Genomic DNA, 72,089 nt, shown 5'->3' on the forward strand with positions numbered 1-72,089 from the left:
TGAATTGCTTGTTTTTTACGGTCTTAATACACATGTCACATTTTGTGTCAATCAGATATTATTTACCTTATGATTTATAAGTTTATATTTTCTGCATAATTTTAAATTATAAAAACTTGCAATTTAAACAATTTATTGATGACGTAATTATTAATCTTTAATTTTCAAGAAAATTTTCAAACATGCAAGATATAAGAAGAAGGTGAAATCTAATGGTTAATTTATCAAAATTCACCTCCAATAAAAAGATGTTGAATAAAGTTGTAACCTAAAAATGCAATTAATTTTGTAGCAAAGCTTTGCCCTTATTTTTTTTTTATTATTATTATTTAAATTTTTGTGTATTATTTATTAAATTTTTTTCATTATTTATTAATTTTTGGATAAGGACCATGGAGGTTATGTTATTGATAAAGATTCCTTAATATTTTCTTCGTATTTTTAGCTAACTATTTTTCAAAATACCAATATTAGATTATCTATTTTAAACTTTATTTCATTTAGATATGAGAAGTATTACATCCACAATATTTTTATAATATTTTCACAACAAATTCTGGTAGTGAGTTGTTACTGATTCTAATTTGAATTCAACACTAAAATTATTTTTTTACCTACCACCAATATCAATGTGTTACTAAGGATTTGTTGTCATAATTAATGTGGTGTACACATAACATTTCATTTTAAAGCAATATCGTAGCATCTTCCTACAACGGAGAACTGATAGGAAGTCTAACGTGGGAATACCATTTTGGGATATTATCCTAAATAAGGGATATGATCCTAAATTAAGAAACCTGATAACAAGGCTCATGTATGTATGCATACCACTCGATCCATAACGACCACCGCTCTCTTGCCTATAAATGAATAAATCAATACTCAATAGTATATCACATTTTCATTAAGAACTAGAAATATCGAAAAAGCTCGCTCAGCCTTGCATAGAGAGAAAAATGGGGTTTAGCAAGGTTTTGCTGGCAATATGCTTCTTGGGGTTAACCCTAATTCATGTCTCCCTAGCCCAAAACTCCCACTTCAGCTTTGTCGATGCACACAATGTAGCTCGTGCCAAAGTTGGTGTCGGTGCAATGGAATGGAACAACACACTTGCAGCCTATGCTCTAAATTATGCTAATACAAAGAAACAAAACTGCGAATTGGAACATTCACAAGGGCCCTATGGAGAAAATATTGCTGAAGGTTCTGGTGACTTTAGCGGAGTAGAAGCAGTGAAATTGTGGGTAGATGAGAAGCCTAACTATGACCACAATTCCAACAAATGTATTGGTGGTGAGTGCCTGCACTATACTCAGGTTGTGTGGGGTGATTCTGTCCGTGTTGGATGTGCCAGAGTCGAGTGCGACAATGGGGGGGTATTTATCATTTGCAGCTATGATCCTCCGGGTAATTATTATGGTGAACGTCCTTACTGATTATAATTAGCGGTTAATTTATTGATTACTCATATTTGAATATGTTGTTCCTGATCAGGAGTGTGTTCAGTAATAACCAAATATATGTGTACCCTTCTGATTGATATATATATAATAAAAAAGAAGTCACTTTTATTATCATGAAGAAGAAATTTGTTTTTTCCACCTACGTCTTATGGGGGCCATGCCAAGGTAATAAGTCAATTTCCTAATAAGGAAATAAATCCAGGGTATAAGAGAAAATGGAATTAAATCTTGGGTCTCAAGCCAACAATATTTTACAATGTGGAGTGTTTTTGTTTCGGGTCATCCCTTCCCCACAAGAGACGTGTTAGTGTTTATTATATTTCATTAAATTATGTCTTAGCTTAAGAGTAGTTAACTACTGTTACGCTCAGATAAAAAAAATCACACTCGTCACTTGTCTTAGCCTTTTTTTTTTTTTTTTTTTAACCAAAAAAATAAAAATATTGTATTAAATCAAGAGTATTTAAGCACATGAAAGACAAGAATAAAAATCAATATATTGGAACAAGAAATTAATTAACTGCTATATATGTAATTCGATTGTATTAATGCACTCTTACTTTTGACTTTGAAATTTGACGTTTGAAAATATAACTAGAATATAACCCTTGTAATTACTGGATACCATATATATGCATGATTGTATGGGCTTATGCATGGCTCAGCTTTTCTTTTGTGGTATGAAAAGAAGATAGGAAAATCTAAGATTAAAAAAAAAAGCATTATGTTCTTGATCACGTGAACGTTGTCAATAATGACAATATTATGGTAGGAGGATTAGAGAGAGATAGGGTAATCATTAATTCCATTTCTAAGAGCATCTGTTGTCCGCAAATCATATCAGGATGGGCGCTCCTTGCCATTTACGACAACGTTCTCTTATTCTTTCTAGTTTCTATGCGAACTTTGCCACTGGTTCAGTCAGTTGCTGTCCAATATGGTAAAATTTTATTGTGCCATTTCTATGCTCACGAGTTATGGCACTGCTACGAGTAAATATATACTTCACTGATCAATAATCAGTACTTGTTATATATTTGTTTGAGTTTCCTTATAAATTAACAGAGAAAAAAAAAAAATCAAAACATATGACAAGTTGTGATTTATATCCTTTTTGTCTCCGACCCAACAAAAATCAAATATCAGCTCAAAACCTTTTTTTTTTTTTTTTGGGTGTCAGATTTGGATCATATATATCAGCAATTGCAAATATGTGAGAGTATGTCTAATATAATTATTTAAATGTGGTATAATTAATTGAAGACTAGGAAAGGCTAGTCTTTCAGTTAAACCTTAAACGTACTGCGAGATATACAAATAATAATAATAATACATATGGCAAGCTATATTAAAAAGAAGATAAATTCAATACATACTAAGTAAAGACAAACTCAATTATACAGGAATTTTCCTTTATCTAAGTTACATAACTATCAGTTTCCTTTATCAAACTGTGTTAAAATGTGCGTTGGTTTGTTTCCTTATTTTTTTCACATGTGAAAATTTGAGTATCTGTAAAGTCTGTATTGCTTCTTCAAATGCCATCACTTTTACTTCCAACAGCCTCAGAGGCAACATCAACATTTTACTTAACGCAGCCTCTACACGCCTTATATAATCACAAATAACAAAACACCAACATTTTGCTTGCAATGCAATAAACTAAGAGCCCATTTGGATAAATATTTGCACCTCACAAACACACGTTTTTTTAATAATAAAAAAATTGATATGTGCTACTTTTGAGATTTAAAAAAAAAAAAATATATTAAAAGTATTTTGATAGATTACCTTTTTCTTTGTGGATAATTATAAGGGAATACAATTTATTTACCTCTTTTTTTTTAAAGATAATGATAAGTTTCAAAGTTGAAGCATTATACTTTTGTGTGATAAATATCAACTCCTTAATTTAAGAAATAAATGATCTAGATAAATTTATGGATCCACTATTTTCAATTTATATATGAGAAAAGTACTATGTCCACAATATTTTCACAACACTTTCATAGTAATTGATTTTAATTTGAATCTATCACTGAAATTACTTTTTGGTCCACTAATAACAACTCGTAACAACCTGCTACTTAGAATTTATTGTGAAAATGTTATGAATATAATATTTCTCTATTTATAAATATGTCATTAAAAACATTTTCTATATCTTCAAAACATCCACTCAAATGTTTTCAAAATTCTGTTTTGAACAAGAAAAATAGGAAACAATTTTCTAAAAACTATATTTATAGAACATCAGCCGAACAATACATTCAAGTGGGGGGACCCACTATTTTATGATTTCTAAAACAAAAAATTGCATTTAAATTAAAAAAAGAAGAAGAAGAAGAAGGAAAAAAGCTCAATTAAACCCATATTTTTTGGTCAGTATTGCTGGAAAATTTTGCTTTTAATTATTTCAATTTTTCCCTGTATTAGTTGATTCTGCTATGCGTCGGACTCTCCATTCCAACCATTTCCTTCAAATTTTGAGGTTTGCCTTAAAATTTTTTTCAGATTTGTGTTGCTTCTTAATGGTTTGATTGTTTCTGTTCAACTGCCACTATTGCCTGGTGTGCGTTTATGTGTCTGTGTGTATATATATATATATATATTACTGGTGTGGGGGGTTTAGATGTCCATGGGAATGAGGATTGACGAGTGAAACGTGTTGTCCATATGCATCACACCCATTTACATGATTCAATTTTATTTATTTTAGGGTTCAAGTGAAACATGAGGTTGTTTTGTGCCTTGTTTTCCTTTTTTTTTTTTTTAATAATATTTTTTTTTCTTTTGTTGTATTGTATTGTTTAATCCAATTTATTGAGTAATGTAATGAATATGTTTTTATTTATGCATGTTATATGTAAAAATGCAATTTTAAGTTTCATATGAAACAATACCATTAAATTTAATATATCCACAAAGGATTAAGTGATACACTCAATAATATAGGAGGTTTCTTCTTTTATGGTTAAACCACAAGTGGGAATTATTTATTATAAAAGAAATAACTTAACGAATATGCCTGTTTTCTTATTTCTTAGTCCGAAATAGTTCATTTAAATATATATATATATATATATATATTTATATATATTTGTAAGGTTGAATTTATTCAATCATGTGTTGGTTTTATTCGGTACCAAATTTGCTTGTATTTTAACAATTAGATATTCTGTATTTAGGTGGAAATTATGTAAGGGTTATGTGTGAGAGAGTGTGAAGAAAACTCAAGATGTGTGCATACAAAGGAGCCTTGCAACTAAATCTCACGATTGGCAAGTCGCCAAATTAAGTGGCATACGTATGAAGCATGTAGGGAACTGAACGGTCACGACAGCTGGAGTACTACAAGACAAAATGTACAGTCTGGCCAAATAGTTAGCTCGCAACTCAAACTCGTGACTAGTTCCAATCGCAAGACTGAGTCGCCAGAATGCCATGTTTGGATGAAAACTAACTTTTCACATTCCTCACATACACTGCTATAAATACCCTTATACTCACGAAATGTAGAGAGCTTCTAGAGAAAAGTTTGAGAGAGAAACATTAGAGAAAAACAAGATTGACTCATCCACAATCTTTGTCATTTGATTCTCCAAATTCCTCTACTCTCCCCCTCTTCATTGACATATCCTTGAGAGGTACATTTGTCTAGTCCTTATCTCATCATACCCATATCAATGAGGAGGTATTTTGGTGCTTGGGAAGCAGTTCGGAGATGACCAATTTATTTGGTTGATGCAATGGGTTTATTGCGGGATCTGGAAGTTAAAGAAGACAAGGTTAGACGTAACCCTTTTGGAGTAAGAAACTTGGAGGGCTTAGGTGCATTGAGTAGATTAGATTTGGAGGGTCTTTTGCTATTTATGTATTCCAACTTTATTCTTTAGTGGATCATTTGACCGATTGGAGGGCGGCGGAGAGGTTTTTCACCAAGTTCTTCGATTTCCTTTTCGATAACATGTGCCGATGTTATCTTTGTATTTGCATCTTTCTTCCCTTACTCTTTACCTTTTAATTGCTATTGTGTTTTTGATTAATTATGGTTTAGAGGGTTTTACTAGTTTGGAGATAACTTATATTTATCATTCCGCACATATATCGTTCGGGTATAAGCTTGTGTTGGTATTGTTAAAATTGGGGGTCTAAACATTTATTAGTGATTTACACACTAATTGAACTTTCATATATATATATATATATATATATATATCCATATATACTTCTATTTATCTTTTTTGTTTCATTTATATTTTAATGCCAAATTTTAGACCTTAAAATTGAAATAAAATACTGATTCATTCTGTATTGCGTAGATGTGGTGTATGAGTTTATTATTAACTATGAATTTACAAGATTTTAATCCAATTTCAAAATTAGAATGTCAGCTAACAGAATTGGCTCCTAGAGAGCCGGTTGTACCATCACACAATTTTACACTATGGACGTCCCTAATTACCTATATATACTCCTCATGCACATACCTTATTTCTCCACCATTCAGTTAACATTTTGCTTTCCACTAAAATGTAGTTGTGTAAGATTTCACTAGCTTTTTTTTTCCTCTTGGGCTTAACCCTAATCGATCCCTCCTTTGCTCAAAACTCCTAAGAAGACTTAAGCCCACAATGCAGCCTATGCAGAGATGGTGAGTTCCACCTCTGAATTGGGATGACACAATAGTAGCATATGCACAAAACTTGTTGACTGCAATCTTGTGCACTCCGGTGTGCAAGAATATGGTGAAAACCATGCATGGGGTAGTGCTGACCTCTCAAGCATGGAAACAGTGAAGATGTGGGTCAACGAGAAGGCAAACTATGACTACAACTCTAACTCTTCAATTGATGGGGTGTGCAGCCACTATACTCATGTGGCTTGGAACAACTCAGTTTGTGTAGGATGTGCTAAAGTGAGGTTCAATAATGGAGGGACATTCATTGGTCACAACTATGATTCTTTTGGCAACTACGTTTGCCAAAGGTCTTACTAAAAGCTATATCTTTAACTACCTATGTAGTTATGGGTAATGATCATTACACACTCGCTATGACCCATTCTTTGTACACCCACTGCCATGCGGGTTGAATTTGTGTTTTGCAAACACAATTTCAATTAAAATTGTGAAATAGTGTTTTAAAAAACAAAATTTCATCATATTACAATTTGAATTGAAATCTTGTTTTCAAAATACAATTTCAAAGAGAGTGTGTGTAATAGTGAGTGTGTAACAAAATTTACCCCATAGCTACAAAAATTTCCATGTATTGAAATCATGTTTCAAACTACAATTTTAAAGAGAGTGTGTATGAAGTGTGCAATAGTGAGTGTGTAAAGAAATTTACCCTATAGCTATAACAATTTCCATGTATGAGCTAAAAAGTTTTAAAGAAGGAATAAAAGTTTTCAGTTTCATTCTTAGTGTTTGTTTGGCATGATTAATTTTGCTAATTTATTTACTATTCAACTTATTTTTGCTACTATTTATGGGTTCCACTTTACTTTTGGTAATATTTATGGGTCCCACTTTATTATTTCAGTTAAATTTTACCTTTATCTACAATATTTTCAACAAAAAAAATTATAGTTTTAGTAAAATAAGCGGATTTCAAAACAAACCCTTAATGTATCAATTTATGCTCCACTACTAAACAAGTCCCTTTCTCTTATTTTTCTGTTATAAAGTAATCAATTCCTTTTTTTTTTTCTTCTTCTTCTTATAATAAAAAATTAAAATGATAACAAATCATAAGTGTAACATATGTTGGTGGAATATAAATTAGTTGGAACATGACTTTGAATGGAACAAGGTATGTTCATTTATAGATAAGCTATATCACTGCAAAAAAACCAAGGGCTATAGCTGTGTTTTGCAAACATCGCTATAAGTCCTAAAAACGCTGCTATAGGTCCATTGGGCTATAGTGGCATTTTCTATAGCAACACTACAAAATATTGCTATTGCCCTATGACTATAGGTCCCTAACCTATAGTGGCGTTTTTATAACGCTACTATAGGCGATTTTTTGTTTTTTATTTTAAATCGGCTATAGGATAAATGTAGATAATACTTACAATTTTTTGAGCAAATGTAGAAGTTACATGACTCCCATCTTTATGTCTAGATGCTTTGTCATACACCATAACATGCTCTACCGGCACCCCTACTTCTTTTTCCTGCAACACGTTCATTATATCCATTACAATGTTTCTTTTTCTTTTAACATGTTCATTATAGACCCTTTGAAACGTGGTTGGAGAGGTACCTATAGCAGCGTTTTTTTTTTTTTTTAAATGCCGCTAAAAAGGACGCTACTATAGCCAGCATTTTTGCTAGTTATTTCTGGAGAAAAAGAACAAAATAAATTAAAAAGTCACCCATCTTTCATTGGGTGGCAAGTCATCTTCTTTGCAAATTGGGGTAAAATTAAAGCTAATCGATTTCATTAAATTGATATTGTCATACGCGTGGTCAGTGATTAGCAGTTAGTAAGTGATAAGTTCTGTATTCAGCCAAAAAAATAAAGAAGTTGTTTAATGATAAGAATAGTTAGCAGCTAGTAAGTGTTAAAGATGTGTGAGTAGTTATTAGTTGGTTAGGGAGTTGCCATCCATGGGTGATGGGACAAATGAAGCTATGATACCATTTGTTGGAGAGAGAACAAGTTGGGAGACTCCAATTTAGTAGGAGGTAATAAGCCTAATATATATAACATATAGGGACGTCACTTAACTGAAAAGCTTAAGTTTATAAGTTTTGGCTCAATTACATTATAATAACCATTCCTTTGTGTCATTCTTATTCAACACTAGACTTCAGTCACATGTGTATACCAAAAAAAACTGTTCTTGGTTGAGGCAATATTTTAGTTCCTTTCTTCATTTTGGGGGACAAAATTAGCCTTTGCTCTTTTCGGGTAAAATAAATAGTATTCTATCCCCTTTCCCAAATTAATTAGGGAAATACCCCTCTTTTGAAAATCGAATTTTTCAAAATCGAGTTTAAAAAAAAAAAAAATTCTGAATCCCTATAGTGGCATTTTAAAGAGCCTATAGTGACGTTTTAATGACCTATAGTGGCGTTTTGTAACTCGATTTTCATGAAGTCGAGTTACATGCAATTTTTTTTTACCTATAACTCGATTTCATGGAGTTCGAGTTAAAAAACGCCATTATAGATCTTTAAAAACGTCACTATAGGTCTTTAAAAACGTCACTATAAGATTTAACTCAATTTTGAAAAAATTCGATTTTCAAAAGAAGGACATTTCCCTAATTAGTTTGGGAAATGGAGTAGAATGCTATTTATTTTGCTCGAAAATGGCAGAAACCAATTTTGTCCTCATTTTGGATGGGTGACTCCTTAAATATGTCAATTTATCCCTTTATTTTTCATCATTCTAATAACTTCATTTGTCCAGGACTCCAAACACTTAAACACCACCACCACCACCATTTCATTAAGCAGATTCATTACAAGTACTATTAAATGGTGTGCTCTAGAAGTGGCTGATTATTTCCAAGAATTTTTCAGTTTCTCAATTGTTCGAGCCTTTGCAACCATAAACAATCAACCGCAAATGGAAATTCTGAACAATGTCAAAGCATGTTAATTAAATATTATTGTCTCTCAAGTTCCTGTTCGAAAATTAAGTAAGGATACGAGATTCTTTTCATCAAATTTTAGATCCTCAAGACGTTGATTGAAGAAGAAATCTAAAATTCTTGAATCAATGGAAAACGAAGAACAAAACTAAACAATCCAATAAAATGGTCATTAGGATGGAGTGGAACTAGCAGCTGCTGGTACGAGAGTGCTATGACACTACTCATTAATACCCGGGGTGCGTAGTCCCTTTGTATACAGGAAATCCAACCAGACATATATATATATATATATATATATATAGCCTCACCGTACATTGTCTGTAACACTCTTAGGCCAAACCAGAAGTAAATTACTTGCAGTTAACTCATATATACACCACTGTAAGTTTCTTTAAAAAACTTCTCTCCTCTCTTCGTGTGCATGTTTAAAATACTTAGTATTATTCAAAAAAAAAAAAAAACTTATTATAATAATATATTAATTAAAACTAGCTCAACACTTAAAAAGGCTAAAATCATCATTAAAAATGAATTTTTCATAACGGCTTGAGACTTCACTTTTTGTTAACCGTTTCTCACATGGTTAACATCTCTTTCTCCCTGTGTGTGTGAACACCATTATCAAAATTGAAAGTTAGATTTTAGGTTTTTTTGCACATGTATAACACTACCCAAGATAAAGTAAAACTCATTTATTTAACACATAATAAAGCCTCAAGCATAGATTCAATCGCTTTGCTGATTTTTTGGAGTTGGTTTTGCTGAGAAAGGACCTGGTTAATGTTAATCTCCTAGCATGATTATTTGGCTGATTTGGAGTAGGCGAACTGTGATAGGCTAGGTGAGCCCTTTACTCAAGTCACTGTGATTCGGGCAAGAGCTGAATGTCTACTAGTTGAATTTCAATCAGCCCAAGTCCTGCATTCTCGGCTACCTCCAGATATGACCGGAACAGCATGGTGGACCCCCTCTAATTTTGCTCATTATAAAATTATTTTCGATGGAGCCGTGTTTGATGAATTGGGAGCAGCTGGTTTAGGAGTGGTTTTGCGTGACTCATATGGCTGTGCTATTGGAGCATTATCAGAACGGATTGCTATGCCTATTTCTGCTGCAACAGTTGAAGCGTTAGCCTGTTGAAGAGCTCTAATCTTCTCAAAAGAGTTAAGTATCTTTGAGCTTATTATGGAGGCTGATGCAGAGGTGATTACTAAAGCACTCCTGGCTGAAGATGTGAGCCATCCAGAGTTTGGTCTCGTGCTGAATGATGTGCTGGTTCTAGCTGCAGAGTTCCGTTTTTTGTAATTTTAACCATATTAAGCATTTAGGCAATTTAGAGGGTGTTTGGTAATTGATTTCAAAACATATTGTTTAGTGTTTAAACACTAAACAATATTGTTCAAAAACAAAAAAAAATATGTTTGGTCATTGATTTCAAAAAGTATTGTTTAAAAAATATTGCTCAAAACATATGTTTCAAACAATAGTTTTTGAAACATGCTTGGGACTGATTTTGAACAACAAAAACCATTGCTGAGTGGCATTTTCGTAATTACGTTGAACAGTACCGGTCAGCTTTTTCACCCACAGTGAACAGTACCGGCAGCTTTTAAACAATATTTTATATTTTTTTTTGTACTTTGCTGATTTAAAAAATATTTATTTTGTACTTTATTCAGCTTTTTTTTACCATCTAACACACACATACCAAACACATATTTTATGTTTTTGAACACTGAAACATGTTATTTAAACCATGATACCAAACACATTTTTTTGTTTTATAAACACTAAAAATATATATTTCAATAACACTTTTTAAACTACAATTTTCACATCTTTTTAAACAATAATTTTTGAACTCTATAACCAAACGGGCCCTTAGTTGCCCACTTTCTAGCCAGATGTTCAAAGTCTGGCATTGAGCTTCAGGTTTGGATTGAATTCATTCCTGACGATATAGCTCCTCTTAACCATCTATGATTGCAGTATGCTTTGATAAAGTTTGGGTCATTATGTAATTGTATTATTAAGTAAAGTTGCACCTTTGACAGATTAGGTCTATTTTTGTACACTTTAAAATTTGGTTTATTCTAATAATATTATAAATTTATATATAAATAATTTTCCTTTGATTTGTAAATAATTTTTAATTATTACGGTCAAATAGAAAATATCAAATAGTATATCTTAGCAAAGATATGAAAAATAGAAAAATTAGTTGAATCTCAGATAGTATACCAAAGCACGTTATCATATAATGTTTTCCTAAGGAGTAAATATTTCTTTTCCATAAGCAATTTTTATGATTCTTTTTGTTTGATTATTGGCAAAAATTGACAATAATATTATTAAAAAAAAAAAAAAACTATAAAAAAAAGAAAGAAAAAAAAAAAAGAAAGATGAGTAGCTAGGCCACTAGCATAAAATTGGCCCTTTGCAATCTAATTTAAAGTTATTAAATGTTGTAAATCTTTTTGAAGATGCACTAGGTGCAGTAGCTTCAGAGAAGCACAAATTCTTGTATCTAACGTAGTTTTTCCACTTTTCTATAAATTAAAAAAAATGTATTTTTTTTCTACAAAAATAGATTATTGTAATTACCCAAATTTAATCTCAATTACGTGGCGTAGCTTTGGTTCATTTTTCATTCGTATAACCATTTTCAAATAAAAAAGAAAAAGAATCAAAGCCCACCCCACCAGTAGTAGCTCATGCCCCATTTCTTTCGGTTCGGTTTTTACTCGACCCAGGCCCATTCCTTGGCATAAACGTGACCCTCCATCAAACAAATTCAAATCCAAAGCCCATTCCTTGGCAAACCAACCTTTGTTAGAGATGGGCAGGAGTCTGCCTAACCCACACAATAATTTGCCCAGATGTATATTCCTAGTTAAAAAAAGAAGAAGCTAGAATTTTTTTTTTTTTTTTTTTTTTTGGAGTAAACAGTAATACTTATTATAATACATACGAAAATAGCAATATTAATATTTTAAATCGGGTTTATAATACATTATATAACCAAAATACAACTATAAAAGTTTCTAACAGTTGTAGTTGTTAGACTAGGATTATAAATAGTGGACACTAAACATACACAACTAATATGGGATAAACATCTTTTTCTTTTTAGTAAACAGTAATATTTGTTAGAGCACACACGAAAATAGTAATATTAGTGTTATAACCCTAGTCTACAATTACAAAAATTAGGCCATTTTGTAATTATACTTTGGTTATGTAATGTATTATAAGTTGAAATTTAAGTTGCTATCTGTGGTGGGCCTTTTGTGTTTTTGGGCTTGATTTCTCCTGCTGTACCACAACCCGTGATTCTAAGGTTGGAGAGTTGGGATTGGCCTAAGTGAAAAACATGCCTTAGACTAGCTTGTGCACAAGTTAGGCCATCCCAGTGTAGATGCACCTTGGCAAGAGTCTTAAATGTACAGTGTGCTCACGGTAGGAACAATTGAGCCTTATGTATATCCTCCACTTTTGTTTGAATCCATTACTTTTCTAGCCTTCACGCATTTGTCATTGCTTCAGCATTTGTTTGATTCTACTATACGTTTTGGTAGCTATTTAACTTACGTGACGTGAAAGATACATGGGCCTTTAGGTTTATGTTCTTTACCTTCCATCTCTTCTTTGGGCTAGGCATTACTTGGGCACAGTCCTTCTCCTTCCTACCTAGCCCATGTCCTTTTCTTTCTTGTGAACTTGGGCTGCATCACTTCTCTTTTATTTCTTTGTTACCCATGGGCTAACGGGCCGAGGCTCCTGCCAACCCACTTTCCACATCCTTACCTTTTTTGGGCTCTATTGGACCACATTCCTGATGTGCCATGCAGCCCATTTCATTCATCGAGCTTCCTTGGCCCATTTATTTCTTCTTTACCTCTTATTATTTCCATGGGTTTATTACTTTATTCCTTGAGTTTTCTCAGCCAATTTTCTTCTTTTTTGCCACTTATTATTTTTGTGGGCCTACTAACCATTATTCCTGCCATTCCGGCTTGCTGGTCTTGTCTTTACTTCTCTTCCCATTTTCTCCATATTGTTAGGCATTTTCTGCCATTGGGCCTTTTGTCAAAAGTGGGCATTAACACTATCTATTTATATGTTTTTATAAGTGGGTGAAGTTGTTACCTATTTAATTAGGACATAATACCAAAAAAAAAAAAAAAACTTTTGGTTGAACTAAAAAATTAATCTTTTATTGAAAAACAAATCTCACTGTTAGATTAAATGTTCTAATAGTAAATATGTATGTCAAAATTCATGTCAATCAAATATTATTTACTATTCAATCCATAAACACATTTTTAATAAATTTTTTTAAAAAAAACTAGATTCTTAAAATTTTAAATATATATATATATATACAAACACACACAAAAATTTGAAATTTAAACATTTTAGAGATGATATAATTATTGATCTCAGAGCATTATGAAAATTTGCAAGCATGAAGAGTATAAGAAAAAAATTATAAACAAATTCAAGCAATTTCCATAATGCTTTTTCTTTAATTATTGGCAAATTTGTACCATGCGTTGCTGGCGTTGAAAAAATTAGGAATCAATGATATCCCCGTGTTGAGGCAGCAATGATACCAACACTACAAGATGTTAAAAATTATGGACACTTTGAAGAGTAGCTGGGCCACTAATTCGAAAAAAAAAAAAGAAAAAAAAAAAAAGAATGAGTAGTTGGGCCATAGAGTGTGTGTTTTGAGAGGTGAGTAGGAGTCTGTATGGCCCATAGTGTGTATTTCTTGTGTTTGTGGGTTTGATGGCCCATAGTGTGTGTTTCTTGTGTTTGCGGGTTTGTATATATATATATAAGAGGCATAATGGTTGCACCATGCATAATCTGAATTCAAATAAAAAAATTTAAAACATTATGTGGCTATGATACGTTACTCAATTCTATGGGCATTTTTTTTTCTTTTTTTTTTTTTGTTTTTACGCTGGTTAATTGTTTATTGCAGGGGATAGAACCCCTATGTTGACGATTACGTGGTGAGCCGGGTACCACTTAGGCTACAAGATCCAGTGGTAATTCTATGGGCATTTGAAAGTATTGAAAAGTGAAAGTTAGATCTTCTACTGATACGTTACTTATGCAGTCAATCCATTTCCTGAAAACCTTCTACTGATAACGTGATGTCACCCCTGCAGGCCGCCCCTAGGCCATGGCCTAAGGCCCCCTAACATAGAAAGGCCCCAAATTAAAATGGGTCCAAGAAGCTTTTTTTTTTTTTTTTTTTTAATTACATAGGTCTTATAAATTGGTATGTCCAATCACAATAAATAATTTAATATTCATTTATTCTTTTCTTAAAATGTCACTTCAATTTGTAAGTTTTTTATAGTAAAATTTGTAATACTTTAGCATTTTCTTCACATAAAAAATATTATGAATTAATAGAAATATAACACAATTACCATTCACCATTAAGTGAATGAAAAATGCTAAAACTAATAGAAATTTTATGACAAAAAATTTACAAACTAATTAAACAGTATAATAAATTAATGTTTTAAATAACTTTCATTTATTGATGACTCTTCAATTTGTAAAACCTATATAATAAGTATCACTAGCTCACTTTGAATGAATTAGTCTTGTTAATTAGTAAGAATTAATAATAGATTTGAAATAAAAAAATTATAATATAAAAAATAAAATAAATATCATTTAAGTGATATTAAGATATAAAAAGATCCCTTTAAAATTTTCACCTAAGGCCTCAAAATGTCTTGGGCTGGTCTTGCACCCCTTGTTACAAGTTTCAACCAATAATGGTTAGAAAGATAGATGATCTACTCAAACATATTATTGGGTCATTCTTGCCTAATCTAATTGGTCTAAAAAAGATATTTATACTTAGAAAATCAAGCATGAAAAAGAGGCATGCTCCAGTCTTTTCCTCCCTAATTTCATTGGTCTATTAAAATAATTTTATCCTAAGAATTCAAGCATAGAAAAGATGCATGTTCTAGGCATAATCATTGGGAATAAATAAAAAATTACGGGTACCATTAGGTTTGATAATGGGTTTGACAATAGTGTCATTTAATTTTTTAATTCTATAGTGTCATTTACTTTTTTAATTCTAATTAATGGTTCAAATCGGTCTAAGTAACTGATCATGACATCTGGATTTAATAACTATACAACAAATCCTAGTGGTAAGGAAAAAAATTTACCACCAGAATTTGTTCTGAAAATATTACAAAAATGTTGTGGATGTAGCACTTCAAATATTTAAATGAAATAAAGTTTAAAATAGATAATCTAATATGAGTATTTTGAAAAGTGGTTAGTTAAAAATTTGGAAAATAAGTTACTGTCCTAAAATAAGAAGAAAAAATTATGGAATCAATATCAACTGAAATTGTTATTGTCCTAAAATCTCGGTGATAAGTTGCTACTGGTTTTAACTTGAACCTACTAATGAAATTATTATTTTTTACCTATCAATAACAAAGTGTTACTAAGGATTTGTTGTCAAATGTGGTGTACATAACATATCTTTTAAAGCAATATAGTAGAATCCTCTTACAACGGAGAATCAATAGGAAGTCTAATGTGGGAATACTATTTTTGGGATATTACCTAATTAAATTGGGGATATTATCCTAAATTAGGAAACTTAACGATGCTCATGTATGTATGCATCCCACTTGATCCATAACGACCACCGTTCTCTTGCCTATAAATAAATAAATCAAACCTCAATAGTATATCACATTTTCATTAAGAACTAGAAATTGAAAAAGTTCACTTTGTCTTGCATTGAGACAAAAATGGGGTTTAGTAAGTTTTTGCTAGCTATATGCTTCTTGGGGTTAGCCCTAATTCATGTCTCCCTAGCCCAAAACTCCCAATCTGACTTTGTCCAGGCACACAATGTTGCTCGTGCCAAAGTTGGTGTTGGTCCAATTAGATGGAACAACACAATTGCAGCTTATGCTCAAAATTATGCTAATACGAAGCTAGGAGACTGCAAATTGGAACATTCAGAAGGGCCCTATGGAGAAAATCTTGCTGAAGCCTTCAGCCTGAAGGTTATGGTACCTTTAGCGGAGTAGAAGCAGTGAATTTGTGGGTAGCTGAGAAGCCTAACTATAACCACAACTCCAACAAATGTGTTGGTGGTGAGTGCCTACACTATACTCAGGTTGTGTGGCGTGATTCTGTTCATCTTGGGTGTGCCAGAGTCAAGTGCAACAATGGGTGGATGTTTATCATTTGCAGCTATGATCCTCCGGGTAATTATTATGGCGAACGTCCTTACTAATTATAATTAGTGGTTAATTTATTGATTACTTATATTTGAGTATGTTGCTCTTGATCAGGAGTGTGTTTAGTAGTAACCAAATAAATATATGCGTACCCTTCTAATTGATATAAATATATAAATATAAAATAAAAATGAAGTCACTTTTATTATCATGAAGAAGAAATTTGTTTTTACACTTAAGTACCGTGGTGGCCATGCCAAGGCAATAAGTCAAATTTCTAGTAAGGAAATGAGTCACGAAATGGTGGTTAAGCAGGAAGGGTAAAAGAGAATATGGAATTAAATCTAGGGTCTTGAGCCAACAATATTTTACAATGTGGAGTGTTTATTTCGAGTCATCCCTTCCCCGGCCCGCTAGAGACGTGGGTGTTTTTTATATTTCATTAAAATAAGAACAGTTAGATGTAGTTACGCTCAAATAGAAAAATCACATTGTTTTAGCCTTTTTGATATATATGTATGTGTATATATATATATATATATATGTATGTATGGAATTAAATCAAGAATATTTGATCAAATGAAAGATAAGAATAAAAATCAATATATTGGAACAAGAAATTAATTAACTGCTATATATGTAATCCGATTGTACAAATGCACTCTGCCTTTTGACTTTGAAGTTTGAAAATATAACTAGCATATAACACTTGTCATCATTGGATACCATATATATACATGACTGAATGAGTTTATGCATGGCTGATCTTTTCTTTTGTCGAATGAAAAGAAGAATGGGAAAAAAAAAAAAAAAAAATCCATTATGTTCTTGATCACGTGACATCGTTAATAATGACAATATTAAGATAGGAGGAATAGAATGACTATATAAAGATAGGGTAATCGTTAATTCCATTTCTAAGAGCTTTTGTTAATCTCGGCAAATCATATTCATGGGTGCTTCTTGCCATTTACGATAACATTGTCTTATTCTATACGAACAATGCCTTTGGTTCTGTAACGACCCAAGGAAAAGCGTTAGCCACATCTACGCTATACCTCAAAAGGACTAGTCACAATTGAAACTCCTTGTGGTTGTTAATAAAGCCTAGATCTACCTAGTAAATACCCGATGTGGGACTCATCACACACCCACACACATCACACAATCAATCAAATTGGGGCATCACAATCTCCCCCACTTAAATCCCTAACGTCCTCGTTAGGGCCCACTTTGTGGGGTAGTGTCTCCGAGTCCACACGGGATTACTAGGCCGGCTCTGATACCATATGTAACGACCTAAGGAAAAGCGCTAGCCACATCTGCGCTATACCTCAAAAGGACTAGTCACAATTGAAACTCCTTGTGGTTGTTAATAAAGCCCAGATCTACCCAGTAAATACTTGATGTGGGACTCATCACACATCCACACACATTACACAATCAATCAAATTGGGGCATCATAGGTTCAGTTAGCTATTGTCCAATATGGTAGAATTTTATGGTGTCTGTAAGGTTGAATTTAATCAACCATCTTATTAGCTTTATTCCATGTCAAATTTACTTGTAATTTAGCAATTAGTAACCTTGTGTTTAGGTGGGAATCATGTAAGGGTAGTGTGTGAGAGAGTGTGAAGAAATGCTCAAGACTATGCAGTGAAGCAGGAACTTACTGGATCTCACGGGTGGCTCGCAGCTTGCAAACCACCAGAAGATGCACACGAGTGAAGCATGCAGAGAAGCTGAACCGTCATGCCAGCTATAGCACTACAGGACAAAAAGTCCAGACTGGCCATTCAGTTAGACCGTGGCTTGGACTAGCGACTTAGTCAAGTTGTGAGGCCAAGTCGCTAGTCCACTCTGTTATGAAAAAACTGACTCTTCGCATTCCTTTCTCACTCCAGTATAAATATCCCTTATACCCACGAAATATAGAGAGTTTCGAGAGAGAATTTTGAGAGAAAAACTCTAGAGAAAAACATGATTGACTCATCCACAATCTTTACATAGTGACTCTTTAAATTCCTCAACTCTCACCCTTTCTATTGTTACATCCATGAGAGGTACACTAGTCAAAACCTTTTCTCACCATATCCATATCTGTGAGAAGACTATTTGGTGCTAAGGAAGCAGTTAGGAAGGGACTAATTCATATTGGTTGATGCTATGAGTTATAGCAGAATCCGGTAAGCTAAAGAAGAAATAGGTTCGGTGTAACCTCGTTGGAGTAGGAGCTTGGAAGGTTTAGGTACATTGGGTAGATTAGACTTGGAGGGTCTTCTACTGTTCATGTATCCCAACTTAATTCTTTAGTGGATTATTGACTGCTTGGAGGGTGGCGGAGAGGTTTTACGCCGAGAGCTTTAGTTTCCTCTTCGATAACACATCATGTGTTGTCCTTGTATTTGCATCTCTCTTCCTTAATCTTTGCCATTTAATTTCTGTTGTGGATGTGATTTTATTTGATTTAGATTATATTATCAATTCTGTTTTAGCTTATTTGCATTTTCCATACATACATTATTTGTTGATAAACTTAAATTGGTAATTTGTATATTGGTGGTCTAAACGTTCATAGGTGTTTTATACACATTTTGAACATTTAATTGATATTAGAGTGGGTGCACTTGCTGTGGTTTAATTACCCTAGTATGATCCTCGACCCTTTTGAGATGAATTAATCTCAATCTTTAAATGCTCCACCATATTTTGACGGTAGTAATTATGCCTTTTGGAAGATATGAATGAGAGCATTTTTATGTTCGATAGATGAATCTGTTTGGGATGCTGTTGATATCGGCTAGACTAGGCCGAAAGCAGCCAAATCCACATGGGATAAGGCAGCCCTCGTGACATCAAATGCTAATAGCAAAGCACTAAATGCTATTTTTTGTGGTGTGTCTCCAGATGAGTTGCATCAGATTTCTCACATTACCATTGCCAAGGAGGCTTGACAGATATTGGAGACCATTTATGAGGGAACGAAGAAAGTAAAAGACACGAAACTATAGATGCTGACCACCTAATTTGAGGAGCTCAGAATGAGTGAGGATGAGTCCTTTGACTCTTTCTATAGTAAGTTGAATGAAGTGGTCATCGGCAAGTTTAATTTGGGAGAGAAAACGGAGGATTCCAAGGTAGTAAGGAAGATCCTTCGGTCATTGCTAGAAGGCTTCCGTGCCAAGGTGACGGCGATTGAAGAGAGCAAAGATCTTCATGATATCAAAGTCCAAGAACTGGTTGGCTCATTTCAAACTTATGAATTGTCGTTACCCACTCAAAGGAAGAGCAAATCTCTTGCTCTTAAGACCATAAATGAAAGGGTAGAAGCACACGACTCGTTAGATGAGGATGTTGTTGAGAAAGATGTTGCTTACCTTGCAAAAAATTTCCGCAAATTCCTGAAGTTCAAGAACAGTGGGAAATTTGGTGATAAAGGGAAATTCACAAGTTCTGGAAAGGAGAAGAAGGACTTCAAAAAGAGAGACGGGAAGGAGTCCCAATCTAATCAAGGTGTCACTTGTTTTGAATGTAATGGACATGGCCATTTCAAAAAGGAATGTCCTAATTACTTAAGATCAAAGGGCAAGGTGTATGCCACCACTCTCAGTGACTCAGATTCCTTCACCTTTGATTCAGAGGATAGCTACGATGAAGAAGGGAACTTCTCAGCATTTATGACTATTGCTCATGTTGAATCTTCAGAGGACTTGAATTTGCTTGTGCAAGATAGGGGAGCATAGTGATAAGGAATCCATGGGAATTGTAGAAGAATCGGATGTTGAAGAAGATAAAGATATAGTCGGTCTTCAAGAAAATTACAACTCTTTCCTTGAGAAGTTGAGAGAGTATGCAAGGGTGGCTAAGGCGGCTGTGAAGAAGATGAAGAAAGCAGAGTAGAACTATAGAAGTCTCCTAGTAAGATATAAAGAGGCTAAGTGTGAGATTGAGACGCTAAATAGTTTGCTAACCGAAGCTTACACCAAGGTGAAATTCCTTGAGCTTGAGGTGGTTCAAGCAAATGCCAAGGTAGAGTGAGTATCCACAAAGAAGTTTGATGATGTCCTCTCTCATCAAAAACCCTTCTCTGACAAAACTAGATTAGGATACACAGGAGAAAGTAGTTCAGCTGTGAATATCTCCAAAGAAGTGAAGTTTGTGAAGGCCAAAGAGCCAGTTGTAGTTACTCCTACTGTGGAAAAGGCAAAGGTTGAGAAAAAGAAGAATGTGGCTGACCAATGGGTGTTAAACAAACCCTGTAACCAATTTGTGGTTAGGTCTAAAGCCAAAGGAATATCTCTTCCAAGATAACAAAAAGGTTCGAGAATGAACCATGTCTGTCACCATTGTGGACTTCAAGGGCACACCAGACCGAATTGTCGTAAGCTAAGAGCATTGAAGAATGCAAGTGATCAAAGGTCAAGAGGACTAAGAAATGACAAGAGGACTTGGGTTATTGAGTCATCAAGAGGTCAAAATGGTGATCTCGATGTGGTGGACGTGATGAAGATGATTGATGCATTCACCACTTGCTTGGAAAGCTTCACTAGAAGGTTTGAAAGTCCTAACTCTCGTACCCAATCCTATAGGGATATCACCCCAAACGCACGTGACGTGTGGGTGAAGAGGGGTACTCATATATAAGCATTACAACATGTCCATACATTAATACTTCCAATATTGTGTGACTATGCTTGGTTGTGTGTTGCTGCTATTTTGAGTTGATAATTGTTTGTTAGTTTTCTTTTGCTTTAAATGTTTTTACATTGGTGTTTTTGATTAATCTTTTCTTGTTTTTATGTCAAAAATCTAGAAACACATAAAAAGTAGAAAATCTAAAAAGTTTGATCGACATCGTTGAGTTTTGTCTAAAAACACATTTTGCCTTGTACCTTTGTACAAATGGCCTTGTGCATTTATGAGCGTAGCTTGTTCCCTATGTATTCCATATCTTTGTGAGAGAAATCTTGACATTTATGTGACTATTGTAAATAGATCTTCAAACTTATCATGAATGATTAGTTAATGGTATTGTTGATCTTGAGACATGCATAGACTTATACCTATATTGTCTTTGCTTAAAGAGCTCACCAAATGAAAAGAGATATTGACCTGCAAAAGCCTGTCACATATACTAGTATTTGACTAAGATAAAGGGAAAGCGATGTAGAATAAAATGTATGATGCCCAAAAAGCTAAAGGCTAATTCATCAAATTGAAATATCAAAAATTTCATGCATTGATCTCACAATGAGATGTATTGATTCAAAAAGATCAAATGATATAATGTATATGAAGCCAAATGAAAAGCTTCACAAGTTATGTAATCAAGTTTTGTGGGAGGTCATATATGCATATTTCTATAATTGAAATGGGTCACTTTATCTAGTGCTAATTGTGTATGGCTTGGTTGAATTGATCATTGAAACTTCACGTTAAACTAAGGATTATCTCATTGTTGATATCCACACACGTCACACATGTCTATGTTCAATGAATGCCATATTCATTTGTGTGATTGTATTTGATTAAATGTGTTTTCACATGTTCAATTTATGTTGATCAAACACAAAAAGATTTTTGAGTGTTTTAGTTGTTTTTAGAAAGTATTTTGTTTTTGCAAAAATTGTCAAAATATTCAAAAATAGTGTTGCCCTGTTCTGGCAACTTAGTCGCGGGTTAGTCCAGTCTCATGTCTCAGTCGCGAGCCCACATAGAGATTTTTCGTGACTTATTGGCGGGTCAATGTCCCAGTCGCAAAAAATACTTAGAATATTTTTCCAAATTTGGGTTTTTAATGTTTCTCGCGGCTTAGTCTAGCAACTTGTTCACAAGTGGAAGGTTTAGTTGTGAGGGATACACAGAAATTTTCGTAGCTTACCTTGCGACTTTCTCACGGGTAGAACTTCCAGTCACGAAAAACACTAGAAAAATTTTCAAAAATTTTGGTTTCAAAGAGTCTCGCGACTTACCCTGGCGACTTGCACGCGACTTAAATTAGTCATGAAAATTGCGTGTTTTTCACAAATGGTCAATTTTTAAAACCTTTTTGAGTTTTCCCTCAAAATTTAGTAACTGTTCATTGTCTTCCCTGTTTACCCCTTTCTAAAACTCACCGAGTTTCTCACAAAAACCTTTATTTGTTCATCATTTCAACTTCAATCTTCAAGAAAAGGGTATGGGTTTTCTTATTCTCACTATATATTTCATGTTCTTTGCCTTGGTTTTCTTGATTTGTGAGTTGTTTTTGAGTATTGTGATATATGGTGTTTCTGCCCTGGGTTGGTTTATTTTGTTGAGTTTGTTTGATTGGTTTTTGAGCGGTTTTATTAAATAATACTCGATTTACTTGTTTCCTTGAATGTGTCTCTGTTTTGAGAATGTAATCTGATTAAACCTATGATGTGCTGTGCATTTCATGCTTGTAGTAATTTGTCTCAAGGCAGTTACTTGTGTTTATGGGGTTTTCATAGTCTAAATTGTGCCTACACACCAACACCAGTGTTTCTCGTGATTAAATGCTGCATTCTTGATCCATTTACCACATTTGTGTGCTATCTCTTTCTATTTTTCAATGTGCACTTATTTCATTAACTAACTTGAATCTAATCAAGTTAATGTTTGTGTCTTGTGGTTTTTGCACTTGGTTCTCTGCTGTGTGTCTGTTCTTTTATAGATGTCTCGTTGTTCCTCTCGAGGAAAAGACATTGTAATTGATGTCTCATCATCCCATGTTTCAAAATGGACTCCCCGTTTGTCTCAAGACTCAAACAGTGAAAGATTCAGGACTCCTCTTAATTCACAAACACACTTTAGCATTTTTCTAAAAGCTCATACTATGGTGGAACGAGTGGTCAAATTTGAAACCTAGGGAACTACATTTATTCCTAGGATATTTGAAGCAAAAGATTGTGTTGATCTGTTCGGGAACTTTGAGGACCCGTTTGATGAATTGGTTAAGGAATTCTATTTAAATGCTAGTTATACCGGAGTTGAGTTGAAGTGTTGGGTACGCGGAAGAGAGTTCACCATCAATCTAGACTACATTGCAAAGGTTCTTCACATCACTAGACCAGCAAAACTTACTCCGTATGATGATAGACAGCCTCAGATACAAGACATTCTTCAAGTCCTCAAGCCTGATCATGAAGTCTCGAGAAAAGGCACATCCATAGGCACTACAAAGTTTGCACCTGAACTGAATACTCTCAAACTGATCATGTTCTTCAACCTATATCCACTCTCGAACACTACATTCATCAACCTTGGAAGAGCTCAATTCTTATGTGATCTGATTACTGGAGCTCCAATTGACATATGTGCCCACATCTTTTAAATTATTGGGAAAACAACGGCTCGATCAGCAGCATGAATATGTATTCCTTTTTGTAGTTTTGCTATGAAGATTATGGTTCTTGAAGGGGTAAATCCCCCAACAGATGGGAAGAAAATGGATCATCTTCGTCCACTGTCTATGATTTCTCTTCAAGCCAGCAAAAGTCACTCTTCCAAAGCACCTAAGAGTGAACCCTTCCTTCATGCCATTTCATTCAGTCAAGGTTCAGCTACACCTGTACATACCGAGACTGCTTCTCCCATTCCTTTTGAGATGCAAACAACTAGCACTCCATCTACACCTTCTAGCTCTCAAGTTGACAGGTTAAGTACTATTATTGAAAGTGTATCTCATCGGATTTCTGGATTAGAACGGCTTATCTACTCCACCAACAATCAAGTTTAAATGTGTCTAACAACAATTGAGACACAGTTAGATGCTATTCAACAAAAGCTAGAGGACAGCCTTTAGCTATCCATGACAAAAAGGGGGAGATGATGACGATAAGGGGAGTATAATAATAGGGGGAGTACTGATGCTGAGAAGGAGCTGATGTTGAGCAGGAGCTAAAAGCTGATGTTGAGCAGGAGCTGCCTATGTTTAATGCTTTGTTTATTTGTTATCACATGACTTAGTTTATATTCAGTTTTTTTTTTTTTTTTTTTATGTACTTTGGGTTTTGTACCTTTGCTTTGTAGCGTAGTACTTGTTGTTTAATGTCTTACATTTTCTTTAAGTACATTACTCTTGTGCCCTTTGTTGGATTTTTGTCCTTGATGCATTTACCTAGTGTCTATGTATCGGTTGAATGTTGGACATGCAAATGATACTTTGCATTGAACTTATTAGCTTGCATGTCCGGATATTTATTCCTTGTGTGAATGAGTATTGTGGTCACTATTTATAGTGATTGTTTGTTTTTGGTCAAGTCATGGTTTATTCTTTAATTCCATTTTTACTTGATCACATTGTACTTGCTCCATATGCATTACAAGTTTTCTGCATACAATGATCATATTGTGTTGTTGTGTTTCAGGAGATACTTGTTCTTGTGGTTCAAGAGCTTCACAGATTCTAGAGTTAGGTGTGAGTGAGTTTAGTTCAATTGTTTCCAACTCACATGTTAAGTCTAGAGTTTGTTTTAGGGTTTTATCACAGAATAGCCAAAGTGGGAGATTGTAGGGTTGAATTTAATCAACCATCTTGTTGGCTTTATTCCGTGCCAAATTTGCTTGTAATTTAGCAATTAGTAACACTGTGTTTAGGTGGAAATCATGTAAGAGTAGTGTGTGAGAGAGTTTGAAGAAATGTTCAAGAGTGTGCATTGAAGCAGGGACTCGCGGCTTGCAAGCCGCCAGAAGATGCATACGAGTGAAGCATGTAGAGAAGCCGAATAGTCATGCCAACTATAGAAGTACAGGACAAAAAGTCCAGACTGGCCATTTAGTTAGCTCGCGGCTTGGACTCGCGACTCAGTCAAGTTGCGAGGCCAAGTCGCTAGTTTACTCTGTTATGGAAAAACTGACTCTTCGCATTCTTTTCTCACTCCAATATAAATACCTCTTATACCCACGAAATATAGAGAGCTTCCAGAGAGAATTTTGAGAGAGAAACCCTAGAGAAAAACAAGATTGACTCATCCACAATCTTTACATAGTGACTCTTCAAATTCCTCAACTCTCACCCTCTCCATTGTTACATCCTTGAGAGGTATACTAGCCAAAACCTTTTCTCAATATACCCATATCTATGAGAAGGCTATTTGGTAATTGAGAAGGCTATTTGGTAATAGGGAAGCAATTAAAAATGGACTAACTCATATTGGTTGATGCTATGAGTTATAACGGAATCCGGTAAGCTAAAGAAGAAATAGGTTTGGCGTAACCTCATTGGAGTAGGAGCTTGGAGGGTTTAGATACATTAAGTAGATTAGACTTGGAGGGTTTTCTGCTGTTCATGTATCCTAACTTGATTCTTTAGTTGATTATTGACCGCTTGGAGGGCGACGGAGAGGTTTTACGTTGAAGGCTTCGGTTTTCTCTTCAATAATATATCACTATGTTGTCCTTGTGTTTGCATCTCTCTTCCTTAATCTTTGCCATTTAATTTCTTCTGTGGATGTGATTTTATTTGGTTTAGATTATGTTATCAATTCTGTTTTAGCTCACTTACATTTTTCGCACATACATTGTTTGTTGATAAGCTTGAATTGGTAATTTGTATATTAGAGGTCTAAACATTCATAGGTGTTTTATACACATTTTGAACATTCAGTGCCATTTCTATGTTTATGAGTTATCGCATTGCCAACAAAATTGATTTTTTTCGAGGGTCAAAACCCTTGAAAAAAGTATTAACAGCCTTCAAAAGATATTATTTTGAGGGAACTGACCCTTGATGACTTTTGAGTAGGGATGGCAATTTAGATCCGACCCGCAGATACCCGGTTTGGCTCGACCCTAATGGGCCGGATTTTACCCGGTCCGATAAAGAATAGGGTCGGGTATGGGTTTTTAAAAAAAAAATCCGAAACGGGTCCGGGTCGGGTTCGGATTTTATAAAAAATCCGAAACCCGACCCAAATAAGACCCGATTATATATATATAGTATTACTAAACTACCCTCACATATATATAGTTAAAAACCCTAAACTTTTCTACACTCTCCTCATTTCAGACTTTCAACTCACAGTCACAACTCCGCCTCTCCCTCTTCATCTCTCAGCTCTCTCACATACACAGCCGCAAGAAGCCCACAACACACACAGCCACAAGCAGACTGAGTCCTCTGCCCCTCTCATCTTCCTCACGTCGCCGTCGCACAGGCTTTACCCACGCCGCCGCCGCACAAGCTCTCTACTCTCTCAACTCCATTTCATCCTCGCCGTCGCCGATCTCGCACTGTCGCACAGACAACACAGTCCTTTACCCTTCTCATCTTCCTCGCCCATGGCCATAAGCGTGACACGGCCTCACTCCACCTCATTCTCCATTTTTTTTCTTTTTTCTTTTTTTCTTTTTTTTTTGGGTTCTTCGCTTCAATCATGTGAGTTTGTGTTTGTGTTTATGATTTCTGAAAGGGAAAAATGAAAATCATAGATCTGAGATTCTAAAATTTGTGTTTGGTTTGTGATTTTGAAAGGGAAAATCGTAGATCTGAAATCTGTGTTTGTGATTTTTGTGTTTATGTTTGTGATTGTGTTTGGATTTATGTTTGTGTTTGTGATTTGGGGCTGAAAAATCATAAATCAAAATTTTTGTTTCTGATTTTCTCTCAAAAAAAAAATTTTGTTTTTGATTTTGGGTTGGACTGGTCATGAGGGACGGGGCCCGTGGAGCCGGGTTCGGGTCCCAGGAAAAAAATCCGTTTAGTAAACGGGCCGGGTTCGGGCCGCGTGTCTTGGCCTGCGGGTTGGGTCCGGGTATTAAAAAACCCGGCCCGAACCCGACCCGTTGCCATTCCTACTTTTGAGATAACTTTCCTCAAATTGACCCTTGAAACCGAAATTTCAACAGCCTACATGACCCTCGAGACAAATGTTTTATCTTTATCAAGGATAGGTAACCTTTGAAAAATTTAAGAGGGATAAAAGAACAATAAGCTTTTTTTGAGGGTCTCCCAACCCTCAAAATAAGGTTTTTGTCTTTTTTAAAAAATAAAAAAATAAAAACCCACAGCCCCTGCACATAGACTTTAAAGAACCATATATTAAAAAATCTATATTATACCAAAACACAAATATCAAAACAAAATTCAATTAGCTTTCCAAGTTACTAAATTCTTCATTCTTGAAGTTTATGTAGACATTTTCATATTAACATAAAGGAACTTAGTATTTTTAACTAGATAAAGGGAAAAAAAAAAAAAAAAAAAAAAAAAAAAAAAAAAAAAAAGAAGAAGAAGAAGAAGAAGAAGAAGAAGAAGAAGAGAAGAAGAGAAATGAATCAGTACAAGAACCATGCATGATCAAAATCCTAATCTTAATATTATTCTATTTCAATGCAAAACAACCTGATGTATTAATATTTAAAGGGTCTCACATAAATGATTCTGCCCTCTTCTGGTAGTTCTCAAAGACTAATGCATAGCCACCAACTTTCCATGGAACTACAATAACTGACAAATTATCCACACTACCTTTCTCAAATGCTGTATTTACTAGGCATTTAGCTAACGAGGATGAGGGCGAGCATGAACTTGAATCATGTATAAGATCACATACATCTTGCGGTGTCATGCTTTCAAAAATACCATCGGAAGAAACCACCAAAAATCTATCATTGGCATCTAGAGTTTGCCAACCTGTCACTTCAGGTTCAGCTATAACACCAAATCTGACCAAAAAAGAATGAAAATACAAGCTCCATTATACTTGCAAGTCTATATAGATGTTAACATGAAATATATAACAGAATTGACAGTGAATCATAACAAAGCAGTTAGTCTCAAAACTTTTGAGATTGGTTTTTTTATTTCTGAATGGAATGAAAAATAGAAAATTAGGTAATAAAATATGACAAATTGAGAAAATAAGGGAAAATTTAGCTGCATTCAAGTTAAGAAACCCACCTCTTTTGGTGCACATCACCAATGGCTCAGGACATAGGAAGTTCAGCATTAACCCAAGGCTTACCCCAAAGAGTGGCAACGATACCACCAGCTGCTTCAATTCAAGCTCTTTCATCATCTCTACCTGGACTATGATCTTCTGTTAGTTTAGTAGCTGAAAGACTGGCTGTCAAGTTATCTGTCATTTTCATGTAAACATACAGATATTCAATTATTAGGTTAAAATAATGTGAAGTTCTATACTCCTTTACTTGATGTACAACTAATGCTTAGGAAAGTCCTATTTCAGGTAAAAGCATTAAGAGAAAGGAATTATTTATCATCTTAGTACATATCTAGTAGACACAACTAATTTCAACTCAAATCAGCTAAACCTTTATTCCCATTAATTAGGATTATCTTCTGGATGCAATTGGTCAAAGAGTCAATAATCAATATCACTACTTAATGAAAAAAAAAAAGAAAAAAAAAAAAAAAGGAGATATCAGAGAACCAGTACCCTGACCAGACTGGATTTTCTTTGTGCATAAAAGGGCCTTTGAGTCACCAACATTGGCAATTAAAATCTTCCCGTCAAGAGTTTAAGTCATCTCATATTTTACGCAATACTGTAAGGCAAAGAGTGTCAATGATCACCTCAAATGCTGCTGCTTGTTTGACTTGTCTTAGGTTACTAGCACTTCCTCAAAAGGGTACAGGTATAGAAGATGCTGTTGACAATATATACGCATTTTGATATATGCAGGACACAAATAACACAGGATGCCTATAATCTTATCCTATTATGGCCATGCCAAAGCAATAGAGTATATATACATTCACTCAAAGTAAATTGCTTAATCAAGGGAACAAGCAACATACCTTCTGTGCATAGGCATTAATCAAGGCATTGTACATTGTGGAAGGTGGCTTCAACGCCGTGGACTTCATAACATCCAAGCACTCAATTGCGTCATCAAACCTCCCCGACTTTCCATAAATATCAACCAATGTCGTGTATGTAACCACATTAGGCAATAACCCCTGACTCTGCATCCTCCCAAACAAGCCCTTCACATCCTTCCACCTCTGCTGCTCCCCAAAACAACTGATCATAATATTATACGTCGTAGTACACGGCTCATACCCTTTCTGCTATATTTCCTCAAACAACTCCTCTACCCTATCGTGGCATCCTGACTTACAATGACAATCAATGAGCATGTTCCGCATAACAGTATCGGGCTCAATCCCCTCTGATAACATCTGTTCGAACGTGGACATAGCATGATCAAGACAATTGTACTTTTCCAAAAGTATCAATCACCACATTGTAAAAATGCCTATCAGGCCTAATTCCACTACTCTTCATTTCCTTCAAAACCTGAAATGATCTTTACCAATATGACCATCAAATACTGCCATGTTAGAAATATTGAATGATTGTATTGTATTTCTTGAATGAAAGAATATACATCACTGCCTTTATATAGGAGGCATATGTGTGCAGTACAAGTAGAGTGTAGTACAAATACAAGTGTGCTATACAAGTAACCTAATTGGGCCTAAAGCCCATAACATAATACATGTTAACAGCCCCCCTCAAACTCAAGGTGGATGTGAGACCAACTTGAGGTTGTCAACCAAATCACGAGTGCGTCCCTTAGGAAGTGACTTGGTGAAGATATCTACAAGTTGATCTTTGGAGGAGACGGAGAAAAGCTTAAGAGCACCATGGACAAGATGATAACGGATAAAATGACAATCAATCTCGATGTGTTTAGTCCGTTCATGAAAGACATCATTATGAGCAATATGAATGGCACTCTGGTTGTCACAATAAAGGGGAGTAGCAGAGGAGGTGGACACACCCAAATCCTTAAGGAGCCATCGTAGCCAAAGGAGCTCAGATGTGGTATCAGCAAGAGCACGATATTCTGCTTCAGTACTGGAGCGGGCCACAAAAGTTTGTTTCTTGCTTCGCCAAGAAATCAAAGAAGAACCAAGGAGAAAACAGTAACCTGTAGTAGACCTGCGATTAGTAGGATCTCCTGCCCAATCAGCATCAGAGAATGCACGGAGTACAAGAGGAGACTGAGCTGAGTAGAAAAGGCCATGAAAGAGGGTGCCCTTCAAGTATCGAAGAATGCGCAGAACAGCAGCATAGTGAGTTGATCGTGGAGCAGACAGATACTGGCTCACCTGATGAACAGCATAGGAGATGTCTGGACGAGTAACTGTGAGATAAACTAGGCTGCCAACCAATCGTCTGTAAAGAGAGGGATTAGACAATGGTTTCCCTCCTGAGAGAGTCAGATGCGCATTAAGCTCAACTGGAGTGTCAACAGTCTTGCTATCAGTGAGTCCAGCTCGAGACAAGAGTTCAGAAGCATACTTAGCTTGAGTAAGATAAAGTCCATCAGTAGAATGAGTGATTTCAAGACCCAAGAAGTAGCTGAGATGTCCAAGATCTTTCATCTCAAATTGCTGACTGAGAAAATCCTTGAGTTCTTGAATGCCACTGAGGTCATCACCAGTTATGATCATATCATCCACATACAGGAGAAGTAAAATAGTGCCTTTGTCAGTGCGAACGAAAAAATAAGGCAGAATCATAATGACTGGCCATGTAACCCAAATGAGAGATGGTAGAGCTGAATTTGGCAAACCAAGCTCGTAGAGCTTGTTTAAGGCCATAAAGTGCACGTCGAAGGTAACAAACCTTGTTTGAGTCAACAGAGAGACCAGGAGGAGGTTGCATATAAACTTCTTCATGTAAATCCCCATTAAGGAATGCATTTTTGACATCCATCTGAAAAAGGTCCCATTTACGGGCAGCAGCAACAGCTAAAAGGGCACGGACAGATGAGATACGAGCAACCGGAGCAAAGGTCTCTTCATAATCAATCCCATATTCCTGTATAAAACCTTTTGCAACAAGACGAGCTTTGTAGCGCTCAATGGACCCTTCAGAGCGAGTCTTAATCTTGTAGATCCACTTACAACCAACCACAGATTTCCCGGGAGGGAGTGTCACCAAATCCCAAGTATGGTTTTTAGATAATGCATCAAGTTCCTCTTTCATTGCAATCTGCCATAAAGGGTCAGTGGAAGCCTCACGATAGGTGTGAGGCTCATGTAATGTAGCAAGAGCAGTGTAACAATGATAGTCAAGTAAATGTGTAGGAATAGATCTTACTCGAGTTGAGTGACAAGGTGGAATGTTGTGTGCAAGATCTTCAGGCGGAGCAGGAGCAGGGGACCCAAGCTCAGGGTTGGGGTTGGGTAGCTCGTCTTCAACCTGTTCATCTTCCACCTGTTCATTAAAGGGTGAACTAGGAAAGGGATCAGTGATATCTGGTGGTTGGACAGAGAAGTCTACAAGAGAATCAGGAGCAACTACAGGAGGATCAGGAGCAGCTACAGAAGGAATATATGCCTCATCTGGAAAAAGATCTAAAACAGAAGAGGAAGATAGGGAGGCACGAAAGTGAGAGAGCTCGACAAAGAGGCGATGTTCCCAAAAGACAACATTGCGAGAAATATGAAGACGATGAGAGACAGGGTCATAGCACCGATACCCCTTTTGAGTTTCGCCATAGCCAAGAAAACAACAAAGCCTTGACCGAGGCTCAAGTTTGTTATGCTCATGTGGCTGAAGAAGAACGAAACAAGCAGAACCAAAGGAGCGAAGGTGGTGATAGTCTGGACATGACCCAAAAAGGCGCTCATATGGAGTTTGATTTTGGATAACCGGACTCGGAATGCGATTAATAGTATGAATAGCATGAAGAGCAGCTTCGCCCCAAAAAGGAGCAGGAACTTTGGCAGAGAGAAGAAGAGCACGAACAGTGTCAAGAATATGACGAAGTTTCCGTTCGGCTCTACCATTTTGCTGAGAGGTACCTGGACAAGTTAGTTGATGAACAGTGCCATAGGAATGCAAAACAGCTTGGAAAGCATATTGAGTATATTCAAGAGCATTATCAGATCGAAAAATTTTGATGCGTTTGGAAAACTGAGTTTCAACCATTTTTACAAAATTAGAATATACTTGCAATAATTCAGAACGATGTTTCATATTAAAAATCCAGCTATAGCGAGAGTAATCATCAACAAAGACAACAAAATATCGAGACCCACCAATACTAGAGACAGAAGAAGGGCCCCAAACATCAGAATGAATAAGGTCAAAGATATCAGTGGATATTGATTCACTAGTATTGAAAGGCAAAGCTGGTTGTTTTCCTAATTGGCACGAAACACAATCAAAATTTTTTGTAGACACTGAACCTAACAAACCTCTAGAAGCTAATTGTTGTACTCGAGAGGAAGATGCATGACCAAGGCGAGCATGCCAAAGTGCAAGGGAAGGAATTGAAGAAGCTGTAGCAGCTGCAGCAACAGAAACTGGAGCAACAAGTGGAAGACGAAGGTTGTCCACGGGAAACATACGCCCAACTCTGAGACCAGTCCCAAGCTCCTGTCCCGTCCTCGGATCCTGCACAATACACCCAGAATAATTAAAGATAATGCGATAACCCAACTCAGCTAATTGTCCAACAGAAAATAAATTATAAGAAAGGTCAGGAACATTAAAGACTCCAGGAACCGAGAGATTGGAGGTCGCAACAGAACCTATACTATGACCAGACATTGTGGAACCATTTGCTGTGCGAATATTAAGAGGGTGCGGTGCAGGTTTAAGGTCAGAAAATAAGGACGAGTGAGGTGTCATGTGATTGCAACAAGCAGAATCCATAAGCCAAGAGGTAGGAGACATACCAGATAAAGCTGAGAGAGAAGAGGAATAAGATGCATTACCAACCATACGAATGACATTGGCGATGATATTTATAAGGTCATCTCTGGAAATGGTGAAAGTGGATCCAGAAGACTGAGACTTTGCAGAGACGGGAGCCATAGGTTGGATACTCTCAGTGTTAGCAACAGTAGCAGCAGAAATGGAAACAGCTAATCTGTTGCGTTGATAGCAAGTCTCAATATTATGGCCAAAACGTTTGCAAAAATTGCAAAAATGTTTGTTGGATTGTCGGCGACGATTGTTGCAAAAGGAAGAAGACTTGTCCTTATTCTTCATTTTGAAGCAAAATATGCAAAAATAGACTGCAAAAATGAAATCTACGCGAAAAACTGGGTAAGGAGCACCTGTACTGTAAAAAGTCAACTCTGCAGAAAGTCAACGGTCAACGGTCAAGTCAACGGTCAACGGTCAACTCCAGTGATGACGTCAGCTAGGGCTGACGTAGATGATGACGTGGCCGAGATGACGTCAGCGATGACGTCAGCAGATGACCCAGCGGCGCGTGAGGCGCGTGAGCGCGTGGTCCAATCTTCGCCAAAACTTCTGTCGGCGCGTGAGGGCGCGTGGCACGCCTGATGATGCTGATTCTTCGCCGATGATGTAGATCGGAGCAAGACGAATCCGATGACTGCGGCGGTGAGATGATCAGAGCAACACAGATGGCGCGTGGAAAAGCGGCCGAATCTTTGACCGGCGCGTAGCGGCGCGTGAGAGGTCAGATGATGATGATTCCGGCGGCTATGTGTAGATCGGTTGAAAATCTATACGTTGATATTTCTTATGTCTTAATCGGAGGTCTGATGTGGAAGACCTGACGGAGGCAGTGATCTTGGTGGCGGTGATCGAGCTTCTGACGGTGAAGATTCAACCTTGGCACCTCTGAGGGCACAAAAGAAAAGGTTTACTGACCGAAGAAGTCGAGGCAGCAGAAAACACCAACAAAGATAGGACTGCAAGACACAAGAAGGTTAGAGCAATGGCTCTGATACCATGTTAGAAATACTGAATGATTGTATTGTATTTCTTGAATGAAAGAATATACATCACTGCCTTTATATAGGAGGCATATGTGTGCAGTACAAGTAGAGTGTAGTACAAGTATAAGTGTGCTATACAAGTAACCTAATTGGGCCTAAAGCCCATAACATAATACATGTTAACATGCCATAACACCAACTGTACCCTCCCCAAGCCCATTTTTACCTACATCTAACTCAAGCTTCAAACAATAACTTGTCCACATCAATATAAACATCTACTGTTTTCTGTCAGTTTGAGATGTGATGCTCCTAAAGCAGTGTTTCTTCAAGATATGAAACCTTACTTTGAGTGTCCTGTTATTGGTTTCATTATAAATTTATATTATTACCCTCTCTCTCTTTTTTCATGTGTTACATCTAAAATTTTTTGAATGTGAACATACAATAAAACCAGTCCTAAAATAATAAGGATAATTTTCAAGAGTGAGGAAAGAGAGAGAGAGAGAGTACCTAAATGTGGTATCTTCATATCAAGATCACATACAATACGATCCTCTTGGTATTCCCTATGTCCCTGAAATGTGGCAAACTGGTAGTTCACAGTATTATTTTGAAGAGATCTAGTGGAGAGATCCCACTCAGAGCGTTCAGAAAGGCCACCTTCGTCATTTGCCATCACACGTGACAGGGATACTCCATATGAAGATGGAATCAAGATAACAAAAATTGCTAAATAGATTAATGAAATTTTAAAGCCTTCCATTATGAATTGTGTAAGGTTGAATTTATTCAACCATCTAATTGGCTTTATTCCGTGCCAAATTTGCTTGTAATTCAGCATTTGGTAACCCTGTATTTAGGTGGGTTTGTTGTAAGGGTAGTGAGTGAGATAGAGTGAAGATTGCTCAAGAGTGTGCAAGAAAACAGAGACTCGCGGCTGGGACTCGCGGGTGACTCGCGGCTGCAAGCCGCCAGAAGCAGCACACGTGCCAAGCATGCTGGAAGATGAACAGTCATGCTAGCTGGAGCACTACAGGACAAAACAGGACAACTGGCCATACGGTTAACTCGCGATTGGATCTCGCGACTTAGTCAAGCCGCGAGGTCAAGCCGCGAGCCACCCTTGTTTTGTAAAACCTGACGTTTCACATTCCTCTCCCACTCCAGTATAAATACCCCTTTTACCCACGATTGAAAGAGAGCTTCCAGAGAGAATTTTGAGAGAGAAACCCTAAAGAAAAACCAGATTGCTTCACACACAATCTCTACCTTAGAGTCTCTTCAAATTCCTCAACTCTCTTCCTCTCCATTGTCAAATCTTTGAGAGGCATTATACCAAACCTGGTTCTCACCATCATCATCACTGTGAGACAGTTGTTTGGATTTCTGGGAAGCAGTTAGGAAGGAGCCAATCTTCATTGGTTGATGCTACGGTCTAGTAGCGGAATCCGGGAAGTTAGAAAAGAAAAAGGTTCGGCGCAACCTCGTTGGAGCAAGAAGCTTGGAGGGCTTAGATGCACTGGGTAGATTAGGCTTGGAGGGTCTATTGCTATCCTTGTATCCCAACTGTATTTTCTAGTGGATTGCTTACCGCTTGGAGGGCGGCGGAGAGGTTTTTCGCCGAGGACTTCGGTTTCCTCTTCGATAACACATCGCGTGTTGTCTTTGTGTTTGCATCTTCCTTCCTCTCTATCTTTGCCTTTATATTATCTGCTGTGGTTTTATTTTGTTAAGGCTTAGATAGTTTTTAACCAATTTCGTATTATAGCATGTGTTAAGTTTCCGCACACTAGTTGTTTGACATATTGCTTGTATTGGTTAAGTTATTTGTTGGGGGTCTAAACGTTCAAAGGTGTTTTGTACACATTTTTGAACTTTCAATTGGTATCAGAGCGGGTACACTGCTATTGGTTTCATTACCATTGTGTGATCCTTGACTCCCTTTTGAGATGGATAGGTCTCAATCCCTAAATGCACCTCCATATTTTGATGGTAGTAATTATGCTTTTTGGAAGGTTCGCATGAGAGCTTTTCTGTGTTCTATTGATGAATCCGTTTGGGATGCTGTTGAGATTGGTTGGACCAAACCTGAGGCAGCCAAATCCACATGGGATAAGGCAGCACTTGCTGCATCTAATGCTAACAGTAAAGCACTCAATGCTATTTTCTGTGGTGTGTCTCCAGATGAATTTCACAGGATTTCTCACATTACCATTGCCAAAGAAGCATGGGAGATTCTGGAAACCACTTATGAAGGCACAAAGAAAGTGAAAGACACCAAGTTACAAATGCTGACCACTCGGTTTGAGGAGCTCAAAATGAGTGAGGATGAGTCTTTTGACTCTTTCTATGGGAAGCTAAATGAGGTGGTTGTCAGTAAGTTCAACTTGGGGGAGAAAACGGAGGACTCAAAGATTGTAAGGAAGATCCTTCGATCATTGCCGGAAAGTTTTCGTGCTAAAGTGACAGCAATTGAAGAGAGCGAGGATCTTGATGACATCAAAGTACAGGAGCTGGTTGGTTCTCTACAGACTTATGAGATGTCGTTGCCCAATCAACGGAAGAGTAAATCCCTTGCTCTAAAGACCATTAATGAGAAGGTGGAAGATCAAGACTCATCGGGAGAAGATGTGGTTGACAAAGATGTAGCCTACCTTGTCAAAAATTTCAGAAAGTTCTTGAAATTAAAAAATAATGGCAAATTTGATGATAAAAGAAAATTCCAAAGTTCTGGAAGGGAGAAGAGGGATTTCAAAAAGAAAGATGGAAAAGAATCCCAACCCACACAAGGTATCACTTGTTTCGAATGTAACGGGCATGGACACTTTAAGAAGGAATGTCCGAATTATTTGAAATCGAAAGGTAAAGTGTATGCCACGACCTTGAGTGACTCGGATTCGTCTGACTCAGAATCTGAAGAGAGCTGTGATGGAGAGGGGAACTATTCAGCTTTTATGACTATTGCTTATGTTGAGTCTTCGGATGAGTTGAATTTGCTTGTACAAGACCTTGGAGAACATAGTGATGATGAATCTCTAGGAATTGTTGAAGAATCAGATGCTGAAGAAGATGAGAGCACAGCAAATCTTCAAGAGAATTATAACTCACTCTTGGAGAAGTCGGGTGAGTACACAAGGGTGGCCAAGGCTGCTGTGAGGAAAATGAAGAAGGCTGAGGAGGACTACAAAAGTCTCCTAATTTGATACAGGGAGGCCAAATGTGAGATAGAAACACTGAATGGTGAGTTGTCCGAAGCTTACACAAAAGTGAGATTTCTTGAGAATGAGGTTGTGCAAGCGAATGCTAAAATAGAGAGGGTCACCACCAAGAAGCTAGATGATGTTATATCATCTCAAAAGAGCTTTTCAGACAAATCCGGATTGGGATATAGCGGAGGAAGTAGTTCATCTGGAAATGTCATTAAAGAAGTGAAGTTTGTAAAGGCCAAAGATCCAGTTGTAGCTGACCTTACTGGTGAGAAGCTCGAGGTGGAGGAGAAGAAGAATGTGGTGAACCAACGGATGCTGAATCCCCGTAATCAGTCTGTGAGCAGGTCTGAATCTCGTGCCAAGTCACGTCCACGACCACAAAGAGGTCCTAGAGGAACTTATGTGTGCCATTACTGCGGACTTCAAGGGCATACTCGACCAAATTGCCAAAAGCTGAGAGCAGAGAACAGTGCAACTCCTCAAAGGTCAGGAGGACCCAGAAATGATAGGAGAATTTGGGCAGGTGATCAATCTAGAGATCAAAATGGAGATCTCGGAATGATGAACGTGATGAAGATGATTGGTGCATTCACCAACTGCTTGGAAAGCTTCTCACGAAGGTTTGAAAGCCCTAACTCCCGTACCCAATCCTATAAGGAAATCACCCCAAACGCAAGTGACGTGTAGGTGAAAAAGGGTACTCATGCATAAGCATTACAACATGTCCATGCATTAATACTTCCTATGCTTTGCGACAATGTGTGTTTGGTTTGCTTGCTGTTTTTGATGTTGGTTGTTTGCTTGTCTACTTGTGAATATTTTTTAATTTTGTTTTATCAATCTTTTTGTTTCTTGTGTCAAAAATCCAAAAATCACATAAAAAATAGAAAATCAAAAAGCTTGATTGACTTTGTTGAGTTTTGTCTCAAAACTTGTTTTGCCTTGTACCTTTGTGCTAATGGCTTTGTGCATTTTCGAGCATTGCTTGTTTTCATGCGCTTATATCACTATGGGAAAAATCTTGAAATCTATGTGATTGTTGTAAATAGATCTTCAAACTTGTCATGAATGATTAGTGAATGGTTATGTTGATCTTGAGACATGCATAGACTTGTGTCTATATATCTTCCCACTTTTTATTTTTGTTTTGCTAAAAAGAGCTCTCCAAATGTAAATCTCCAAATGAAAAGAGATCTTGAGCTGCAAAAGCCTGTCGCACATTCTAGTATTTGACTAGGAAAAAGGGTAAGCGACTTTATATTAAAGTGAAATGTTTTTTTCAAAAAGCCAAAGGCTTGTTCATTAAGATGAAATGTCAAATATCACTCTCACAATGAGAGGTGATTGCCTCAAGAGATCAAACAGATCAAATGTTATGATTGAAAGTGGAGTCAAATGATAAGCTCCAAGTTATGTTATCAAGTTGTGTGGGAGGTCATATATACATATTTCTATAATTGAGATGGGTCACATGATCTAGTGCTAATTGTGTATGCCTTGGTTGAATCGATCATTGAAGTTTCACATTAGACGAAGGACTATCTCATTGTTGATATCCACACACAACACACAAGTTTATGTTCAATAAATGCCATATTCATTTGTGTGATTGTACTTGATGAAATGTGTTTTCACATGCTCAATCTTTGTTAATTCAAGCACAAAAAGATTTTTGAGTGTTTTAGGTGGTTTTGGAAAGTATTTTATTTGAAAAATCTGAAAATTTCTAAAATCCTGTCTTGCCCTGTTTTGGCGGCTTAGTCGCGGGTATGTCAAGTCGCGAGCCCCAGTCGCATCTTCGCTGGTCATTTTTGGCGACTTGTTCGCGAGTGGAAGGTCCAGTCGCGAGGTTCACTCAGAGATTTTCGCGGCTCAGCTCGCGACTCACTCGCGGGTAGACCTTCCAGTTGCGAAAAACACTTAGAGAAATTTTTCAAATTTTTGTTCTTGAGTGCTTTGGCGGCTTGAGCTGGCGACTGTGTGGCGACTTAATCAAGTCGGGAAAAACGCGTGTTTTGCAAAAACAGGAGCAGTTTTTAAACCTCTTTTCAGTTTTCCCTCGAACTTTTGTAACTGTTCATCTTCTCTCTAAACTATCTTCCTTCCAAACACTTCGTGAATCCATTTTCAAACCTCATTGGTGCTTCATTTCTTACCCAAATCATCAAGAAAAGGTATGGGTTTTGCTTTCTCAATCTCATTTTCTTTTTCCTGCATATTTTTGTTACCGTTTGGACTGTTAGTTTGTTCGAAATACTTCTCTCTTTGTGTAATGGGTATGGAGTGTCTTCTCTCCTGTTTTCATGCTGAGCGGTTACAATGGGTTTTTCATTGTTCTGATTTTTGCCTATTATTGAGTCTGAAAATCTTTTCTTAAATGGGTTTGGTGTCTATTTGACTTACTCATTTCACTTGCTTAAGTATTGATGTTGGTGTTCGGTATTGGTTACTGAGTTTTTATGATAACATAATGTATGTCTCTCAACCATGTGCTCTAGTGTGGATGATTGGTTTCTTCATGTTGAAATATTTTCCCCTTGTTCATATCTCTGGTGGAGTGATTTATGTTATCTGCTCTAAATGTTTGAATGCTGTATCTGTTTGCATATCATGGTTATGATAACCTGTCTCATTGACAGTTTTGTCAGTTGCGTTGTCTATCTATGTCTTGGTGCACTATCACCATTTTGCTGCACCTGTTATTTTGTGCTTCTTTGTATTGTTGGAAGTTTGGTTGGGTCTGTACTATCTTCAGTTTGTGTTTATATATTGAAATTTTGTTTAAACTGAATCTTGTTGACAATTATCTTGTGTGGTATTGTTGTTTGGTTCTTTGCTGTGGGCCTGTTCTCTTGCAGATGTCTCGTCGATCTTCCAGGGGTAAAGACATTGTTGCTGACGAACCAGCCACACCAGTTGCTAAAAGGACTCGACTATCATCTCAGGCATCTCAAGATCCCAATGAGGATAGGTTCAGACTTCCGATTAACTCACACGTCTACTCAAACGTGTTTGACAAGTCAACCACTATAGTGGAACGGGTGGTAGAGTTCAACACCTTAGGGACCACTTTCATCCCTCGAATCTTTGAGAAACGAGATTGGGCAAACTTGTTCGGGAACTTTGATGATCCAATGGATGAGCTGGTCAAAGAATGCTTCTCCAATGCAACTGATCTTGGACCTGAACTCATTTTCTGGGTCAGAGGAACAGAGTTTAGTGTTACCCCAGACTCCATCGCAGATCTTCTCGGCATCACCAGACCTCAGAATGTGAATATCACTCCTTACGATCACCGAAATCCAGAAGTTGGAGAAATTTTACAAATCCTAGGATACGATCATAAAGTATCCAGTGCAGGAACATCCATCAGCACCGCAAAGTTTGCACCTGAGTTGACCACACTGAAGTTGATCATGTTCACCAATCTCTACCCACTGTCCAACACTACATTCATCAATCTTGGGAGAGCTCTATTTCTTTGTGACCTTATTACAGGAGCCCCCATTGATATATGTGCTCACATCTACTACACCTTGAGGAAGACCGCGTGTTGATCTGCAGCTCGAGGAGTTATTCCATTTTGCAGTCTCATCATGAAGCTCATTCTTCGTGCAGGCATTATTCCTCCTGCAGATGGAAAAATGTTGCCTCGTCAACGTCCCATTTCCTTGTTCACTCTTCAAGCTAGCAGAAGTCACTCCTCTAAATCACCAAGAAGTGCTCACATCTCTCCGGTTACTCCATCTGCCCCTGACTCAGAGACACCTGCATATACCACATCTACATCATGTGTTGTTCCTGAAGCTTCACCGGCTAGTATTCTGCAAGCACAGACTGCTCCTCATACTGATAGAGTCGGCAGTGTACTTGAGCATATTCAGAAACGTGTTGATGAGCTTGTGGCACTTCTCTACTCCACAAACAACCATGTCCAAATGCGTCTCGAGACTATGGAGAATCAGCTAGATGATATTCAACGAAAGTTGGACGAGAGCCTTTAGCTATTCGTGACAAAAAGGGGGAGAGCATTCAGTAAGGGGGAGAAAAGTTCAAAGGGAAGTGTGCATAGTGATAGGGGGAGTACACACATACTTTTGTCATACTTTTGTTTTTAGTCTTATCCTCTAAACTTATGGTTTTAGGTTTATGTTTGTTGGGTACTTTTAGTGTTTTATGGTTTTGATACATTGTGTTTTGGTGTATAGCTGTTACTAACTCATTACTTATACTCTTGGTTTAAACTTTAATATATTTTGTAAACTGTTATTCAGGATGTGTTTGTACCCATGTGCTTTTGTAAGCTTTTAGGGTTAATGTTTTATGCATAGTTTGTAGGCTTTATGGTATGTACCTTGCTTAATGCAGCCTTTATGCTTTGTTGAAATCAGTACTTTAATCTAAATGTTCTGCATTTTGGTTTATGTATTGTCACTCTTGTGCCCTTGTAGGATTGTTCCTAGATGCATATGCCTTGTGTGTTATGCATTGGTTGAGTGTTGAGCATACAAGTGTCTTGCCTTGTGCTTGTTAACTTGTATGTCCTTGTGTTCATTCCAAGTGTGAATGAGCACTGTGATCACTACCTTGTGGTGTTCACTTGGTTGATTAAGCCATGGTTTGTTTATTAACTCCATCTTTGCTTGATCACATATTGCCTGTTTCATATGCATTTATAATTTTCTGCTTACAATGATCATGATGTATTGTTGTGTTTCAGGAGTATTATGTTCATATGATTCAAGTGCTTCACAGCTTCTAGAGTTAGGTGTGAGTGAGTTTTGTTCAACTGTTCCCTACTCACATGTTAAGTCTAGAGTCTGTTTTAGGGTTTTGTCACGGAATAGCCAAAGGGGGAGATTGTAAGGTTGAATTTATTCAACCATCTAATTGGATTTATTCCGTGCCAAATTTTCTTGTAATTCAGCATTTAGTAACCCTGTATTTAGGTGGGTTTGTTGTAAGGGTAGTGAGTGAGATAGAGTGAAGATTGCTCAAGAGTGTGCAAGAAAACAGAGACTCACGGGTGGCTCGCGGCTGCAAGCCGCCAGAAGCAGCACACGTGCCAAGCATGCTGGAAGATGAACAGTCATGCTAGCTGGAGCACTACAGGACAAAACAGGACAACTGGCCATACGGTTAACTCGCGACTGGATCTCGCGACTTAGTCAAGCCGCGAAGTCAAGCCGCGAGCCATCCCTGTTTTGTAAAACCTGACGTTTCACATTCCTCTCCCACTCCAGTATAAATACCCCTTTTACCCACGATTGAAAGAGAGCTTCCAGAGAGGATTTTGAGAGAGAAACCCTAAAGAAAAACCAGATTGCTTCACACACAATCTCTACCTTAGAGTCTCTTTAAATTCCTCAACTCTCTTCCTCTCCATTGTCAAATCCTTGAGAGGCATTATACCAAACCTGGTTCTCACCATCATCATCACTGTGAGACAGTTGTTTGGATTTCTGGGAAGCAGTTAGGAAGGAGCCAATCTTCATTGGTTGATGCTACGGTCTAGTAGCGGAATCCGGGAAGCTAGAAAAGAAAAAGGTTCGGCGCAACCTCGTTGGAGCAAGAAGCTTGGAGGGCTTAGGTGCATTGGGTAGATTAGGCTTGGAGGGTCTATTGCTGTCCTTGTATCCCAACTGTATTTTCTAGTGGATTGCTTACCGCTTGGAGGGCGGCGGAGAGGTTTTTCGCCGAGGACTTCGGTTTCCTCTTCGATAACACATCGCGTGTTGTCTTTATGTTTGCATCTTCCTTCCTCTCTATCTTTGCCTTTATATTATCTGCTGTGGTTTTATTTTGTTATGGCTTAGATAGTCTTTAACCAATTTCGTATTATAGCATGTGTTAAGTTTCCGCACACTAGTTGTTTGACATATTGCTTGTATTGGTTAAGTTGTTTTTTGGGGGTCTAAACGTTCAAAGGTGTTTTGTACACGTTTTTGAACTTTCAAATTGGATAATAGAATTTTACTACTGAGAAAAAAGAAACCCCAAAAGACATACAGCTAAGATTCTGAACTCCAAAAAAAAAAAAAAAAACTGACAATGGGTAAGAAATTGCATAGGAATAAAAAAATAAAAAAATAAAAAAAATTAAGAGAAATAAAAGCTTAGGACTCAATTTGTTCACTCACTAGTAAAAGTTTCATCAAACAGCAGTCATAGAAGTTTATTTCAGGCAGCATGTAATCATGAGAACATGGCATCCAATGTTGTCAGTCTATCAGTTACAGATTCATGCAAGAAGTAACTCAAACTTTATATTTCTATAGATTCATATGATATTTCTATAGACATGGTACAGTGATTAATTAAAGAAATGCCAATTGTACTGCTTTAAAAAAAAAGTATATACTATAAGATGAACAGTCAATAAACACAATAGACCATATTACCATAATAAACATGATGAAAAGTCACCTAATTTAGTACCACTTTGAGCATACAAAAGAAGAACCAAAACCATTCCAAAAAAAATATAAAAGCATTATGTCCTGGTTGGTTGCTAGGAAAGAAACCTCAAATTGTTTTGATTTGGATTTTTCATTATTTAAGAAGTAGAAAAACAGAAAAACAACAATAAAAAAATAATTTACTTTACATTTTGTTTATAACAAGACTGATGCTTGTATCTGATCAATAGGGTTTGATTTGAATCTGAGAGGAACGATTCGATTTGGACTGTTGTAGTTGTAGAGTGAGTCAGTGTGAATGACTCGGACTCTTCTCTCTCTCAGTAATCTTTCCACATAGAACCTAAAAATTCAAGCTTTACTTACTATTTTTCATCCAAAATCCAAATAGCAAAATCAACCAATAATTTAAGCTCAAATCAAACCAGAATGTTCAAATCAATCCAAAATCCTCTCCAATGCATCATTCTTTTCCTACAATTTTTAGACAACCAAATAGATTCTCAAATGAATCAAAGAAATTTAATAGACCTCAAATTTCAGCACAAGTTAACGGTTAGGGATTCGAGCTAGAAAATTTACCAATTGAAAACACCAACAATAAAATTATAAAAATAAATATAAATATAACTAAAAGTTTTCAAAAAAAAAAAAAAAAAAACTCAACAAAACCGATAAAATACAAACTCATTTATTTTCCTACGATTTCTCAACAACCAAACAGATTCTAAACGAGTCCAAAGAAGTTTAATCGAGCTCAAATTCCACCACAAATCTAATGAATTGAGCTAGAATTTCAAAGCAATTGAAATAAATATAACTGTTAAAATAAATAAAAACTCAAGCAAAGCCTATTCATTTCAAACAGTTTCTCTAAATACAAAATCCGAGTAAATCAATAGAAATGCAATAAAATGAAAAGCCGTAGAAGATCGTACCTAGTAGAATCGGATATAAGTGTAATTTCCATAATTTCTCGGGAAACAAACAGAGGGAGACAGACCTGTAATCGGAAAATGGGGTGGCGAAGGTGCTCAGTCTATCAACGGCTCGCTTGTCGTAGGAGATGAGATAGCTGACCACCGCAAATCAGCCTGTCGGAGATGAGATGAGGTCCGATCTTTGAGTTTTTTTAGATGAGCTCAGATCGATTTTGAGAGAATTTTCTGAGATGAGCTCCGATTTTGAGAGAATTTTCTGATAGTGTGAGCGGTTTCTGTGTGGAACGTGAACAAAAATGAGTTTTCCCTTTTGTATTTTAATTTTGGACTTTATTTCAAGGGTTGGAAATTTTGAGATATCTTCTATCAATGGTTGTCATAGCATGCGTTGAAAAGTGTTTAAATTTGGAGGTAAAATTAGAACTGGAGTGTAAAAACAAGGCCGCCTAATTTTAATAGATTATTTCGAGGGTTGTATAGGTTTATTTTGAGGATTTTAATGACCCTTGGAATAAAGCTTACCAAACTCAGCCATGCGCATTTTTGGTGATGGTTTCGGCTCCTTTTAGAGAAAAGTGCGTTGAAACAAGTCAAGTTTGTTGTAGCGTTCACCCATCGGTACTTGTTATATATTAACCAAAAATAAATAAAAATAAAACATATGATAAGTTGTGATTTATATTCTTATTGTCTCTGACCTAACACAAATCAAAAATTTGCATCAAAGCCATCTTTCTTTCTTTTTTTTTTTTTTGGTGGTCAGATTTGAATCACATCAGTAATTGCAAATATGTGAGAGTACGTCAAATGTAATTATATAAATGTGGTATAATTGAAGACTAGGTTAGGCTAGCCTTTCATTTAACCTTAAACCTACTAAGAAAAGCAATTCAAAAAATAAATATGAATTATATTATAATAATAATAACAACAAGAATAATAATAATTATAATATATATGATGGCTGCCATCACTCTTGTAAATTGTATTCTTTAACATTTTCAAGTGAATTGGGAAAAAAATTATACCTATGATGCATTCTTATCTTCTAATCTAAACATGGCGTGTAGCGTAAGGCCCTTAGTAAGTGATGTTTGCTTTCCATTGGGCAAATAAGAAAAAATGAAGTTATGTTTGTTCCACCAGCAGTGAATTTACTTATTATTATTATTATTATTCTTAGGTTCTAAGACTTTAGGATCTAAATGTATTAGAACTTTAATGTGTAATGTTGGCAAACCATGATCAAAACTTAGAGTCTAGATTTAGGTTGCTCAAAGTGTGTTTATGTGTAAAGTTGGAATCAAGTGATTATAGAATTTACTGGACTAAATCTGCAAGGCTTGATCGATCGAAAATTAGACTTGATTGATTGAAGCTCATGCAGATTGTTTTTTTCTTCAAAATTTCCAACTTAACCCAAGCCCATATAATGTGTAGGGTTTTATGTTTTGCTTTAAGTATAAAAGGAAAAATCCTAGCCATGTTTTAGAGGTTGTTGATATGCTGTGTGTGTGAATCTCTGGTGAGATTTAGAGGTGTTTACCTTCATATATATTTAGGGTTATCAAGATCAAGATTGATGTCGAGAACTTGGTAATCTCTTTAGTTACTGTTTCAAGAGCTTAAAGAAAACATAAGTGGGAGTACCTATGGTCACTGTGGATCAAAGAAAGAAGTAGTTCGTGGACTTGGAGCTGTCACATGGTGGTGGTAGTAAGTTTTCTATTTGAGGTAGTAATAAGATGTTAGTGGTCTAAGTCTTATTGTAAAACTTCAATTATTTCATAGTGGACTTGTTTTATCTTGAGGATAGCTAGGTTAAATCCTCCCCAGGTTTTTTACTAGTTTGGTTTTCCTGGGTTATCATCTCGTTGTGTTATTTACTTTTCCGCATTGTTTACTTGATATGACTTGTTTGTGTTAACCTAGATCTATATAATTTATCTAAGTAATCACTTGGCTAAATAACTAGGTTAAACAATTTGTATTTTAAGGGGTCTAAAAAAGTATAAGTGGTATCAGAGCGGATTAGCTCTAGTATTTAGATCCTTTGATCTAAGAGTTGATCCTTAACCTCTGTTGTTATGGAATACGGTCACTCTCTTGTGGTCCCACCTCACTTTGATGGGAACAACTATGCCTACTGGAAAGTAAGGATGAAAGCATTCCTGAAATCTATTGATGAGAGAGTTTGGAATTCTGTTGAATACGAATGGGAGAAGCCAACTATTCCTGTAAGCGAGTGGCAAACTTCTCAGAAAGAAGCAGCTGCTTTTAATAGCAAAGCCATGAATGCTATTTTTAATGTTGTTTCTATGGAGGAATTTAAGAGAATCTCTAATGCTGAGGTTGCTTATACTGCATGGAATATTCTCCAAACTGTGCATGAAGGCACAAAGGCAGTTAAGATCAATAAGTTGCAGTAGTTAACAACTAGATTTGAAAGAATTAGGATGTCTGATAATGAAAGTTTTGATGAATTCTATGCTAAGCTTAATGATATTGTTAATTCTGCTTATAATTTGGGTGAGATTTATGATTAACCTAAGACTGTTAGGAAGATTCTTAGATCCCTAATCGAGGACTTTAGACCCAAAGTGACTGTCATTACTGAAAGTAAGGATGTGGACTCCATCCCTGTTGATAAACTTGTAGGATCTCTTTAGTCCTATGACTTACCTAAGATAAACAAATCCAAATCAATGGCTCTTAAGTCAGTTGATGATGTTGATGGGAATGGATTTGATGATGAGCTCTCTTCTACAGAGATTGCCTATCTTGCCAAGAACTTTAGAAACTTTCTTAGGAACAACAACAAAAGGGCAAGAGGTAAAAACAATGCTAAACCTAGGAATTTTAAGAGGAATGAACCAACTAAAGTGAATAATACTAATAAATCTAAAGAGAAAGTATGTCAAACCTCTAATAATTCTATAGGTCAACAATGTTTTGATTGTCAAGGGTATGGTCATGTGAAGTCAGAATGTCCTACATTCTTGAGATCAAAGGGTAAACTTATGGTTGTAATCCTTAGTAATGATGAAGTTTCTGATCATGAGTCTAGTAGTGATGAGGATGGAAACTTTATTGCTTTCATAGCTACTACTGTAGTTGATGAAAGTGTTGTTGCTGATGAGAACTCTTCTAATGGTGAACTCTTTGAGAATGCTAATTTGCAAGAATTTTATAATAAGCTTTCAAAGGTTGCTACAAAGGATGCTATGAATGTTGATTTAAGTTTAAAGAAAATTGCTTCTCTTGAACTGGATAAGAAAATTTTGTTGTTGAAGCTGTTTGATGCTAATGAATTGATTGATAAGGTGAAGACTGAAAACATGTTGTTCCTTAATAAAGTTAAAAACTTGGAACTTGAATTATCTATTGCTAGAGAACAGACAAATAGGTCTGCTAGTTCTAAACTTGATCACACGTTAAGCATTTAGAAATCTCCCTTAGACAAAATTGGTCTAGGTTTTGTAGATAGCATCTCTGTATTTGAAACTCATTCCATAAACTTTGTTTCTTCTTCTGAGCCTCCCGTGAGTGAGATAGTCAAAACTTTAGAAGTTACATCTCCTAGGAAGATTAGGTTGATCTTAAAGAGTCTAAACCTAAGAATCCTACTCTCCCTAAGGATAAGTTGTATGATAGACCTTTATGGGTTTGTCATTTTTTTGGAAAGACTGGACATATTTGTCCAAACTCTTTCAAGTTGTAAGCTGCAAAGCGAGCAAATAAGCCAAAAGTACTTGTGCTTTAAGAACAAGATCCTGTGATACTTATTGGTGAGTTGGTAAAGGCATTAAACCTTTATTCCAATCTAGGAGTTGCTCATCATTCTAATATAAATAATAGCCAATGCAAGAGTTGCATCTAAAATGTTTTGAATGCAAAAGGCTCAATCTAATTAAGTCTTTCTGACATGGTTCTTGTACTTCATCCCTCTACTCTTTGTGATCATTCTTCTTTGTTATTTTGTTTTCTTTGTTTTTAGGATTCGCATTGCATAACATTCATGCATTTCATGATAGGTTGTTTTTGTTATTTTAAAAAAAAAAAAGAGGAAAAGGAAGGAAAAATGTGTTTTGCATTATTTTTCTTGGATTTGTAATCAAGGTTGGTCATATTATCTTTACGTAACATGTTTATATACCTTGTTTAGTTTGGATGAGCTTATTTTACTGCACTTTACTAGTTTTTAGCTTTGTAGCGCATGTTGTGTGGGAGTTTATAATTTTTAATCACACGATCTTGATCTTGAAGTCACATGCTTTTGATTGTAAGGACTAAAAAATCCTAAGAGAAAGGCATAAATAACCATCTTACCATTGTTTACTAGTCAATCATGAACACCTTAGTGCATATCACATGATTTTGTGCTCAAGAAAGTGTAGCACATGCACAAGAAAAAACATAAGGTGTAGTCTCGGATTAAATAATAAAATTGGTGTGTATATTATTGGACTCTAATAATTTCCAAATCAAATAAAATTGGTGTGTACATTATGAGGCAAAACAAGAAACTTACATAATTGCAAACTTGTTTTCTAGGAGATGTGAGAGTTATATGATGTAACTCTTTGGGTGATAGTCACTTTCAAACTTATGTGATGAATTTTGTAGAAATTGTGATTGATTACTATTTACATATCACCTCACATGCATCTCAAGCTATTGCTAGTTGCACATACTACACAAGTTATTCTTTGCTAAACTTAGTACAAGATATTGTGTGTGATCTTGTTGTAGCCATCCAAGATTAAAAGTTCCTTAATTTTAATGCAAAATGTGTTCAACGTTTGAGCTTTGAGGAAAAATTGATTGAAAATCTTGTTTTTGGAAGATCTGGGTTGAATTCAAGTGTTTTTAAAAAACTTTTCATCTCATACTTATGCATTTTATTCATAATACAATGTTCTTTGATTGATCGAACTTGTCATAAAACAAAAGACTTAAATCTAGATTGTAAGTGTCGAACCTGGCTTAAATATTCCTGTATTCTGGGATCTCTTGCCTCCAACTCCCCTTGGACTTAGCCTACAACCGGCCTTGAGTCAGAGAAAATCTCCATTGTTTTTCCACCCGTCTTCTGAACCATGGTCATCCCTACCAACAGAGTTTCGTACTCGACCTCATTATTCGTAGCCAAGAATCCCAATCTTAGGGACTTTTCAATTATGATCTTCTCTGGAGATATTAGAACAAGTCCCACCCCAGATCCTCTGTGATTAGCTACACCATCAAAGTAGACCATCCAAGGCAAGGGCTCTTGCAAGGAGATTACGCCAACCGATTTTCCATCCAGGTTTCGCTCTTCTAATTTATCTTCTGATAGAGTTTCGGCAAACTCGGCCACCAGGTCGGCGAGGATCTAACCCTTGATGGAGGTGCGAGGCATATATTTGATATCAAAAGCCCCTACGATTGTGCCCCATTTAGCAATTCTCCTTGTGTAGTCAGCCCTCCAAAGTAGAGATCTGAGTAGGAGTTGAGTCAAGAGAACAACTATGTGTAATTGGAAATAATGGGGAAGCTTACGCGTGCCATGTACCACTGCCAAAATGGACCTCTCTAGTGGTAAGTAACGGACCTCGGTCTCGTGTAGTGACTTACTCATGTAATAAACTAGCCTCTGTACACCATTATCTACCCATATTAACACCAAACTCACCACATGGGATGCCACTGCGATGTAGGCAAACAAAACTTCATCCACCTCGGGATTGGACATGATAGGCGGCCGAGACAAATATTCTTTCAACTACTACTAAGCCAGGACACACTCCTCGGTCCATTCAAGCCCCTTCCACTTGTTTAACAACTTAAAGAAAGGTTTACACCTATTAGTTGACCGAGAGATGAATCAGTTTAAAGCAGCGGTCATACCTGTAAGCTTCTAGACCTCTTTGGGATTCCGAGGTGGTTGTAGATTGTTGATCACCTTAATTTGGTCGGGATTGATTTAATTCTGCGGTGTGTGACCATGTAGCCTAAAAACTTACCTGACCCGACACCAAAAGAGCACTTGGAAGCATTAAGTCATAGTTTATATTTCCTCAAGATAGCAAAGATATTCCTAAGGTCATTAACATGCTCGGACTTTGCCTTGGTTTTTACAACCATATCATCAATATAAATTTAAATGTTTCTTCCTAACTGTGGTTCAAACATTGTGGTCATCATTCGTTAGTAGGTAGCCCCCGCATTCTTTAAACCAAAGGGCATTACTTTGTAATGGTAGTTTCCTATAGGAGTGACAAAAACTGTCCTCTCTTGGTCATCCCAAACTAAAGGTATCTGATGGTACCCTTGAAAGGCATCCAGAAAGCTTATCCGAGGATGGCCTACAGTTGCGTCCACCAACTAGTCAATCCGAGGCATAAGGAAAGGGTCCTTTGGTAGAATTTGTTTAAGTCTATAAAATCTACACATACACGCCACTTCCCCATCTTTTTCTTCACCACCACAGTGTTGGCCAGCTATTCAGGGTAAAAAAACCTCTTTAATAGCCTCAGCCTGCTTAAGTTTCATCACCTCGTCCTTTATAGCATCTGAATGTTCCTTGGACAAATGCCAAGGTGGTTGCTTCTTGGGGGTGGCAAATGGACTGACATTCAGATGATGGCAGATGAAGCTTGGATCCACTCTCGGAGTTTCGTAAGCATTCCAAGTGAATATATCAACGTTCTTTTTGAGAAACACTACCAGCTCGTCTTTCTTCCGAGGTAGCAGTTGAGCTCCAACCTGAAAAAAATTTTCCAGATCGTCACCAACGAGAAATTTCTCTAAATCCTCACACTTGGCCTCCTAGGCTAGCCCCTTCGCAAGTAATTCCAGAGACTTTGACTACTATAAACCTTCCTTGATCGTGGCCGAGGACTCAACAACTTGGTGATGCAAAATTGTAGACACGAGGCACTGCCTAGCCATGGATTGGTTCCCTACCAGCTCCTCAATTTGGTCTTCGGACGAATACTTCACCTTTTGAGGCAGAGTTGATGAAACAACACCCAAAGTATAAAGCCAAGGTCTAGCCATGATAGCCATGTAGGGGGAGTACACATCCACCACTATGAAGTCCACTTCCACTACCTCTGAGCCGGCCTGTACGAGCAACCTAATCTAGCCCCTCGGGGTAACAAGCTTCCCATCAAAACTTACCAAAGGCGAATCGTAAGTTGTCAAGTCTTCAAGTTTTAAGTTTAATCCTCTGTACAAGTCAGGATACATGACTTCTACACAACTGGCCTTACCCTTTTCACATCATTCCCTCCTATTCTAAGGGTGACCACTAAAGCGTCATCATGTGATTGGATAGTTCCAATATTGTCTTCGATCAAGAAACTCAATGAAGGTCGGATTTCCATTCTAGCTCTCTTCGGCTCGGAGTTAGGGTCCTCAGCTGGTGATCTGGCCACAGACATCACCCTAGCAGGATGAGAACCAGTTCTCCCAGGCGTAGCAAAAATGACATTGATTGTACCCAATGGGGGCCTTGTAGAAGCCTTCCCCTGAGCCCCTAATCTTGACTGGTCCTCCTGCCCATTGGATCAGTATAGAAATTGTTGCAACCTCCCTTCCTTAACTAGTTGCTCCAGATGGTTCCATAATGTTCGGCAATCCTTGGTGATATGTCCCCAGTCTTGGTGGTACTGGTAATGGAGGCTTTGGTTGCGCCTTAAAATATCTCCACTCGTCTTATTTGGCCATTTGAAATATGGCTCGTTCTTGATCTTCTCTAAAATTTGATGCACTGGTTCTCGAAACACGGTGTTTACCACTTAAGGGGCTGTAGGCCTAGATTGTTCGGCAAAATCTCTCTGGGCTTTGTTATTATTGTAGCGGTTCGACCTGAAATCCCTCCTCTCCTGAGAGATAACCTTGCCCTTTCCCTTATCTTGCTGCTGGTCTTCCTCAACCCTCTTATACTTGTCAATCCGATCCATGAGTTGACGTATACTAGTAATAGGTTTCCCTGTTAAAGACTTCCTTAGGCTGTGCTAGGTAGGCAGGCTGAGCTTGAAAGTACTGATGGCTACGTCTTCAAAATCACCATCTATCTCATTGAATATCTCCCAATATCTGTCCGAGTACGTTTTTAGAGTTTCCCCTTCTCTCATGGACAGAGATAACAAGGAAGCCAAAGGACAAGGAGCTCTGTTGCATGTAATAAAACGAGAGCCAAACGTTTGGGTGAGTTTCTTAAAGAAATCAATGGAACCTGCTTTTAGACCATCAAACCACCTCATCACCACATGTCCTAGATTGGATGAGAAAACCTTGCAAATCAAGGCTTCATTCTTGGAATGTACAACCATCTTTTGATTAAAATGGCTAACATGCTCAACAGGGTCCGTTTCGCCGTTATACAAGGTGAAAGTGGGTCAAGTGAACCGCCGAGGAAGTCTCCCTTCCCCAATCCAGCTTGTGAAGGGCGATTTGGAAATTTGGTTGAGTGCTTTACTCATGGCGTGATCTACTTGGCCTCTCGAAGATGAATTTCTATTTCTGCATTCATGGCGGTAGTCTTTGTCATATGAGAAAGACTCACTGAGGGGAGTTCTTGACCTCTGTCTGTAGTCTTCGTCCTCCTTATCATTGGAAGAGCAGTCAGAGTTGGAAGGAGCTCGCCTTCTGCGCTCGTAGCGTAAGCTTCTCTTGAGGTAATCAATCTCCTTTTGCATGTTTCTGGCATTCTCCTCATGAGAGACATGGTTTTTATCCCGAGATTGACTCATACTGGTGTGGGTAGGGTGTACACTTCCCTCCCAGTCTCTCCTTCGCTCAAGTTCACGAAAATGATCTTAACATTAAGACCCCATCGATTTTGCTTGACTTAGACCTAAACCTACCATCGTTCAACGAGTAATTCACTATCGCACTAGTGATTTCCCACAGACGGTGCCAATTGTAAGGACCAGATTTGAATTCCTAGCCTAACACGTGGATGGACTTAGGCTCAAAAAGCCCAAAACAATGAATTTGTAGAGAATGGGTTAGAAAACTGGGCTTTAGTTAAACAAATAACGAGTTAGATAGGTTTGATGACAAAAGAATAAGAATACACAAGTGTAAACTGAAGAAAAAACGTCCTTGGCAAAATTCGAGGACACTGGTTCTTATATAAAGTTCTTGGGTAACGTTACAAATTTGATTGTAGACAGCTACAGTGTTTTTTTCTTAGATTTTCTGATCCCCTTCTCTTATTGCTCCCTTCATCTTTTATACTACCTTTCTTTTTCATATCCACCCCCCACGTGCTTGCTAGATGGCCGGTGTGGATACTTGTCCCATCAGCAATCCCCATAAGTCCTTATGTAGTAGCTGTAAGGTTGAAATACACTGTTCAGGTATCACTTCTATATTAATGTGGCCAAGGAGTTAGCTGCAGTGCATTTAATGTAGGGGTAGCAATTTTCTTTGTAGATATTTTAGGACGTCTCCCTATCTTGAGTTCTCGTAATGCTTATCCATATCAATCGGGTGTTTCTGTGACATTTTTTTGGTCGACAAGCCACTTCTACTGACCTCAGCCTTAGTTAGCCGAGGAGGCTCTCATCCTTAGCACAACTCCTAGGGTAGTTATTATCTCCACTGACTCTTCTTTTTGTCATCATGGGCCCTTTTGACAGTGATTACCCTTTCTCGGACGCCTTTAGTCCTCGGCTTGGGCTTTAGGCCCATCATATACTCAAATGATGGGCCCCGGGGCCCAAGGCCCCTACACTAGTGATGTTAACTCTCTTGTAGTTATTGATAGCAATTTTGCTGAAATTTGAATAAAACTACTGGACGGTTTCTCCAAAAAAAAAAAAAAAAAGTTTAAAATAGATAATCTAAGAGCATCTCGAACAAATTTTCTATACCCAAAATTTAGAAAATAAACCCACAAAATGGTGCTCCAATAGCCTCTCTAAATTATTGTCCATGAGCAAAAAATTGGTTGCTAATGAACCTTAGCTTTCTTGGTCTGATGACATACTGTTCATTAGCAAAAGAATAAAATGAAATAAAAAATTAACACATCACATTAAAATATTCAACTTATATACCAATGGCTACAAATTAACCCACTCCTCTCTCTCTCTCTCAAACACAATGAAACAAAGAGGTAACACTATTTTTCATACAAAATAAAACTAATCAAATCAGAATAAGAAAAAAAAAATGGAAAGAAAGTGAACGCCGATCTCTTGCTTTGTTCTCCGCTAGTCATGGAGATGAAGGTAGAAAAATAAAAACAAAGAGGACATACGTTGTGGAGGTTTTGGAGAAGAAGAGGTAGAAAAATAAAACCAAGAGGAGTGGGGAATAGGGATACATGTCTGGAGGAGAAAAAAAGAGATGAAAAAAAAAAATGGAAAAGAAAAGAAGAAATCGTATGGATGAAAAAAAAAAGGGAGAAAGGCAAAAGTAAAATAAAAAAAAAAGAAATTGAAATTTAAAAATGTTACTATAATATCTTCACAATATTTTCATAATAAATTTTAAGTGGTAAGTTGTTATTGGCTATTATTGGTAAGCAAAAAAATAATTTCAATGGTGAGTTCAAATTAGAACCAGTAACAACTTATCACATAGATTTTATTGTGAAGGTACTGTGAAAAATATTGTGAATGTAGTATTTCTAATTAAAATTGGATGACCTACAACTCACTATATCGTTGCCACAAGTGCTTTGCAAGATTTGTTAAAAAAAATATCATTAGAAAAATTTTAAAAATATTATCATTGGAAGATTTAAAAAATGTGTTTGTTGGGAATTTGAAAAATATAGCCATTAGAAATGAATGAAGGAAGATTGAAAAAACAAACAAATAAAGATTAAAAAAATAATGAAGAAATAATATTTAAATAGGATAGATAAAAGATAGAGAGTCTGTTGGAAAGTGTATTTAAAAAAATATAGGTAGCTAAAAGGTAAAATGAACTATTGATTCTCCAAACAGTACAAAAATTTGGAGATATTGCTAGAGATGCTCTAATATGGGTGTTTTGATAAGGAGAAATGATATGTCTATAACATTTTTACAACAAATCCTAAGTGGCAAGTTGTTACTAGTTGTTATTGTTAGGGCAAAAAAGTAATCTTAGCGTTAGTTTGAAATTTGAACTAATAATAACTAACCACCTGTGATTTGTTGTAAAAATGTTATAGATGTAGCATCTCTCTTTGAGAAGTGGTTAGCTAAAATTTCAAAAATAAGTTATTGTCCTAAAATAAGAAGAAAAAATTATGGAATCTGTATCAACTGAAATTATTATTGTCCTAAAATCCTAATGATAAGTTGCTAGTTGTTATTGGTTTTAAATTGAATCTACCACTGCAATTATTTTTTTACCCACCAATAACAAAGTGTTACTAAGGATTTGTTGTTAAAATGTAGTGTACATAACATTTCTTTTAAAGCAATATTGTAGCATCTTCCTACAACAGAGAACTAATAGGAAGTCTGATGTGGGAATACTATTTTTGGGATATTACCTAAATTAGGGATATTATCGTAAATTAGGAAACCTGATAGTGATGCTCATGTTTGTATGCATCCCACTTGATCCATAACGACCAGCACTCTCTTGCCTATAAATAAATAAATCAATACTCAATAGCATATCACATTTTCATTAAGAACTCTATCGAAAAAGCTCGCTTTGCCTTGCATAGAGATAAAAATGGGGTTTGGTAAGTTTTTACTAGCTATGCTTCTTGGGCTTAGCCTTAATTCATGTCTCCCTAGCCCAAAACTCCCAATCCGACTTTGTCCAGGCACACAATGTAGCTCGTGCCAAAGTTGGTGTTGGTCCAATTGGATGGAACAACACAATTGCAACTTATGCTCAAAATTATGCTAATACGAAGATAGGAGACTGCAAATTGGAACATTCACAAGGGCCCTATGGAGAAAATCTTGCTGTAGGTTACGATACCTTTAGCGGAGTTGAAGCAGTGAATTTGTGGGTAGCTGAGAAGCCTAACTATAACCACAATTCCAACAAATGTATTGGTGGTGAGTGCCTGCACTATACTCAGGTTGTGTGGCTTGATTCTGTTCATCTTGGGTGTGCCAGAGTTAAGTGCCACAATCGGTGGATGTTTATCGTTTGCAACTATGTCCACTGGGTAATTATTATGGTGAACGTCCTTACTAATTATAATTAGCAGTTCATTTATTGATTACTCGTATTTAAGTATGTTATTCCTGATCAGAAGCGTGTTCAGTATTAAATAAATATATGTTTACCCTTTTGATTGATATATATATATATATATATATATAAAATAAAAATGAAATCACTTTTATTATCATGAAGAAGAAATTTGTTTTTTACACTTATGTACCATGGGGGCCATGCCAAGGTAATAAGTTAATTTTCTAATGAGGAACTAAATTAGGAAATGGTAGATAAGCTGGATGAGTACAAGAATATATGGGAATTAAATCTTGGGTATTGAGCCAACAAGATTCTATTATGCAGAGTGTTTTGAGTTTGAGTCATCCCTCCCCCACTAGTGATGTGCCAGTGCTCCATATATATAATCAGAATGAGGTCTTAGTCCAGGAGCAATTAGATGATGTTACACTTAGGTAGAAAAATCACACTTGTCACCCGTCTTTGCCCTTTTTTTTTTTACAAAAAATAAGAATATGGAATTGTAAGCGACTAAATTTCTAGTTTGAAATAAATCAAACAAATAAAATAGTTTCACAAATGCGAATTTGTATTGATGATTGTGTGGTACAATTCTCTGTAATTACAAATGAGTTATCCTTTGATTTGATCTCCTTTAAAAGACTTATTGATTGGATTTGTGGTAACGTGATTTTGACTCGAACACCCAATATACTTCAATTTGGCTGAAGAATGGATCAAAGATCTTTGGAACAGAATTACAATGAATCTTTGGCTATGAGCTTGTTGGAAATCCTTTGTTCTTCACATTCTTCGTGTTCTTCGTGTGTTCTTCGTCTTCAAAGGTTTGTGGTGGAAGTTCTTTGGTGCTTTAGAGGCTTGAATCTGTTGAGCTTTACTAATTTGTGATTTCTTGAGGTTTCTAGAGGCTTTTAAGCTTAATTCCAGTGAACTTTGAGATCTAAGAAGATAATTTGGATGATTCCTCTTCAAATGTTCTTTGTATTTGAAGGTTTGTGGCGGAAGTTCTTCGGAGCTTTGGAGGCTTGAATCCGTAAAGCTTCACTAATTTGTGATTTGATGATGTTTTCGAACCTTTGAGCTTGATTCCCGCAAAATTTTGGATCTAGGCAAATGATTTGGATGATTCTGCATCGAAAGTTCTCTGATTTTGGGGTTGAAGTTCTTGAAGGCTCCGAGGCTTGATTCTTGCAGAGCTTTTTCACTTCTGAATCTTGGTCCTCCTAAATGTCTTAGGAAGGTTTCTGTTTATAGGAGTTTGGGGGTGGGTGAACAACACGTGGTGGAGTCTGATTGGTAACACATGTCACAACTTGATTGGTTTGCTTATGTCATCGCTTACACGTGCTGGACTGCTTGTGTCATCGCTTACACAAGCTGATGTGTGATTGGTTTTTGCATAACACTTGGCAAATTTCTGTTGGTTTCTGAATAGTGATAGCAAAACCTAGCAGCAATACGTGGTGCTTTGTAATTGGCTGTATTTTGTGGACTTGGTAATGTGACGTGCCAACTTGTGATAGGTCGGAAATTTTCCCTTTCTATAGGAATTAAATCAAGAATATTTAAGCACATGAAAGATAAAAATAAAAGTCAATATATTGGAACAAGAAATTAATTAACTGCTATATATGTAAATCGAATGTAAAAATGCACTCTTCCTTTTGACTTTGAAGTTTGAAGTTTGAAAATATAACTAGCATATAACACTAGTAATTACTGGATACCATATATATGAGTGTATGGGTTTATGCATGGCTGAGCTTTTCTTTTGTGGTATGAAAAGAAGACAGGAAAATCTAAGATTAAAAAAAATGCATTATGTTCTTGATCACGTGAACATCGTCAATAATGACAATATTAAGATAAGAGGAATAGAATGACAATATAAAGATAGGCAATCATTAATTCCATTTCTAAAGGCATCTATTATCCGCAAATCATATCAAGATGGCTGCTTCTTGGCATTTACGACAACGTTTTCTTATTCCTTCTATATGAACTTTGCCATTGGTTTAGTCAGCTGCTGTCTAATATGTAGTGGTGACTCTAGGAATATTTTTTAGTATGGTCACTAAGAAACTTAAATTATACAAAATTTAATAAAGAGACAATTTGAATATATCAACATCACAAAAAAAAAAAGGGTGCAATCATACCAACACTAATACACTGGATCCTATTAGAACTCTGCAATTAAGCATGTTTGGGTAAGAGTAGTACTAGGATGGGTGACCTCCTGGGAAGTTCTCATGTTGCACCCCTTGCTTTTGTTTTTCAAAAAAGAAAAGAAAAAAAAATCACAAAAAAAAGGCAAATACATGAAATATTACTTTTTTTTCTTTTTTGGTACTAACAAAGAGAATAAGAAAAAAAAAAAAAAGAATAATAAAAGATAAAGTGCAAAATAAAAATGCTGATATGAGAATAATAAAGTGACAACAACAATTTCACAACAAATCTTATGCAACAAGTTGTTAGTCTGTTATTGGTAGGTAAAACATGTCAATATTGAATCCGAATTAAAATTAGTAACAGCTTATCACATAAAATTTATTGTGAAATTATTATGAAAATGTTGTAGATGTAGCATTACTCTTATATTTATTGAACTCAAATTCTTATGATTCTTAAGTAAAGGTGTTCAAAATTTTATTAGGGTGGTCAATATAGATTTATTTAGTATATAATATATATTTTTAAAGTATATATATACATTTTTTTCAAGTCAAGTGGTCATAGAACATATTAGTTTAAAATAATTATTTATATAATTTTTTTTTTTTTTTTTTTTTTAACAAGTGACCACCCTCACATACAAGTAGAGCCACCAGTGCCAATATGGTAGAATTTTATGGTGCCATTTCTATGTTTACGAGTTATCGCACTGCAACAAGTACATATATTTTTCACCAATAAGGGACAAAATTGCCTTATGCCCTTTTCACCCAAATTATATAGTCTTATGCTCCCCTTCCCAAACTAATTAGAAAAATGTCTCTCTTTTGAAACTTGACTTTCTCAAAATCGAGTTAAGCCCTATAGTGACATTTTAAAGGAGTAGTGACATTTTAAGGACCTATAGTGACGTTTTGTAACTCAATCTCCATGAAATTAAGTTATAGGCAATTTTGTATCAGAGCGGGTTCACTCTGATTGGATTAACGTCTTGAGTGAGATCCTTGATCCCTGCTATCATGGATAATTTTAAGTGTGTGTCTGCTCATATTTGTGATGATTAAATAAAAAGGACACTATTGTTTTTGTTGATCTTGTTGATGCCTATGAAACTTTCCATACAGAATTAACTAAATCTATGAAAATTGCTAAGAAATTCAAGGAATAGTTAAAATTGGCTAATCTTGAAAAAGAGGAATTGATTATGAGATTGGATGAATCTAATAAAAAGAACGAATTTTTGAGAAATCAATCTTTCTCTCAAGATGAAAAGATAAAAAGTTTGAAACAAAAGTTACCTAAGTCTGAAGCTAAATTGGAAAAATTGTCTATTACCAAACTTGTTGTTGATAACAGATCTGTATCTAATTCTATTCTAGTTAAGCCTAAAGACAAAATTTATATTTCTCCTTTCAAGAGGAATCATAAAGAAAAAAGGCTTAATTTTCTAGGTTAGACAAAGGTAAAAGTTCTGATGTAGATGCTAAAATTTCTAAACCCTAGTCTAAACCTACTGTTAGAGTGCATAAAAAATCTGTTTTTGTGCCTACTTATCACTTTTGTGGTGTTTTTGGTCATATTAGACCAAATTATTCTTTGTTGAGGCAAAAACCAAACTCTGAGACTAAATCAACTGTTAGGAATACTGATGTTCCTAAATTTATTCCTATTTGTCACTTTTGTGATGTGTTTGGTCACATTCGTCCTAATTGTCATAAATTAAAATTTAAGCATTCTATGTTTTAGTCTAGGATATTGTGAGAGACCTCGACAAAAGTGAATGTCCCTCAAAAAAGTGATTCGGGTACGACACCTCTCTTTTTGGGTAAGTGGTATGGAGTCGCCACTTATTTTTCTTTATACAAAAAAAATAAGAAAAAAATACTAATTACAAAATACATGACTGAATAGTTCCATTCATTGAGAAAAAGTTACAGTTTTTAATTGAGAAAAATTCATATCTGCATCTAATGAAGATGCAGATCCATTCCATAACCTAGTCTACCAAACTCTGTCTAGGTGGAATGGGTGTCTAACACATTTCCATTTCATAACCTAGCTCCCAAACTTAGGATTTTGGATAGGTAGACTAGTGTTTTGTCTTTAATTTTGGTAGAATGTAACTAGACCAAAGCTTTGTAACTTTTGCATAGATTGTAACTAGGACCAAAGCCTTGTAAGGTTAATCTACCAAATTGTACTATTTTTTTATCAATGACATTCAAAGTATTTTGAACATGTAATTATATATATTTTTTCTTTAAAAAAAAAAAAAATAAGTGGTGACTCCACACCACTTACCCAAAAAGAGAGGCGCTTTAAAGCACCCGAATCTTTTTTTTGAGAGCACCCAAGTTCCCGGTCTCTTACATATATCTTATATTAAAATAACTATCTGAAAGACAGTTGTCATATATAGTAAGAATTTTCAATCAAAGTCTTAATGCTTATCTAATTTATTTCAAAAAGAAATTATTATTATTTTTTTTGGTGGCATAAGTTTCATGAATGGACATGTCTATGATCCTATCTAATGTATTTCAAAAAGAGAGAAAAAAAAAATCTTGTTGTGGCATAAGTTTTAACAAAAGTGTCAATGTCAACAGTGAAATCAATGACTCGTTGTAGGTAATTAGCAAAACAGGGAAAAAAACAAAGTTATTTTACCAATATAAAATTTCAGTCTCATATTGTATAGCTATTAGCAATATAAATTTAGGTCTCATTTCACTGCATTATTTGAACATGTTACATATTTGTAACATGGTAGTACTCAACATGCAATTCAGCGTGATCCAAAATCTACCAACTAAAAAGGGCAACTGATGATATCAACTATACAATATTTTTAGATCACAAATTACAACACAGATAAGAACATAAAAATCCAATGCGTCCAATAATTTGAATTATCTAAACCCTCTACATCTAAACCCATCAATCTATGAATTCAATTTATAATTCACCCATGATCCAATTTATAACAACAACAACAACAACAATAATAATAATAGCAAAAGTAATGTAAATCCAAAACCAATAACCAAAAACTAAAGAAAGAATCTTCAACCTCTAGAGAAAGAAGCCCAAGTTTGAAAATCCCACTAAAGTATTCGACTTTTACCACAATAAGATACAAAAGCAAAAGAAATCATAGCCCTTAAAGTAAACACAATTAATTTTTTTTTTTGAAAAATCCTTTTTAACGCTAGTAAACTAAAGGCCAACCATTTAGCCATAGCAACCCAAAATACCAAAGGTAAATAATAATAGGGCACATAGGTTTTCAATTGAAAGCAAATCTGAATTCTAACAGCGAGTTCGGATTTCGCTCTTCCGAGAAGGCTGGCTTCAATGGAAAATTCTTTGTATTTGACGGTGGCTTTAGGATTCAGATTTTGCTCTACACAGGAGGTTGCCTTCAGCTATAGATTGTTTATATTTGATGGTGGAGAGAGCATGGGAAACAAAATAGAGAGATTGGTTGAATTGGTAAGATTGGAGAGTGGAGATGAAGCCAAAGAGAAGAGAATGAGTCGCATAATAGGTCGGGACCATCGGGCATTCTTCATTTTTAGAATCAGTCAGCTATAAAATTGAAAGAATTAAATTAAATTAAAAAATATAAATAAAAAATGCTGATGTGGAAAATTGTGGAGCTAGTAAATCCGATATGGCAAAATATGGAAAGGTCAACCAAAAGTCAAAGACTTTAGTTTTATAGTATATATATAGACTATGACTTTACGAGGTACTATTTTGCTAACAGCAATTGGTTCCTAGAGAGTTGTACTATCACACAATTTTTCACACTACAGACATCCCTAATTCGCTATATATACCCCTTGTTAGGTTCATATTTTTATATAATTGGCATATCCTATGACAAAACGCAATTTAGTTGGTTATTATCTGTCATTGTTTTCCATATGGTGTGCATAATATGTTTGTTAAGTGCTTTCAGGAAAGACAGGTTTAAAGCCAATCAAAACAGTCAATTCTAGTTTGAGCCATGGTTTCTCAGGACTGGTTGTTTTTAGATAGGTCATGTATTTGAATATGGGTTCATTCATTGTATTCAGGTTATTATATTATATTGGGCTTATTTTTGCACTTGAGGTTTTGTCATGAATTAATAAAGGGGGAGATTGTTAGGGTCATGAGTTTTGGTATTGTCAACCATGCCAAATTATGTGTCGTTTATTGAGTTTTGATGTGTCTTAAAGTTGTAATTAAAGACCAAGTTGAAGACACAAAGTTTGCTCAAGAAAAGTTAAAGAAAAACACATTTTCAGCATGAATCTCGATAGTAGCTCATTACCTTTCGATAGAAGTTGAAACTTATTGTCTCCTCGATAGCAGTTCGATAGATTGAGATTTTTTTCTCGATAAAATATTGATAGTAGCTTGATAGATTGAGCTTCGCAGATCAACAAGAATTAGCAACGCAAAAAAGCCCATAACTTATTCGTTTAAAGCCTGAATTGAGATCCGTTTGAACTGGTATTTAAAGGACATCATAAGCTTAGAAGATTTTTTAGAGAGAGAAAGACTCCGTTTATGTGGCTAGGGTTTTGTAACCAAGTTTTCTCTATTTCACCAAACCAAAGAGTTTCAAAGCAGATCTGAAGATTCCATTGGTGAAGAAGCTGAAGTCATAGCAACCACCATAGACTTGCTACTGTGAGGTAACCTTTCAAGAGGTTCTTGAAGTCATTTGGAGGTTCCAATTGTAATTGTGGGTGGAGCATTCATATATTGAAGAGTTCAGAGGTTTTGAAGCGATAAAAGGTTTCTGCTGTAAGTTCATCTACTGGGTTTGTAGAGTTCAGGGACAAAGGTTTTGTACTAAATTTGAAACTTCTCTCTATTATAGTAGATTGTTTTTTAGGAAGGTTTTCCCTCAATTTTTTTTATTGTGAAACTAGTTTGTTTCATTGGTTTTCTTGGATGAACTAGGGCAAATTGTCTCTAGTCACAATATGCTTGTGAAATACCTTTGCATCAAGTTGCACTCACTTGCATCAGCTATGAAGACCCTTAAAATAATTCTTATATATGTTTAGGGTCGTGAGGAAAGAAAGCCCAAACATGTATACACGGATTGGATGAAAATCAGAACTAAAAATATGATTTTCATAAATCTCGATAGATCGGGTATCTATCGAGTAGCTGTCAAGCATCGGGCAAAAACTACTTTTTAAACCTTGAGAGATGCTATTTGTCCAGCTTTAAAATCCAACACTTCTTCACTTGATTCTTGGACAGATTTGCATGGCTTTAACACTTAAACTTGAAACCTTGTTCCTTGAAGTATTAAACACGTTTTAGATCTACCCAATTACAAGTAAAGTGCATTTTTTCTAAGGATTAGCCAATTCTATATTGACATATGTTCCTAACATGATTCACGTATGTCCTAACATAATTTTCCATTGTGCATGATATTGATGTTTGTTTGTTTGAACAATAATTATTCATAATAGATCTAATTAACAACTTGGGTTTAAAACTTGTTAACTCTATCAACTGAGGTCTAAATTTCCCAACAGGTGGTATTAGAGCAGGCACACTCTGATTAGGTTTTAATATTTGTTGTGTGATTCATTGACACCCTTTGTCATGGAACTCTTGATTGTTTTGATTTGCATGATCTTATGTTGAATGATGATGATGATATTCAAGATGCCTATTGTAAGCTTTATAAATTTTGTATGAAATCCCTTAAAAGTTCTACAAAATTAAAAACTAAATTTAAAAAGGTCAAACTTGAAAAATATGAATTGATTGCAAAATTGGATGAAGAAAATAATTTGAATGAGAATTTAAAGAATCAATTTTTATCTCAGGTGGACAAAATTAAGAGTTTGGAAAAGCAACTAGTTGAATCTAAAATTGAAATTGAAAAATTAACTAGTTCCAAACTTGTTGTTGAGCCTAACTCAAAAGAAAAAGATTTTTATATTCGTCCATTTAAAAGGAATAATGAAAAGTTGAAGGCTAATATTGCTAGGATAGACAAAGGTAAAAAATCTGATGTTAATGCTGAAATTTCTAAACCTATGTCTAAAACTCCTCCTAGGTTGAATAAAAAACCTGAATTTGTCCCCACTTGTCATTGTCATATTGTTGGTCATATTAGGCTAAATTTTCCTAAGTTAAGGTCTCTGTCAACCTCCAAGGTTAGAACTCCTTCTAGGAAGCCTAGTAGTTCTAAAACTACTCACGTTTGTCACCATTGTGGTGCTTTCGGTCACACTCGCCTGAATTGTTTCAAGTTGTTTCCTCATAAACGAGTGTCTAATCAGTCTCATCCTTTGTCTAAAGGCTCTGTGCCTATTCTTGGTGAGTTATTAAAAACTTTGAGCTTTTTAACTCAATTTATAGGGAATTCTAATTCCTCTATGTCCTTTAGTAGTCATACTAGGGCACATGCATTTTCATCTTCCCGGCCAAAAACTTATGCTGTGTGGGTGATAAAGGATTCTAAGACTTAATTGTCTTTCTTTTTGTCCTTTACTTTTATTCTTTCTTTCATGCTTGATTTCTTATCTATTTTTGGAATCATGCTTTCATACATTGTATTGGTTTTGCATTTATTTATTTTTGCATATGCATTTTTTATTTCTTTGATTGCTTTCAAGAAATTTTGTTTTTTTGAAAAATACAAAAACAATGTGTTTTGTGTTTACTGGTACTTGTGTACCTTTGGATGGCCATTAAAACAAGGTTTCTTAACTTTGTATCTCTTGTAGATTAGATGAGCATCTTTATGCACAACTAAGCAATGTGAGCTTTGTGGCTCGTTATATGATCTGTATGATTTGATTAATCTTTTATCATTCATATCTCCAATCACTCTTTTTGACGAAAAGGATTAAAAAATCCTAAGAGAAAGGCATAAATAACTATCTCACCATTAAAACTCGTCAATCATAAAACATCTGTGTACAATTCATAAAGGCCATACACGGTAAGGTGTAGCACTTGCATAGCAAAAATAAGATGTTTGACTTACATAATTGGGTAAATCTTTTCTCTCTTATATACCCATGCATGTTATGTCAATTTATGCTTTAAAGAAAAAAATGCAAAAAACATGAAAAGAACCAAAATGCTTTTAAATATGATTGCAAGTGTGTTTCTAGGAGATGTGGGAGTCATATGATGTACCTCAAATGTGATGGTCCCCATTAAACGGTTATGATTGTGTGTGAATGTTCTTGATTCTCTTATATCATTATTTTTGTATGATGAGAAACTTATACTTTCTTGCAAAGGTTTAACACACAACATGCAATTCTTTGCTACTTTTGATAAAATGTAGAGGTATAATGTGATTGGCCATTAAAAGTTACTCTTGTATTAGTATGAGTTTATTTATTTATTTATTTATTTTATTTTAAATTTGTGTTTTTGCTTTAAAAAGTATTTTGGAGTTTTAAGTTTTGCATTTTCATTCCCTTTGTGTCCATAGCATCTTCTTGTAGCTCTATGGTTCCTTGTTCTCCTTGTTCCTTCTATGTTAGCTTTCTGTCTATCTCCGGTCAATTTTTTTCCCTTTCTATGCCCTTTGACAATTGTGTCATAAAGGGGGAGAAATTTGAGATTTGAATGTAAATCCTCAGGAGTAATAACTTTAGGAGGAGAACTTCATGTTAAAGGAAAGAAATTTTTTTTGATGTAACTAACTTAGGGGGAGAGTTAGTTTGATACACTTTGATATTGATATATTTTGTGTTGTGTATCTTTAGGTTTTGTAACCATTTACATAAATCATGTGTTGTTTCTATATATGATGATAATGTATGTGTTTCACTCTTTGTCTCACAAAAGTGTTGTTTCTTTTCTCACTTTATGCACATGTTTCTTGTTTATCTAACTTGTCATTGTTTTCCACATGATACCTTGATGCATCATGTTTAGTGCCTTTTAGGAAAGACAAGTTAAAGGCCAGTCAAGATTCTGAGCCTTCTTCTTACAGCAACTTCCAAGGTTAAGATCTTTTAGATTAGACTTATTTTGTAATCTTGAGTAGAATGTATTCCAGGATATTCAATGTACTCTTGTGGTTTTGTCATAGATTGCTAAAGGGATAGATTGTTAGGTTCATATTTTTATGTAATTGGCATATCTTATGACAAAACACAATTTACTTGGTTATTATTTGTTATTAGTTTCCATATGGTGCGCATAACATGTTTGTTAAGTGCTTTCAGGAAAGATAGGTATGAAGCCAATCAAAACAATCAATCCTAGATCATGCTATGGTTTCTTAGGATTGGTTGTTTTTAGATAGGCTAGTGTATTTTGAATATGGGTTCATTCATTGTATTCAGGTTATTGTATTGGGCTTATTTTTGTACTTGAGGTTTTGTCATGGACTGACAAAGGGGGAGATTGTTAGGGTCATGTATTTTGGCATTGTCAACCATGCCAAATTATGTGTCTTTTATTGAGTTTTGATGTATCTTAAAGTTGTAATTGAAGACCAAGTTGAAAACACAAAGTTTGCTCAAGAAAAACTCAAGAAAAATAGCATGAACCTCGATAACAGCTCGATACCTCTCAATAGAAGCTGAAACTTACTATCTCCTCGATAGCATCTCGATAGATCAAGATTTTGTTCTCAATAGAAGATCAATAGTAGCTTGATAGATCGCGCTTCGCGGATTAGCCAAAATCAACAACACGAAAAAACCCATAACTTATTTGTTTGAAGCCCGAATTGAGATTCGTTTGAACCAGTATTTAAAGGACATCATAAGCCATCTATTAGAAGGTTTTTAAGAGAGAGAAACACTCCGTTTATGTGGCTAGGGTGGAGCATTTTATATAGTGGATTTTTTTTGGGAAGGTTTCCCCCTAGGTTTTTTATTGTGAAACTAGTTTGTTTCATTGATTTTCCTAGGTCATCATATCTTGTCTTTTTTATTATTCCGTTGTGCATGATATTGACATGATATTGGTGTTTGTTTGTTTGAACAAGAATTATTCATAATAGATCTAATTAACAACTTGGGTTTAAAACTTGTTAGTTCTATCAACTGGGGTCTAAATTTCCCAACACCCCTCATGCACATACCTTATTTCTACACCATTCACTTAAGATTTTGCTTTGCACTATAATGGGGTTATGTAAGGTTTCACAAGCTTTTGTTTTTCTCTTGGGTTTAACCCTTGTTGATCCCTCCCTTGCATAAGACTCTAAAGAAAACTACCTTAATGCCTATAATGTAGCCCGTGCAGATGTGGGACTTGCACCTCTGAATTGGGATGACACCATAGTAGCATATGCACAAAACTATGCTAATCAATGTATTGGTGATTGTAATCTTGTGCTCTTTGGTGGGTAATATGGTGAAAACATTGCATGGAGTAGTGATGACATCTCAGGCATAGATGCAATGAAGTTGTGGGTGAATGACAAGGCTAACTACTACTACAACTCTAACTCTTGTGTTGGTGGGGAGTGCCTGCACTATACTTAGGTGGTTTGGCGCAACTCAATTAATCTAGGATGTGTTAATTGAGGTGCAACAATGAAGGGACATTCATTGGTTGCAACTGTGATCCTCCTGTCAACTATGTTGGCTAGAGTCCTTACTAAAAGTTATATGTTTAACTCTCACACTCGCTGTGACACACTCATCGTACACACACTGCCATTTATGTTGAATTTGTGTTTTGCAAACATGATTTCAATTAAAATTGTGAAATTGTGTTTTGCAAACAAAATTTCATCATATTGCAATTTGAATTGAAATCTTGTTTTCAGCATACAATTTTAATGAGAGTGTATACAGAGTGTGCAATAGTGAGTGTGTAACAAAGTTTACCCTATAGCTATAAAAATTTCCATGTATGACCTAAAATGGTTTAAATAAGGAATAAAAGTTTTCTGTTTCATTCTTGATGTATTAATTTATGCTCCACTACTAATACTAGTCCCCTTCTTATTTCTATTATAAAGTAATCAAGTCTTTTTTTTTTTTTTTTTCCTTCTTATAACCAAAAAATAAAATAAAAACAAATCATAAATATAACATATGTTGGTGGAGTATAAATTAGATGGAACATGACTTTGAATAATGGAACAAAGTATGTTCATTTTAAAAAAAGAGCTATATTTCAAGAGAAAAAGAATAAAATGAATTACAAAGTCACCCATCTTTCATTGGGTGGCAAATCATCTTCTTTGCAAATTAGGGTGTAATTGGAGACAAATGATTTCATTTAATTGATAGTGTCATGCGCGTGGTTAGTGATTAGCAGCTAGTAAGTGGTAAGTTTTGTATTCAACTAAAAAGAAAAAAAAATGTTGTGTAATGATAAGAGTAGTTAGCAGCTAGGAAGTGTTAAAGTTGTGTGAGTAGTTATTAGTTGGTTAGGGAATAGCCATCTATGGGACAAATGAAGCTATGATAGCTCTTGTTGGAGAGAGAACAAGTTGGGAGACTCCAACTTAATAGTAGCTAATAAGCCTAATAAGTATAACATAAGTAACATGAAATTCAATGGTTAGATTTTCAAAATCCACTCAAATATATATATATATATATATATATTTATATATATATGAAAAGTTTGTAGAGTTTCTTTCCAAACTAATTTAGAGAAAAATTTTGTTTGTAGGATGGAATGGTACATGCAGTTGTTGGTATGGAGCGCTATGACATTACTTGTTCCCAATGCACACAGTGCCTAGTATACAGGGAATCCAACCACACACACACACACACACATATATATATACACACGTGCATTGCCTGCAACACCCCTACACCAAACCATAGGTGTATTAATTACAACTAACCCTTATTATAATAATATATTAATTAAAACTAGCTCAACGCCTAAAAATGTTAAAATTGTCATTAATAATCCATTTCTCCTTACGGCTTGAGGCTTCACTCTTTGTTAACCGTTTCTCACATGGTAGACGGTTTACATGTGTGTGTGTGTGTTTGAACACCATTATCAAAATTGAAAGTTAGATTTTAGGTTTTCTTCACCATGTATCACACTACCCAACATAAAGTAAAACTCATTTATTTTAACACATAATAAATTCTCATTTATTTTTGTTAATATTTACATCTGAATCATGATATATTTAATTATCAATATGAAATTAATATTAGTAAGTATTAACTTATCAAATATTGTGTTTAATCCATCTATGTTGTATGCTTGGGTAAAGTTGAGGTTATTACGGGATTGTATTATTATGTGAAGTTGCACCTTTGACATAAGAGGTGTTAGGTTAAATTCTATTTTTGACTTAGAAAAGTCCGAATGGTGGAAACGAAAGAAGGGCAATGTAGAAACAACGAGTATGAATCAAGTGAGAGATCATGGAGGAAAACAAAGCATTTTGGCTAGTTTTCAAATTTTAAAGAAAGTATTTCATTCTATGGCTAGGCTTTTTTAATGCCTTCCATTCTTGGCATTGGTAATAAGGGTTCTACTTGATAGTCTTCCCATTTTACACAAAGTTGATTAATAAGGAGAAGTGCTACGTACATAACATTTTCACAACAAATAATAGGTGGTAAATTATTATTAGTTCTAATTTAAATTCAATACTTAAATTACTTTTTTGCCCACCCGCATAACAAATAACTACTTGTTACTTAAGATTTGTTGTGAAAATATTCTAAAAATATTGTGGACATAACATTTCTCTTTCATAAACCAATTTGGGATTGAAAAGTTATTTAGCTATTAATAATGCAAAGAAAATCAGTAGGCTAAATGCTCCAGGCTTCAATGGGCTAGTAATTTGCTTGGAAGGCCAGAAAAGAAAGAAAAACAAGATCAAAGGTGATCAGGGTGAACTACCCAAGAATCCTCCGATGCTTGAGTTAGTTTTACTCTCTAGAACTCAAGAATTCCAACTTTGCGGGTAGTGGAAACTTACTTCCATTTGATGTGGATGAGTCCTTATATAGTGAGCTTTAGAGTGGTTACTTGTTTGGTAACTTCCTCAACATGTATGGAAGTTAGAAAGTTCAGACTTAACTTCCACAACTACTATAGAAGTTAGAATGTTCAATCTTATCTTCTACAACTTCCATTGGAAGTTAAGAGCTGAGTGAGAAGTTATAGCGATGAATAAGGATTTTACTCATATTTTGAAATAGTAGAACATGCTCCGAATTATAAAATTTTGTACATAAATACATTCTTGAAAATTTTCTAAGTGTTGAGAGGTTGTCCAGGTGCTTTCCTAATGGATGACCTTCATACCCACAGAAAACCTCTTGACAATGGATGACCTTCTTATGTTAGGTTAACCTTTTTGGTCCTGGATGACTCTTATGGACGAATTGGAGATGGTTTGATTTTAGTTCACCATCAATTGCCCCCTTGTCCAAGGGTCGTCCAGAACACTGTAGTATAATTGTTGATTTTTGACACGCGTCATCATTTTAATGGTCAAATGTTGTGCCACGTGTCATCCTTACTTTGATTGAATTTTATTGTTCTAGATTATGCCACCTATCATAATCTCATTGGTTGACTTGTCGTGTCGATTCAACTTTTCGAGGAAAATTCCATGTGTTCACTTTTGGTTCGTCCGCGTGGCTTCATTGATCCCACCTCTAGGCCCTATAAATATGTGCATTCTCTCTCTTACCCTTCACTTTTTTGATAATTTCTTTCTGCCATCTCGTCTAAGAGCCTCGTCTTCTAGTCTCATAAGTTACTTCCTTCCCTTCATCCTTAGGTTTTCATCTTATTCATTCTTCCAATTATGTTTGCGTCTAGTAGTAGTCTAGAAGGAAAGATAGACAAGTACCAGGACATGTCCCTTGGAAGTGGTGGTAGTAGTTATGAGAGTGGTAAGGGTAGTACAATTAATAGTAGTGATAGTAGTTCCTTAGACGAGCATTATTCGTCTGGGGTCCCTGGTTTTCCTTTAAAGGACTTTTAGGAGATGCAACGTAGGGTGACTTCTGGGGCTGAAGCTAGCTCGTCTAGAAGGTCACCTAGTCCTCTTCAAGAGAAAGAGGAGGAAGAAAATATAATTTGTTGTTGTGCCCCTAAGGTGGCGTCTACTTTGGACGCGCCTAAGTTTAAAACCACTGTAGGTAGATACCAAATTCCTAATGAGTTTAGACCTCGTCTACCCGAAGGGGGGAAATGGTGTTATTCTCC

General features: G+C 35.8%; 1 protein-coding gene, 1 non-coding gene and 4 pseudogenes across 2 annotated transcripts; 5 read left to right on the forward strand and 1 right to left on the reverse strand.

Moving 5' to 3' along the window:
- The first annotated feature begins 959 nt into the window (after nt 1-959).
- On the forward strand, nt 960-1,439 carry LOC126705979 (pathogenesis-related protein 1-like). Its single transcript, XM_050405220.1, has one exon. The coding sequence runs from the start codon at nt 960-962 to the stop codon at nt 1,437-1,439; it is 480 nt and encodes a 159-aa protein (XP_050261177.1).
- Nucleotides 1,440-15,895: 14,456 nt separating this feature from the next.
- LOC126705956 (basic form of pathogenesis-related protein 1-like) lies at nt 15,896-16,389 on the forward strand (annotated as a pseudogene).
- Nucleotides 16,390-27,632: 11,243 nt separating this feature from the next.
- On the reverse strand, nt 27,633-29,333 carry LOC126704918 (probable protein phosphatase 2C 51; annotated as a pseudogene).
- Nucleotides 29,334-56,267: 26,934 nt separating this feature from the next.
- LOC126706134 (basic form of pathogenesis-related protein 1-like) lies at nt 56,268-56,744 on the forward strand (annotated as a pseudogene).
- A 2,148-nt stretch (nt 56,745-58,892) lies between these two features.
- Nucleotides 58,893-59,011, forward strand: LOC126707742 (5S ribosomal RNA). Its single transcript, XR_007649054.1, has one exon. It is a non-coding gene; the product is annotated as a 5S ribosomal RNA (ribosomal RNA).
- A 9,042-nt stretch (nt 59,012-68,053) lies between these two features.
- On the forward strand, nt 68,054-68,523 carry LOC126706688 (pathogenesis-related protein 1-like; annotated as a pseudogene).
- Nucleotides 68,524-72,089: the final 3,566 nt, after the last annotated feature.

This window comes from Quercus robur, chromosome 11 (genome assembly GCF_932294415.1).
Source record: "Quercus robur chromosome 11, dhQueRobu3.1, whole genome shotgun sequence".
NCBI lineage: Eukaryota > Viridiplantae > Streptophyta > Magnoliopsida > Fagales > Fagaceae > Quercus > Quercus robur.

Coding starts and splice junctions, on each gene's coding strand:
- LOC126705979 (XM_050405220.1), top strand. CDS start 960: ATGGGGTTTAGCAAGGTTTTGCTGGCAATATGCTTCTTGGGGTTAACC.